Source organism: Pinus tabuliformis, chromosome 1_1 (assembly GCF_031772625.1).
Source record: "Pinus tabuliformis cultivar Carrire ecotype Pingquan chromosome 1_1, CPIR1, whole genome shotgun sequence".
NCBI lineage: Eukaryota > Viridiplantae > Streptophyta > Pinopsida > Pinales > Pinaceae > Pinus > Pinus tabuliformis.
In genome coordinates, this window is record NC_142297.1 from 899,895,174 (window position 1) to 899,967,262 (window position 72,089).

The window sequence follows — 72,089 nt, forward strand, 5'->3', positions numbered from 1 at the left end:
AACTCCACATTGAGCACATACCGAATCCCACAATGCCCTCATTGCCCTCATATTGGATTGTAGAATGAGTCTCTCAGCCCAATAATGATGTAATGTTTTCGATTTTATAGGGAATGGATGACTACGTGTCGCTAACATCACATAAATCTCTCTTCCTAATTTTAACTATTTTGAAATGCCATGTATATCACCAGCCTGGATTCATCAAATTCTGGATCTATCATAAGCTGTGAGAAATCAAATCTCTCGAGGTGTAAACTTTTTCTCAATTTTAAAATTTAATAACATATAAAAATATAGTCATGTTTTCTCTTACATTACTTTATATTAATTCATAATGAATATGCATACAACATATATAATTACTTTAAGAGAAAGACTTCATATTTATGAAACAATATAATTTATTGATGATAAGAAAAAGAAAACAAGAAAAAATATCATCTAAACCATCTAAAACATAAAACAAAACATTTAAACTATAATATATATTTACATAATAATATAAATAATATACATTAATAATTTATAACAAAATTAACTAATATACATTAAAATTGTTCAAATTTAAAAAAAATGAGATAACCCTCCCAATTTAATATTTAATTCAATATTGAAAATATATATATGAAATGTTCCAAATATTTATTTTATTTATTAGCTTTTATTTAAACATTTAAATTATTAATGTAAAATTTCAATTGTAATTTAGTAATCACATGAAAAATATAGAAATGAAATGAATTTTGATTGTTGAATTGGTCAACCCCTCGATCTTTTACATCCAAATAAATAATTCTTTCACAAAATACAAATGTAATATTCCTATATTTACATTTTCAATATTTTTTACATTAAAATAAAATTATTTTAATTCTTTCACAAAGTGCAAACCTACATGATATTCATATGCTTACATTTTCAATATTTTTTAAATATTGTACATATATGTTGATTTAGGGATACCAAGATCATTCTGTTGACGTTTGGGCAGACATAATTTATTAAGAGTGTGCATGAGCTTATGACATAATTTATTAAGAGTGTGCATGCGCTTATGGTTTAAAGTATTAAAAGTATTTTAAAAATCCCCATTTATATTATTGTTTTGAATTGTAATTGTTATAATGAATGTGCTCGCATTTTATCATTTTTGGATTTAATAACAAACAACTAGATCATGCACCTGAGAGGTTGCATGATTTCCTTCATTAATGTATATATCTTTATTTAGCATCACTAATATTTAAAAGATGAATAATTTCAATTTAAATTGTTGTGCTAACTTTAAATGTCTGAAAACCGTAAAAGTAAATAGAACGAATAACATATATTTATATTGATGTGCGTTGAAAATTAGTTCGTGATTAGAATTTCCACACTGTAATTTCTACTTTATGAATGGTTGAGTGAATTTAATGAATTTTTATTTTATAAATGTGTGAGGGAATTCAACTAACCAAATGTTAATGGAGTGATTATGGAGTCATTGTGATAAAACTAGTGTAAATTCATCTTAATTTTGGATCTACCAAGCTTTTAGAGGGATCAATTTTTTTTGCACTCTAAAATAGATTTGCACCTAAAGAGATTTGATCCCTCTTGACACATGGTAGATCTGAAGTTAAGAATGATCTAGGTTGATTTATATAAACAAATAAGATTGTTAGTTTTTAGTTTTACCATAAATACATGAAAATATTAAGAAAATATATCCAATTTAAATGTTATTTATTCCAGCTCTACCACTAAACCATTCATCATATACATTATTGTACACTTGTTGCATGATTACCTAGTATCATAAACCTAATTTTCCACATGTATATCCTTTGTACATGTGTGTGAACTTCACGACATGTCCATGTTGTCTCTCTACAACCCTTTGCTAGTGGTAATCTCGTCACTTTACTTGAGACTTGGATTGCTTAAGGCTCAAATAAATTTTATATATATATATATATCTATATATATATATATATATAGTTGGAAATATGTGGTCATTGATGTCAATAGGTGGCAACAGGTGTTAGCAGGAGGCATGAGTGTCACAGACATGCCACATGGAGCAATATCCAGGCACACAAGAAGGGCAAAGGACTAGATTCATTGCAGTGGCTTTAGAGCCAATTTTGGTGCATGAGAACATATTAGATGTAGGTGTAACCCACCTAGATGGAAAGTGCTCTAAAAGAGCTTTCCAATGGTATGTGGAAGTCCTGAAAAGGTGATCCAAGTGGATATTGGTAGCCACCTGTCTATTCCACTTGGACCCCCACCGTTGTTTCTTTTCAGTTTCCTTAATTGTAGCACAACTTACTATTTTTGGTAGTTTTTTGGGTCCTAAACTTCCGAAGTCGTTTTGAGGGACTAAAAGACATTTTTAGGGAAAACAGAGAGACCGAAAAAGTATCAATCTAGTTTCATTTTATGGTTTTGGCCTCCTCTTCGAGATCTTCAAAACGAGGTATTATATAGCTAAACGGAGATCGTATGCCAAAGTTACAACCCCAGGAAGTTAATGTACCAATTTACCTAAATGGGGCCCACAGTTTTGGTGCTTCATCTCCTAGGGTTAGGTTTTTGGATGTTTAGGGTTTTCCATTATTTCTCAATAACAAATAGGCCTTTGAGCCTCATTGTAACACAGTTCAAAGACATGTAGCCGCCACATATCTTTTCAAAGATAAGCTACCATTGCCCAAGTTACTTTATTTTTATTTCAGTATGTAAGCATATTTCAGTTCTTTGATATTAATGAAATGAAGTTTTATTTGTGTTGCATCTCTGTGTATATGGGTATTTCTGTATTTTGTTGTGTTCCTGCACAAGTCTAGATCCAAAGGCCTCCTAAATCAAAAGATAGAGCCAATCAAAGTTGGTGACCCCTAGTCCAACCTAGCAGAGTTAAGAGGATAAGAGGAGGTTGGTGAGCCTTTGGTGTGTAGCCAAAGTTGGCACAAGTGCCAAACCTAGTGGCAAAGTGGCCAATCAAAGGATCAGGCTTAAGTGGAAGCCACAATAGTAGCGGAGGCATTGTTCATTGATCATAGGTGGAGCCCGCCTGATAGGTTGGCCCAACGGACTTACCCTAGAGATTTCAAATATGGCACAAAGTTGTAGCATTGGGATATAACTGAGTGGGTGGAACCCACCGGGTAGTGTTAGCCCGGCGGGTTCACCCCGACACAATCATTTTGGCACACAAAGGGATGGACCGGGAGGTAAGTGTTGGGACACAACAACAAGGCACCCGTCCAATGGGATAGAGGCGGAGGCCCACTCCGCCAACTTAGCCTGCTGAGGGTGAGCCCAGAGAGGAGAACCCGAAAGAATAGACAAAGCAAAGTATGGAAAAGCATTGACCCGGTAGGAGAATTCAAAGGCTAAGCATTGAAGGTAAGTGTAGGGCTACATGGAATCTCCCCGACAACACCATAGACAAAGGTCTTAATAGTCACAAGGAGTGGCTTCCCACACCACCAATCGCATATATCAATGGCGGAGATCCACTCTAGGGCACCCCTCCTGAAACCACAACCCGTTCAAGAGTGGTGTCATGGAAAGGGCTTGAACCCGGTGGTTTTTGGAAAAATAAATTATAAAGGAAAATGGTCACAAAACAAGGCCTTGTAGAACCTTTCACTCTCCTATCTCACAAGGACATGTGGCAGAAGTTGATTGGCCCAAATGACGTCAGCATCAATACATGGCAGGAGTATTCAACATTTTTAGGCAACCGAATGGCCCATTTCTAGGTGACATGTGTCACCACTCATAAATCGACACATGGTAAGTGTGATGTCATTGTGATGTCATCCTGAAGGTATGACCTCGACAGTTAATAAAAAGGCACAAAGGGAAAGCATTAGGAGGATTTTGTCGGGACACGGTGGTAGGTTGACAGAGCAACAACCAATCATAAAGGTGTCAGGCGATCCCCATGGACATGTCAACCCAAAGGTATAACTCCAATGGGTGAGTAAAGGGACACATAAAAGAAAGTGTCGAGATGTTAGGGGCTACGGGCTAAGTGACCACACTGGGCCCTATGCCACATGTAGGAACCGAGGGCACAGAGGATAAAGAGTCGTGAAGGCTCTTAGAGTGGCTAAGTGCTAGCTCTTTGGTCACTTCATGTAGAAGCATGACCAACAACGTGGAGCCATTTATACAAGGAATTGGCCCACATAGGGCTCAAAAGGGATTAGTGCCCAAAGTATTAAGTTGTGGTCGTGGAGACAAGTTATATGGAGGAAAAACTGGTAAGGGAGTTGATACAAAAGAGGCTTAAAGGAAAAAAGGTGGAACAATTAGATATGACAGTAGTTTTGGCAGTTAATCCAAATTAAACAGTAGCTAAAAATAGAAGACACACTGATAAATCCTGTAAAAGCTCCAAATCAACTGAAATAAGTAGAAAAATAGAAGCTTTATTTGGAGATCAAGCCCAAAATAGAAGATCAATATTAAACACAGTCAGAGGACTAATTTAAACAAGACAAATGCAAAAAAATATTGATGCATGCAGAAATCCAAGAATCCAAACTTAACAAAAGAAAAAGCTATAAAAGAAGGCATGATCAAGAAGAATTTACACAATTTTTTTAGAGACAAAGCTTCTGGTGTAGTGAGGTGTTGGTATGGTGAAATTGTTTTCTGAAGTGGTGACTAAGATTTAATTGTTTTTGAAAGCAGAAGGCAGTCATTGATCCTAGTATGAAAATGGATGAAAGATGGAACAATGAGTGTCTAAAGCAAGTTGTAGCTTGTTGATTAGGGGTTGGTGCTCCTTCCAGTGGGTGCTGGAGAATAGTTGGGGTTGTAGCTCCATTTAGTTGTAGCTGAAAAATCAGGGAGTTGTAGCTTCCTGCTAGTTGTAGCCAGAGAAATTGTAACAACAAGTTGTAGCTTGCCCTATGAATGAATTGAAGAGAAGTTCTGAAAGTTACTTGTTCTTGTGTGTTCCATTGTGATTGTTGACATTAATCTTTGTTATGGTTATTTAAGTTATTGCTGAAGTATTTAATGATGTACACAAAGTAAATTAATTTTTTATTTGGTAAAATTCCTACACTACTTATTCATCCCCCCTCCCACCCCCCCACCCCCTCAGTAATGTCCTGGTTTCCAATAATTGGTATCAAGGTTACTTCTGATCAGACTAATAGTTGGAAGAAAGTGTAAGGACCATGGAAAACCAAGAAGGAGGTTTTACCAATAAGGCACCTATGTTCAATGGAAAAAACTATGTGTTTTGGAAAGTGAGGATGAAGACCTACATTTAATCACTTGGAGCTTATGTATGGGATGTTGTAGAAGAAGAATATCAAAGGCCACTAGTTTTGGTTACCAAATATCAAATATTGGAGTTCACATCCAATGCTAAAGCAATGTATGCCCTCCTTGCTGGCCTACCTGAATCAAAACTTGTCAAGGTGATGTATTGTACATCTGCCAAATCAATATGGGACAAGATGAGCAGCTGTTATGAAGGAGACAGCAAGGTAAATAAAGCTAAACTCCAAGGTTTTAGGATCCAATTTGAATCATTAAGCATGCATGATGCTAAAGATATTACAAAGTATTTTTTAAGAATTGATGAAGTTGTGAACACTGTAAGAGGGCTTGATGAGAAGCTAGATGAAGATGTGGTAATTCAAAAAGTGTTGATATCTCTTCCTGAGAGGTTTAATCCCAAGGTGTCATCCATTGAATAAATGGATAATCTAGGCACTCTCACCTTAAATCAACTCCTTGGAATACTCACTACCTATGAGATGAGGATTTCGAAAGGAAAGTTTGCATCCAAAGAATTAACCTTCAAAGTAAAAAAGAAGTGCAAGGATGAGCATAATGACTCATGTTGTGATTAAAATGAAGAATAATCCAACTTTGTGAAGAATCTTAAACGAGGATCAGGGAAGTATAAAGGTAAGTTACCCTTTAAATGTTTTAATTGTGGCAAAGTTGGTCATTATGCATCAAAGTGTCCTGAAAAGAAGAAGAAAGACTATGATCCTAAAGAAAAATTCAAGAAGGTTCAAAAGGACAGAAAGAAGGCTAAGAAGAAAGGTTTCTATGTTCAAGAAGAGAGCTCCTCTGAAACTGAGCCTAGTCAATCCTTAAATGAGGATAGAGATGATGATAACTCTAAAGAATTCATGCTTATGGCCATAGAAAATCTGCAAGTCGAGGCTATTTTTTATGATGTTGAAGGATAAGTTGATCTTGAAGTAAAATCAGTAAGTTCACTTAAGGAGATAGAGAGGAAGAGAAAGAAAAGAAAAAAACCCACAAGGAATATTTAAGGCTAAAAGCCAACTCAGTTTCAACCAAAAAATTGGAGAAGGGACTAAAGATCTCAATGATATATTGGAAGCACAGCGAGCCTCCTCAAATCGAACTAGTCTAGGCTATGAAGTTGAGTATAGTGCCATAGTTGATTTAAAAGGTAAAAATGGAATTACCTTTGTTCCAGCAAAAGAAGGGACTACAAAGCAGCAAGAGACAATTTCTCAGCAAAGGAAAATCAGCAGCAGCAAAAGAATAACATTGACCAAGTAAATCGAATTTCCCAAAAATCAACTCAACGCAGAAGTCAACCTTCCAAGAACAACGATATCTCCCCAAGGTATTATGGCCACAAAGTAGCAAACTGCATAGTTAATCTCTTCTATAAACAGCTCAGATATAGCAGAAGAATTCAGTAGAGAAAAGGAAGACCTAGGTATAATAACTCTTTTGCTCCTTTAAACTATCTGGTACAATGTTTTAAGTTTCAAAATTTTAGGCATATAGCAGTTAATTGTAGGCTAAAGGAGAAGGAAAAAGAGCCAATTATTGAGCAAATTGAATAGAAACCCAAAGTCAGGAAAGAGAAAGAGAAATCAGAGAAATGTGCAATTGCTTTGTATGCTCACAACAGTGGGAGCCATTGGTATGTGGACAATGGTTGTTCCAGGCACATGATAGGAGATAGAAGAAAGTTTCTCACTTGGAAGCTAGTTGACTAAGGTAATGTGACTTTTGGCAATGATGCTCCAGGAAAAATAATTTCAAAAGGAATGGTCAGTCTCTCAAATGGAAAAGGTAACGACAAAAACATTTTGTATGCTGATGGGCTGAAATATAATCTGCTAAGTGTGTCTTAGATGTGTGATCAAGGCTATGATGTGATCTTCAAAGCTAAAAATTGTCAAATCAAGTCCACGGGTATAGGAGAAATAGTTGTTGAAGCTGTAAGAATAGATAACAATGTCTATGTGCTGAAAGAAAAGACAGAAAAGTGTTGTTTAACAAAGATTGATGAGAGTTGGTTATGGCACAAAAGACTTGGACATCTGAACTTCGATCAGATAGTCAAGCTGAGAAATAAAAATGTTGTCAAAGATTTTCCCAGGCTCTTAAAACTAGAGAACATAATATGCAAATCTTGTCAACTAGGAAAGCAAGTCTGAGTTCCTTTCAAGGCAAAGGAAAACTCTTCAACAACATCATTGTAGTTGGTGCAAATGGATTTGTGTGGACCATCCAGAATGTAGTCACCCATAGATAAGTTATATTTTATGATAATATTTGATGATTTTAGCAGGGTGATGTGGGTTTCCTTTCTCAAAGATAAATCTGAAGTTTTTGTGAAATTCAAAGAGTTCAAAGAAATGGCTGAGAATGAAATTGACTGCAAAATCAAAATCATAAGGTCTGACAATGGAGGTGAGTTCACTTCAAAGGAATTTGATGAATTCTATAAAAAGAATGGCATCAAGAGACAATTTACAATAGCAACCCCCCCCCCAGTAAAATGATGTAGTTGAAAGGGCAAACAAGTTAGTGCAGTAGTTAGCTAGAGCGATGATGATAGAAAAGAATGTTCAATAGAGGTTTTGGGCAGAGGTAATTCATACAGTAGTAGTTATTCTCAACAAATCTCATTTTAAACCAAATAGTGACAAAACTCCCTATGAGTTATGGTGTGGCAGACCTGCAACAGTCAAACACTTTAGAATTTTTGGCAGCAGATGCTACATCAAGAGAAATGATGAAAAACTTGGAAAATTTGATGTCAGAGTAGATGAAGGAATTTTTCTAGGATATTCACACAACAACAAAGGTTACATATGCTACAATAAATTCACCAAGAGAATCATTGATTGCATTGAAGGTGGATGAGCACGTTGATCAAGAAGAGAAACAATTCAGCGTTGATGAACTAGTGAGCATCAGTGAAGAGCATGATGAGGCAGTTACAGAAGGAAAGTGAGGAAGATCCCTCTAGTCCTCAAGTAAGAGAACCCCCAAGGTATGTAAAAAAACATCACCCAGCTGATCATATTATTGGTGAATTAAATATTGATGTGTAGACAAGAAGGAAATTGTTAAATTCCCCTACACAAGCACATATTGCCTTGTTTTCCATGGAGGAACCAAAGGATATTGTTCAAGTCAGTCAAGATCAACATTGGCTAAATGACATGAATGAAGAATTGGATCAGATAGAGAAAAATCACACTTGGGAACTTGTTCCAAGACTTGCTGACAAGAATGTCATTGGCACAAAGTGGGTTTTCAAGAATAAATTAAATGACCATGGAGAAGTGGTAAGAAACAAGGCCAAGTTGGTATGCAAAGGCTATGCTTAAATAGAAGGCTTGGATTTTGATGAAATTTTTGCTCCTGTTACTAGATTAGAAGCAATAAGAATGTTTTTGGCATTTGGTTGGTTTAAGAAATTCAAAAATGATCAAATGGATGCCAAATATGCTTTTCTTAATGGAGAGTTACAGGAGGAAGTTTACATAGAACAACCATAATGTTTTTAGCTGACAGAAAAACCATATTATGTTTGCAGACTTAAGAAGGATTTGTATGGTATCAAGCAAGCCCCTAGAGCTTTGCATTCCAAGCTAGATAGTTACCTGCTCAAGTGTGGATTCAAAAGAGGTGCAACTGACAACAACCTATATGTCAAAGAAAAGGATGGCAAACTTATTGTGGTGGTAGTATATGTTGATGATATCATCTTTGCCAGTGACTCGGATATTTTAACTAGTGAATTTGCAGCTGATACGAAGGCCAAATCCGAGATGTCCATGCTTGGAGAGCTTATTATATTTTCTTGTATTGCAGATATCACAGACCCCTAAAGGCATTTTTATTTCTCAAGGAAGTGCTAAAGAAATTTGGCATGGAAGAAGCTCTTTAGTGAGCACTCCAATGGTGACAAGTTGCAAGCTTAGTAAGATGGATGATTCTCCATAAATGGACCAGACCTTATATAGATCCATCATTGGCAGCCTTTTATATTTGACAACTTCAATACCAGACATCATGTAGATCATTGCTATAGTTGGAAGATTTCAAGCAGCTCCTAGAAAAAGGCATCTATTAGCAGCGAAAAGAATTCTCAGTTATCTCAAAGAAACAATGGACTATGGTCTGCGGTACCCTAGAGGTAAAAAAATTGCATTCATTGTTTATACTATTGTTGATTGGGTAGGTGATGTAGATGATAGAAAGAGCACAAGTGGTGGTTCTTTATTTCTTGAAGAAAGTCTAGTTTCATGGTTGAGCAAGAAGCAAGCTTCCATTTCCTTATCTACAATTGAAGCATAATATATTGCAGCAGCTTCTTGTTGTACTCAATTATTGTGGATGAAGCAAAATTTGCAAGATGTACAAGTTTTTTTATGATTATTCGATATCCATTATTTGTGACAACACAAGTGCAATAAGCATGTCAAAGAATCCAATCTTTCACTCCAATACAAAGCATATCCCCATCAAGTATCATTTCTTGAGAGAGCAAGTTGCAACCCAGATTGTGAAGCTAGATTTTGTACCTCCCAAACAACAATTTGTTGATATCTTCACTAAGCCACTTCCTAGAGAACGGATTGAGTACTTGAGGCAAAGATTGGGAGTCATTCCTTTTGCCTCTCTTCACTAGCTCCTCCTCCAATAGGAAGAAGGCAATTGGTATATTTTTCAGCATATATTGGTGAAGCTGCCAGGTCCACAAGGATCAATATGACTAAGAAGGATTGTAGACAAGAGAAGCATAGTGACAGGGGAGGCATTATGGTGTCTTTGCCATTGATGTCAAAGGGGGAGAGATCTAAAGAAATGAAATCAAACAAAAATTAAAAACTAGGGAGAGAGGTCGATGGGAGGAGAATTCCATAGGAGAAAAAATGGGAGATTCATAGTGACAGAAAAACTAACAGTAGTATTACAACAACAGAAATCTCAGGGGGAGCAACACTCAAAGGAGTCAATCTATGTTGACATGATTTTATAGCAGTAAGGGGTGCTTTGTTTGATTTTCACGTTTCCATCAATGCCAAAGGGGGATAATGTTGGAAATATGTTGTCATTAATGTCAACAGGTGGCAACAGGTGTCAACAGGAGGCACAAGTGTCAAATAAATGCCACATGAAGCAAGTTCTAGGCACATAAGAAGGGTAAATGATCAGATTCAATGCAGTGGATTTGGATATAGTTTTGGTGCACCATAACTTCTCAGATACAGGTGTAACCCACCCAGATGTAAATTTTTCTAAAATAGCTTTCCAACGGTATGTGGAATTCCTTAAAAGGCCTCCTATATCAAAAGATAGAGCCAGTCAAAGTTGGTGACCCCCAGTCCAACGTAACAGAGTTAAGAGGATAAGAGGAGGTTGGTGAGCCTTTAGCGCACAGCCAAAGTTGGCACAAGTGCCAAACGTAGTGGCAGAGCAGTCAAACAGGTGATCGAGCTTAAGTGGAAGCCACAGCAGTAACGGAGGCATTGTTCATTGGCCAGAGGTGGACATTAGGGGAATTTTGAGGTCTAAAATGGGCCTCCTAAGAAAAATGTACAACCAAAATAAACTTTATAAGAACCAATAAGATTCAAGATGATGATGTCAACCATGGGGGATGATTCACCATTTTTGGAGTAAAAAAGTAAAAGGATTAAAAAATAATAAAATAATAAAACTATTTTTTCAACTCATATTTTCAACTTATCTCCCTAAGGTTTTACTCAAATTTCGAGCGAGAATCTTCGTTGGATGCAAAATTTATTTCCTTATCCAAGGAGTACCCATGTTGCATACTTTTGATGGACCCTACTATACGAAAAATGAGAAATGCGTGAAAACACGTGATTGCAATCACGTTTTTCATGTATTTCTTATTTTTCGTGTAGTAGGGTCCATCGAAAATATGTAACATGGGTACTCCTTGGATGAGGAATCAAATTATGCATCCAACGAGTGTTGCCACTCGAAATTTGAGTAAACTCATAGGGAGATAAGTTGAAAATACAAGTTGAAAAATACTTTTTCCTTTTTTCCCTCTAAATTTTGATGATGTAATGTAATCTTATTTTATTATTTCTGCTATTATATTATAATTTCCCTAGGAGGCCCATTTTAGACCTTAAAATTCCCTTAATGGCCCACCTGACCGGTTGGGCCGACAGACTTACCCCAGAGATTTCAAATATGGCACAAAGTTGTAGCATCAGGACATAGTTGAGCTGGTGAAGCCCACCCGATAGTGTTAGCTCGGCAGGTTCACCCGAGCGCAATCTGTTTGGCACACAAAAGGATGGACCGGTAGGTAAGTTTTGGGACACGACAGCGAGGCAGTCATACAATCGAAAATAGGCGAAGGCCTACTCTGCCATCTCATCCCACTAAGGGTGAGCCTGGAGAGGAGAGCTTGGAGGAATAGACAAAGTAGAGAGTGGAAGAGCATCGGCCCGACAGGAGAATGCAAAGGCTAAGCATTGAAGGTAAGTGTCGGGCTATGTGGCAGCTTCCAAACAACACCATAGACAGAGGTCTCTGTGGTCATGGGGAGTGGTTTCCCACACCACTGATCATGTAGATCAACGATGGAGATCCATTATGGGGGCACCCTCCTAAAACCACAATCCGCTCAGGAGTGGTGTCGTGGAAAGGGATTGAACTCGGTGGTTTTTGTAAAAATAAAATTATAAATGAAAATGGTCACAAAACAAGGCCTTGTAGAACATTTATGTCTCCTCTCTAATGAGGATAGGTGGCAAAAGTTGATTGGGTCGAATGACATCAACATGGCCATGTGGAAGGCGAATTCAGGATTTTTGGGCACCCATATCTGGGTGACACGTGTCACCACTCTTAGGTCGACACGTGGTAAGTGTGATGTCATCCTAGAGGTATGACCCCCACAGTTAATTAAAAGGCGTAAAGGGAAAGTGTCGGGAGGAGTTTGTCGGGACACGGTGGTAGGCTAACAGAGCAGCAACCAATCATAAAGGTGTCGAGTGGTCCCCATAGACACATCAACCCATAGGTATGACCCCAAAGGGTAAGTAAAGGAACACATAAATGAAAGTGTCGAGATGTTGGGGCCTATGGGCGAAGCACCAGCACTAGGCCCTATGTCATAGGTAGGAATCGAAGGGGTGGAGGATATAAAGTGTCGTGAAGGCTCTTGGAGTGGCTAAGCACCAGCTCCTTGGTTGATTCACGTAGAAGCATGACCAACGACGCAAAGCCATTTATACAAAGAATTGACCCGAGTAGGGCTCAAAAGGGCTTAGCGCCCAAAGTATTAAGTCGTGGTCGTGGAGACCGGTTCTATGGTTTCAAAATAGGTAAGGGGGCCGAGAAAAAAGGGGCTTAGAGGCAAAAATGTGGAATAGACAATTTTGGTAGCAGCTTTGGCAGTTAAGCCAAATTAAACTGTAACTAAAAATAGAAAGCACACTACTAAATCCTATAAAAGCTCCAGATCAACTGAAATAAGCAGAAAAACCACAGGTTGACTTGGAGATTGAGCCCAAAACAACAGATCAATATTTAATACAATCATAGGACTAATCTGAACATGACAAAGGCAACAAAATATTGACGCATGTAGAAATACAAGAAGGCAAACTTAGCAAAATAAAAAACTATAAAAGAAGGGCTGATCAAGCAGAATTTACACAATTTTTTGGGAGACAGAGCTTTTGGTGCAGCGAGGTGTTGATATGGTGAAATTGTTTTCTGAAGTGGTGATTGAGATTTAATTGTTTTTAAAAGCAGAAGGTAGTCATTGATCCTAGTATGAAAATGGATGAAAGATGGAACAATGAGTGTCTAAAGCAAATTGTAGCTTGTTCATTAGGGGTTGGTGCTCCTTCCAATGAGTGTTGGAGAATAGTTGGGGTTGTAGCTCCATTTAGTTGTAGCTAGAGAAATTGTAACTGCAAGTTGTAGCTTGCCCTATGAATGAATTGAAGAGCAATTCTGAAAGTTACTTGTTCTTGTGTGTTCCATTATGATTGTTGACATTAATCTATGTTATGGTTATTTAAGTTATTGCTAAAATATTTAATGATGTACACAAAGTAAAAGAAAGTTTTTATTTGGTAAAATTCCTACACTACTGATTCAACCCCCTCTTAATAGTGTTTTGGTTTCCAAGATATACTTTACATCTAAAAGTAACCTCTCTCTTCCCTCTCGTTCTCCTCTCTCCCTCACTCACTCTCATTTTATCTCTATCAAGTCCTCTCTCTCTTTCTTCCTCTTTTTTCCTTTTTGTCCCACCTCCCTTTGTCTCTCCTCCCCCCCATCTCTCTCTCTCTCTCTCTCTCTCTACCCCTTCTCTCCCTCTCCCTCTCCTCTCCTTCTCTCTCTTCCCTCTTCTCCTCTTTACATCAATCTCTCTACATCTCTCCCTCATCACTCCCTCTCTCTCTCCACCTCTATCTCTCTATGCCTTTGTTCTTTCCTCCCTCTCTCCCCCCCTTCAATTCCATCTCCCTCTCCCTCCCTCTCTCTTCTCTCTCTCTGGAATATCTATGAAATATTTTTAGTAATTGTGAGGATAGAGGGTTTAAATATATCTCAAAAGTATTTATAAGCTTTTTTATTTTAGATTTAATTTAAAAATATGTTATAAAATTAAATTATTTTGATTGTGAAATGAGTTATGGTTTTTGGGTATCTAGTATATCGTAACAAAGCATATTTACAAATTAATAATATTCATGGTAAAGTTGGGATTATCCATGGTTAAAAATCTTGTTATATTGTAAGTTTATTAGAAGTATTAAATTTTTATGTGCTTATTAATTAAATTTAAATATGGTTTTTGGGCATCTAATATTGATAAGCCATGATATTGGTTCATGGTGTTGTAACAAAGCCTATTTACAAGTTAATAATATCCATGGTAAAGTGGGGTGAATATGCATAGTTACAAATCTTTACAAGTTAATAATATCCATGGTAAAGTGGGGTTACAAATCTTGCTATGTAGTAAGATTATTGTAAGTATTAATCTTTTATTTGCTTATTAATTAAATTTAAAATTTATATCAATTTTAAGTTTTACATTTTGCATTACATTTTACATTATAATTTACATTTTTTTTTGTTTTTTTTGCTTATATATATTTTTCCCGATATTTAATAAATGTTGACAAACTTACTTACATTACACACATCTCCCTTATACTGAGCTGTAAGAATCTCCCTTATCTCCCTTATACTGAGCTGTAAGAATCTCCCTTATACTGAGTTGTATTATAGAGCACCTCTTACACAAATATTGACAAACTTACTTACATTACACACATCTCTCGTATACTGAGTTGTAGAGCACCTCTTATGCAATTAATTGTATTTTAGATACTTATAACCAACCTAATATTTAATTTTTAAAATTTTGAAAGAATATGTGTCAACTCCACATTTACCACTGAAGGAATCACACATCTCAGCTATAGAATGCACCTCTTGGCCCAACCTGCCTATATCCATTTAACTCCATATCTATCATGCCTCCATCAAATACAAATAATGGCTATTTGATAATCATTATTTCAATTGAAATCTTCATTAGTTTTAAAGAAATAAATATTTCAAATTCTTAAGAAATTGTCTCTTTAAAACTTACAAAAATAATTAATATTGAAAAAAAAAATTAATGGCTTTGTCTAACCATCATATATTTTGGAGATTTTGGTGGCAAAAAAAGAAAAATTGGTTAAATCTTGATCTTTGCTGTTTAAAATTGGTTTTCTACTACATATATGGATTTAATACTATGAAAAATTTTAAAAAATTGTCTTTTTAAAATTTACACAATTAATATATATATATATATATATATATATATATATATATATATAAAAGTCCATGGATTTAATACTCTGAAAAATGTTAAAAATTTGTCTTTTTAAAATTTACAAAATTAATATATATATATATATAGAAAGACAAAATTTACAAAATTAATATATATATATATATATATATAGATATATATATATATGAATCTAAGTCTATTTTTAAGTTTCGTTTAACTATTATATGTTTTGGAGTTTAAAAAATATAATCGGTTAAATCTTGATCTTTGTTGTTTAAATTGGTTTTTGACTGCATATATAAATTTAGTACCCTCAAAAATTTATAGAGCGCTCTGATTGTGGAGAGTTCACCACTCAAACTTATGATTGCAACAAATCCCTACCAAATTATAGACAAATTAAATAAAAAATATTAAAAAAAAAAAATTCCTCTAAATTTTTTTAATAAACCACCAACAAAATATTAAAATACAATGATGCTTTTAAGTTTACCATTGTAAGTAAACTGTCAACCGTCAGTCGTAAAAGATTTTTCACCTTCCAGAAGTTATAAATAAATCACTCACGAGGCTCATCATCAATATTTTAGAAACAAAAAGGACGCACGCAAATTATTTTGTTTTAACCCTTATTATATCCGTGGATCAGCACGAATCTAAACTAAAAGTGAGAAAATATAATATTCACGTGATTTCATAAGTACCGCCAATAGTAAAATTTACAGCCTTTCATTAACAAAACATAACGCGAAACAAGATGAATATTCTGAAAACCAAAAGACAGACAACAACCAGCTACTTTTAGCGCAGGCGCGCAGCCACTATTGGAAGCCATGCGTGCTCCACAATACACGAAAAATACTAATATTCAACAATATTGATAGGGGGACAAGTTGGTAGGGCCCTTGATGTTCTCTATGCAACTGCCAAAACCTGGAGATTTGGAGTGGGGCTCAGTATGCATATTCCAACAGTGCCCAAGGGACCCGAGGCTAAACCCAAAACAGAATCCGAAGCCAAACAAAATAGAAAAGAAATTGGCTTTAGGGTGTAAATTAAATTACCAAAGTTAAAGTTGATGTGATATGGTTGTTTTTCAACTGTAAATTAAATTACCAAAGTTAAAGTTGATGTGATATGGTTGTTTTTCAACTGTAAATGTTTGACAATTTTCCTTCTTCTTCTCTTGTCCTTGTTATAGTTAGGGGTACGTAGTTAAAAACTATAAACATTACTCATAATATGATTGTACTCTTTTGGTACTAACATGATAGTATTTCGTTTTAAAGTACAAATCTCTAGATTGATATCATATTATTATTTTTTAAGTAAAAAAAATAATGAATATTTAATAAAAAATTTGTTGGCTATCTTAAACTAAACTAACAAAGAGATTAGGGTGACAGAACGACATGTAAAGAAAATTTCAAGGGTTAAAATGGGTTAATTTTCTACACTTTTTCCAAAAAAATATTCGTCAATTTCAAATATTTCACCTAAATTTTATAGTATAAAATGATTTTTCGTGAAAATTTTTACAAAGATTATATAAAATAATTATAAATTTGAATATTTTTATCAAAAATGTCACCAAACATTTTATAATTTGCATGTTAGGGACTATTTGGCAAGGCTTCTAAAATTTAAGATAAATTTCTATCCTTAAAATTTTCCACGATGACATGTTAAGTTTTAATGAATATGGGTAGAATTTCTTTTTAGAATCAAGTTAACACGTCACTAATACTCGCAAGATTGATAATATGGGTTTTATGTTTTATTGGTTGTTTATTTGTGGTTACATTACATTTAATATTTTTGTAAGTAGTTAAAATGATATATTTTTGAAATTTTATATTGATAATTATTTTAATTTTATGTGTTGGGTGTATAATGTGTGGAAATTTGATAGTTAAAATTATTATTATTATTAGGCATTCTCACCGATGAGAAAAAAGTCTGCACACATCAAGGAATACAAGAAAAGACAATGAAATACATCTCTATATATAGGTCAAAGTGCAAAATGTCAAATGACATAAACGTGTTTTAAAAATTCCTTTTCATATAAACAAATACCAATTATAAGACATGAATGTTTTATAAAGCGTGAGCTACACCAAATATTTTAGCGATGAAAAAGTTGTTTTGGTGTGAATCAATATGACAACAACTCTCGGTGCAACACTAACATTGCCACATTGCCATATGTTTCATACCCGTTTTGTGACATGTCAATACTAACATCACTTGCTATCTATTTTATTCTTACATGTTATCACTCGTTTATTTTTTTTTCTCATGCATCACCATCCTCTTTTTTGTTATGATGCTCCTTTACAATGGTTACTTTATCAACTCCAACTTGCATTGCAGTTGGTTCTCATGTCATGGTATGGGCATTCTCAATGTGATTACCATAATGCCTTATGGTCATTATCTATCTGATCACCATCACCAACATGATCATTTATTTTGTTCTCAAGCCTTACAACATGCTAACAACTTAGTGCTTATAAGATGACTTATCATTTGTTTCATTGGGATGCATCGCCACCCATTTATTTTGTTCTCATGCATCACCATCCTTTATTTTTTTCTCATGCCCCCCTTATGGTTGTTACTATGTGATAAAAATGGCAATGTTTGTATTAAAGAATTAAAAACCCACTGGTCAACTCTACAAAATAGAGTATGAACCAGGAGAGTCTGGCTCTGTAGAATGCTCTACATTGTTCATGCACATTGCACATTAAATAGAAAACATGGTTTTAGGGAAGTTAAAACAACATCCTAAGAAATAGAAACTAATTCCTATCCTGAGGTTACGTGAACCAACTCTACCTATTCTAGGATATTCTCCATTATCTTCAATACTCCCCCTTAATGGAGAATGGGTTCACAAATATGCTTAACATCTCCCTAAACATTTGAAACTTAACTTTTCCAAGAGGCTTAATGAAAATGTCTTCAACATTATCACATGTATTACAATATTCCAAATGGATTTCTTTGGATTGGAGTTTCTCCCTGACAAAGTGGAATTGTGTATCAATATGTTTAGTGTTTTTGTGAAACACCGGATTATTGGCAAGTTTGATTGAACTTTGATTGTCGCATCTGATTATTGCTGGGTCTATCTGTTCTTCCCCAACATCCTAGAGAATTCTCCGCAACCAAACTGCCTCACACGTTGCTGCACACATGGCTTAATACTCTGCTTCCGCTGAGGACAAGGAGACTGTGTTCTACTTCTTGTTGCTCCATGTGATCACCCTCGATCCAATGCTAAATGCATAACCTGTTATAGATCTACGATCATCTACATTTCCAGCCCAATCTGAATATGCAAATCCTGCCAATCTAACATCAAAGGAGTCAGTGTAAATAATACCATAATCTACAGTACCTTGTAGATACCTCAAAACACTTTTCGCTACATTCCAATGGCTTTCAAGTGGCTTAGACATAAATTTACTTAGCACACTGACTGCATAAGCCAAATCAGGTCTGGTGGTGGTTAGGTAGATTAGACTCCCAACCAGTTGTCTGTAAAGTGTTGCATCCGCCACTTTTGAGCCATCCTCACACTGCAATTTGATGTTCTGCTACAATGGTACTGCTGCAGGCTTACACTGATCCATCCTAAACTTTTCTAACAGGCCTTTGACATACTTTGCTTGGGACAGAAATGTTTGACCTGAATCTCTCCAAATCTCAAGACCTAAACAGTATCTGAGTTCACCGAGGTGTTTCATTTCAAACACCTGTGACATCTGTTACTTGATTTCATCGATTAGATATGTAGCATCACCTGTAATGATCAAATCATCTACATACAACGAAATCAACACTACACGCCCTTGTTCATCTTTCATGGTGTAAAGATTAGGGTCATTTTTACTTCTATTATAGCCAGCTTGCAGAAAAAATGAATCAATCTTTTCATACCAAGACCTGGGAGCTTGTTTTAGTCCATAAAGTGCTTTCTTCAATCTACAGACTAAATGTTCTTTTCCTTTCTGGAAAAACCCTTCCGGTTGCTCTAGATAAACCTCTTCTTTTAGTTCTCCATTCAAAAATGCAGACTTTACATCTAGTTGGTGTATCATCCACCGTTTTTTAGTAGCTAAAGCAATTAACATTATGATAGTATTCAATTTAGCTACAGGGGCGAAGGTTTCTTCATAGTCTATCCCTTCTTTTTGTGAGTACCCCTTTGCAACCAACCTAGCTTTTAGTTTTTCTATGGTTCCATCTGCATTAGTCTTCGGTTTATATAACCATTTACAACCTATATTTTGTTTTCCTCTAGGAAGTTCAACCAATTCCCAAGTGTTATTTCTGATTATTGAATCATATTCCTGTTCCATGGCTGTTTTCCATTCACTACATTCATTTGCTTCTTTATAACTAGAAGGTTCAACCACATTCATCATACTAGTTATAAAAGCATTTTCCCTATATCTTGCAGGCAATTGAGCTTTCCTACCTAATCTCCTAAGTGGTGGGGTGGCTTCAAACCTTATTTGATCATCATTTTCTTTTTCTTCCTGCTATTGTTGATGTTGTTGTTGTTACTGCTATTGTTGTTGTTGTTGTTGTTGTTGTTGTTGTTGCTATTGTTGCTGTTGTTGTTGTTGTTCATCCTCTGCCTTTGTCTGCTGCTGACCCTGATTGTTCTCTGCTTCTTCTTCCACCAAGTACAGAATGTCCCATTCCTCATTGTGCTCATCAGATTCTTCATGATCCTGCTCATGGAATTTGACATCTCTACTAACAAAAATCTTGTGAGTAGAGGGATTAAATAATCTGTAAGCTTTATACTGTGAACAATACCCTATAAAGGTACATCTGATGGCTTTTGAATCTAATTTTCTTCTATCTTCCTTTGGAATGTGGGCAAATGCTTTAGATCCAAATATTTTTAAGTGTTTTATTGCAGGCTTAAATCCATATAATGCTTCATAAGGAGTTTTAGACTCAAGACTCTTTGTAGGACTCCTATTTTCAAATAAATTATAGTATTCACTGCTTCAGCCCAAAAACCATTCAAAAGATTCTTACCTTTTAACATACTTCTAGCACATTCCACCAGTGTTTTGTTCTTTCTTTCTGTTACTCCATTCCGTTGTGGAGTATGGGGTACTGTGAATTGCTGCAAAATTCCATGATCTTTACAATACCTAATAAGCTCATTCTTCCTGTATTCTCCCCCTTGATCAAAACAGAGAATTTTTATCTGTTTCCCTATTTATCTTTCAATCATATTTTTAAACTACTTAAAGTATTCAAATGTATGGCTCTTCTTACTTAATAAATACACCCAAGAAAACTTTGTACAATCATCAATAAACAGTAGAAAATACAGTGCACCTCCTAATGATTTTGTTTGCATGGGTCCACAAAGGTCTGTGTGCACTAATTCAAGTATATCGCTCTGTTTCTTTTCTACTCGAACAGGGAATTCTTCTCTATGCATTTTTCCTAATGTACAGGCATCACAATCATTATGTGCTTGCTTTAGCATAGGAAGATCTCTTACCATTTCCTTGTGCACTAATTCAAGTATATCGCTCTGTTTCTTTTCTACTCGAACAGGGAATTCTTCTCTATGCATTTTTCCTAATGTACAGGCATCACAATCATTATGTGCTTGCTTTAGCATAGGAAGATCTCTTACCATTTCTTTCTTTTGTAGTAACAACAAATCATTGTAGTTGATGTGGCCAAATCTCTGATGTCATAGCTCTTCTGTAGTCAGGCTCGCTGTTGTCAATGCTCGAACTAGTGCAGGTATTATGTCTAACTTGTATAGTCCTCCTGTTCAGATTCCTATAACAATTGTCTTCACGCCATCTAGCAGATCTTTAATATAACAATTAGATTTAAAGAATTCAACTTTCAGATCTTGATTTGTAATCATGGATACAAAAATCAAGTTCTTTGTTACACGAGGCACATACATAACATTATGAATTTGTTTGATATTACCATTAGGTAGAATGACAGGAACTTTCCCACACCCTTTGATTTGATGACTTCTATCATCACCGAGGTAAATATGTGCTCCTTCTTTGATTTCTTTAAAATCTTTGAACCAATGCTTGTTCCTTGTCATGTGTGTTGATGCTCCTGAATCTACATACCAGATGTCTGCATCAACATTCTCATCACGATCTGCCATGAACAATCTGAAATTCTGCACATGATTGTCATTCGCGAGATGACCTGCATGTCTTTTCTGCTTCTGTTGTTCTTCATGATATTTCTTCTTCCTACACTCCCTAGCAATATGACCCAGTTTTCCGCAATAAAAACATTTAGTTTCAGAGTAGTTTCTATTCGGATGCATACCTTGGGTCTGATTCGGTCTTTTGTGTGAGTTTGCTCCGTTTTGCTGTTGTGGACTTCCTTTCCCTTTGAAGAAGTTTTTCTTCGCCATCAATGCAAGATCGACACTCTGGGGCTTCAGAGTCGATCTTCTTTCTTCTTCTTGCATCAATATTCCTATCAGCTCTTCAAATTTCGGGATCTTCTCTCTGGCATTTATCCCAGTGATGAACATTTGGTAATCATCAGTGACACCATTCATGGTAATTGTTACAAGATCTGTATCGTCAACTGTATGACCAATGTCTGCCAATTTGTTCTTTAGATCTTTGATCCTTGCTACGAATGAAGCAATTGTTTCATTCTCCTCCATCTTCAGGGATAGGATCTTACTCTTGAGGAACATAAGATGATTTGAATTCCTGATCTCATACAACTCCTTCAGAATTCCCTAGATCTCGTTAGTTGTCTTACATTCTCTAATGTGTGGTATGATGCAGTCTTTCACTGACATCTTCAACAACGTCCTTGCTTTACCTTCTCGTTTCTCCCAATCTGGGATCAATGTTGATCCAGCCGCGGGCTTTGGCTCATCCCCATTCGCAATCGTCCAAGCACTTTGCACGTCTAGCAGAGTCTGCATCTTGAATTTCCAATTTGCATAATTGGAACCATCGAGCTTGTTATGCTCATTCAAGCATGCTTCAAACATATTGTTATTCATCTTGGCGATTTAGAAAAAAAAATTTGACAGGTAAAAGAAGATGTTAGATTTACCCCAGATCTGTGACAGAGACAGATCACTGATCTTCAATGTTGTTTGATCTCGCAGCACACCCACTGATCACCGTGGCTTCCTTCACAGCCTCCAAACAACCTTCTGTTGTCAGCTACAACCTTGTTCTTGGCTTCCCCACATAGATTTTATGATTTACACAGTCGTCGCAGATGTACATGACTTATCTGCAACGTCGTTGCAGTTGTACACGAAATATCTGCGACGACCAAAAATAAAAATGTGCGTGAAGGATCTACAGTGCACTCGTCACAGTGATACTCCTCTTAAACTACGACGATTTCGGTTTCGTCACAGTTATGCTCCTCAAAACAGCGATGATTCATGTTCAGTGACACCCACTAGCCAGCGTACAAGTTCCTCAGCCCTGATGCTCTGATACCATGATAAAAATGGCAATGTTTGTATTAAAGAATTAAAAACCCACTGGTCAGCTCTATGAAAGAGAGTCTGAACCAAGAGAGTTTGGCTCTACATAACGCTCTACATTGTTCATGCACATTACACATTAAATAGAAAACATGGTTTTAGGGAAGTTAGAACAACATCCTAAGAAATAGAAACTAATTCCTATCCTGAGGTTACGTGAACCAACTCTACCTATTCTAGGATATTCTCCATTATCTTCAACACTATGTGATCTCCATCCTACCTTGTGGTCATTGTCTATGTGATTGTCATCATCTACACCACCATTTGTTTTATTCCTATGCCTTGCGGTCATTGCTTATGTGATTGCATCATTTGCATTGCCATTTGTTTTATTCTTGTGCCTTGTGGTTCCTCAATAACATAGCCTACCATTTATCTTGTTCTTGCCATCATCTATTGCCTTCTATATCATTATCATGCCTTGTGCCCCATTATTACTAGTGTTTCCCTCTGTTTCAATTTCATGCATTGTTCTCTTTTTCTTTTTCATGATATGTGGCTTATCAATACTAAGTTTACTTGTCATCTATTTTGTTCTCATGCATCACGATCCTTTATATGGTTCTCATCCATCATTATCATCTCATCTATTTTTGTGCCTTGTTCTCATCATTATGTCTTGGTCATTATCCATGTGATCAACATCTATTTCATTCTCAAGCTTCATGACTCATCAATATTATGACATTAGAGCTAGTTGTTTCGTTTTTGTCATCCTTTGCATCACCACCGAGTTCACTCTCATGCCTTGTGGCGTTCGCCCATCTATTTTATTACTACTATCTATTTCAATGTCATGCCCTCATTTTTCCCCATTGTGTAGTCCACTAGACATTCATCAGAACATAACTTGAAAATGGCACTACAAAATTAGTGATATTATGCTTTACCACACACTAGTTACCCCTTATTAACACATAATGTTATATGACAACTCACTGAGAAAAATCATTACGTTGAAATGAGTACTTTGTGAACCTAATGAAAATAAGTTGTTCCCTTCCAAACCCAAAGTGGGAAACCTAACAAGAAAAGAGGATCTTGCCTCTCTTATATTCTCAAATTTACAATGCCAGATACAAAGAGGATTGACTCACTATGGAGTTGCAATAAATATTGCACCCTACAATTGGAACCTATAAGGGAATCTTCTTCTACTATTCTATTTTGATATCCACTCATTTGCTTTGCTTAATGATGGAACCATAATCATTGCAATAAGAATGGAAACCTTGTCTTTCATTACAGTGAAACATTTAACATGTCCTTACTATTGTTGGGGTTAGGGTTAGGGATATGGCATGCCCTAACTTCATATTGGAATTAGGGTTTTCCAACCCTGTAGAATATCCTTGAAAAAATAGCTCCACATATTATAGTAATGGGTATTGTCATAGTATCCATTAGTATTGCAATGGTCAAAGCATTGATCAACTTGTCAAGAGCATAATTCTCACATATAAACTTTGTTTAAGGTACACTATAATCTACTAGAAAACTCTCAACGAAAAAATCATAATGAAAAGTATGTGAACAAACTTCACCACCTTTACGTGCCAAAAAATGTTTGGTCTCTTGAAAATGGAATTTACAAATTTGACCTTGTCTAATAAAATAAATAAGAATTATAGATGAAAAATGTCAATTAAATCAATAACTCTTTACCTAAAAAAATGACATGTTTAGAATCATAGATTTAACCCATTATTATTAACATTATATTATGTTCCCATCTTACAATTCTCTATTTCTTTATTATTAACATTATATTCTCTATTTCTTTATTCCTTACTTCTACTTTATGGTATTTTTTTATTATCTTTACTATAAGACAAACCACATCCATGGAGCTGGGCAACTTTTATGAAAATATACAAAATAGGATATAATATGTTATTGTACGAAGGACAATGATCCATATGACATTTATGTAGTGTATGCGCATCACATGCAACTGCATAGCATACATTGTCATTAAGCTTATATAGGAACAATGTAGAAACTACATGAGATGTTTCAGCTGATAATTCTCTATATTCTCTTTCTTTGCTGCGTTGTTGTTCTGGTCGCTGTTCTTCCATTTCGCTGAATTCTGAATATCCAACTCAAACTGCAAGGTAATTAAAATGACAATCAACCATCGAAAACAGAAATACCTTTGCTACTCTGCCCCATTCACTCAAAGTCAATCGAGACTAATTAATATTACGTGGCATACATTATTATAGTTATATTTTAAGTTTTAGAGGTGTTTTTAGGTGTATTATCAAATTTGTTTCAAATTTTGTAGGAATTTGTTGGAAATACAAATTTGATATTGTAGAGTTGAGGCTTCTGTGATCCATAACAATTAATGATAGATTTTTCGGCGAAAATCACATGAGAGATCATTTGTCGACGCGTTTCGAACCAACCAGTGTGGTTCATCGTCAGGACAAGTTGAAAAACAGATCCAGCTTAGCCTGTTTAAATAGCTAGAGCAGAGACACCAACGGTTACCTGGGCCAAAAGTTGACTTCCGGAACAAGGTCAAATTTAGTTATAATAGGCAAAAACTAAATAAATAAATATATAAAAATAAAATCAAAAATAATAAATTATAAGGTCAAATTTAGTTATAATAGGTAAAAAATTAAATCACTACATAAATAAAAATATATAAATAAAATTAAAAATAATAAATTGTAAGGGAACATATAAATAAGTAAACAAATTAGTAGGCAAAATAGTTAAAATAAAAATAAATTAGAAGCATATAAAAATAAATTAAATAAAATAAAAAGAGGAAAAGAGGATTAAAACAAATAAAATTAAAATTAAGAAAAATTGATAATAAAAGTAAAAATAACGGACCTTTCCTTATAAAAAGGGGGTTATTCAGATAAAAGAATATTGGAAAAATAATAAATAAATACAAGCAATAACCAAAATAAAAGAAATAAATAATAGAATTAAAATAATAAATAAAAATAAACAAAAAATAAAATGAAATAAAACGATTACTATATAATAGTATTTATTATATATAAAAATAAATAAATAAATAATAACTAAATATAATAATTAAATAGTATTAGTAATAATAATAGATTAAAATAAATAATTAAATAAATAAATAAATAATATTATTGGTAAAAATTGAAATTATCAATAAAAAAAAAATCTTATTAGTAAAATCATTAAAAATTGATATTAAAGAAATGTTGGAATAAATAAATAAAGTAATAACCAAAATAATAAAAGTAATAAGTTAATAATAATACTACTAGTAGAATAAAATAAATAAATAATAAAATATAAATAAAATAAATAAAACCATTACTACATAATAGTATTTAGTAAATAAATACATAAAAATAAATAATAATTAAAATATAATAATTAATAATTAAGTTATTGAATAAATAAATAATAATAGTACTAGTAATAGTAATAGATTAAAATAAATAAATAACTAAATAAATAAAATGAATAAGAGAAAAGAAAACGATGACCAAATAATAGTGTAAAGTAATAGTATTTAGTAATAGTTACTGTCTGCAATAGTACTGTTTAATAAATAAAATAATTGCTTGATATAAATAATAATAATAATAAGAATATAAATAGTAATAAGAGACAAGAAAAACGATCAAGAAGAAAGTGCTGGGACCCAACACCTACTGATTTTCCAACCATCATCTCTATTGAGATTGTTGGGTCTCTTTTCAATCTCAATAGCTTCCCTAAATTTCCGATGGTGAAAATGCGAAACCCTAGCGATAACACTAGCTTCCTCAATGCAAACATGATGATTAGTTTTTTCTACATGTTCAGCTAGAGCGGAAGACTTAGCTCTTCTATGCTTAAGGTCAGCAGCGTGCTCACTAATCCTTTGATTAATGGAGCGACCGGTTTCACCAATATAAGGGGTCCCACAGGAGCAGGGGATAATATAAACCCCTTTCATATCTTTGGGGTCAATAGGATCCTTAACTGATCTGAGGGACGAACGAATGGTGCTAAGGGGCCTAAAGGTTACGGGTACACTATGCATCCTGAGAATCCTTGCAACCTTATCAGTGGTCCCTTGAACGTAAGGAAGATGGACACCTGGAATCCGTTCCTTTGGTTCCCTTTTTGCTAGAGAATTCTTGGCGGCTTTTCTAAAAGCCTTCTGACCCAAGTATCTACTGTAACCATTCTCGACAAAGACATCAAGGAGATGGGATTTTTCTTTCTCAAAACTTTTATTATCCGAGATCCTTAGGGCCCGAGTAGCAAGGGTATTGAGAACACCCATCTTTTGAGCTGGGAAATGGTGAGAACTGGCATGAAGATACTGCTCAGTATGAGTTTTCTTCCGAAAAACCTGGTGAGCGATGGAACCATCACCATTCTTCGAAATAAGAATATCAAGGAATGGGAGGCATCCATCAACCTCCTGCTCATACTGAGCAGTATCTTCATGCCAGTTCTCACCATTTCCCAGCTCAAAAGATGGGTGTTCTCAATACCCTTGCTACTCGGGCCCTAAGGATCTCGGATAATAAAAGTTTTGAGAAAGAAAAATCCCATCTCCTTGATGTCTTTGTCGAGAATGGTTACAGTAGATACTTGGGTCAGAAGGCTTTTAGAAAAGCCGCCAAGAATTCTCTAGCAAAAAGGGAACCAAAGGAACGGATTCCAGGTGTCCATCTTCCTTACGTTCAAGGGACCACTGATAAGGTTGCAAGGATTCTCAGGATGCATAGTGTACCCGTAACCTTTAGGCCCCTTAGCACCATTCGTTCGTCCCTCAGATCAGTTAAGGATCCTATTGACCCCAAAGATATGAAAGGGGTTTATATTATCCCCTGCTCCTGTGGGACCCCTTATATTGGTGAAACCGGTCGCTCCATTAATCAAAGGATTAGTGAGCACGCTGCTGACCTTAAGCGTAGAAGAGCTAAGTCTTCCGCTCTAGCTGAACATGTAGAAAAAACTAATCATCATGTTTGCATTGAGGAAGCTAGTGTTATCGCTAGGGTTTCGCATTTTCACCATCGGAAATTTAGGGAAGCTATTGAGATTGAAAAGAGACCCAACAATCTCAATAGAGATGATGGTTGGAAAATCAGTAGGTGTTGGGTCCCAGCACTTTCTTCTTGATCGTTTTTCTTGTCTCTTATTACTATTTATATTCTTATTATTATTATTATTTATATCAAGCAATTATTTTATTTATTAAACAGTACTATTGCAGACAGTAACTATTACTAAATACTATTACTTTACACTATTATTTGGTCATCGTTTTCTTTTCTCTTATTCATTTTATTTATTTAGTTATTTATTTATTTTAATCTATTACTATTACTAGTACTATTATTATTTATTTATTCAATAACTTAATTATTAATTATTATTTATTTTTATGTATTTATTTACTAAATACTATTATGTAGTAATGGTTTTATTTATTTTATTTATATTTTATTATTTATTTATTTTATTCTACTAGTAGTATTATTATTAACTTATTACTTTTATTATTTTGGTTATTACTTTATTTATTTATTCCAACATTTCTTTAATATCAATTTTTAATGATTTTACTAATAAGATTTTTTTTTAATTGATAATTTCAATTTTTACCAATAATATTATTTATTTATTTATTTAATTATTTATTTTAATCTATTATTATTACTAATACTATTTAATTATTATATTTAGTTATTATTTATTTATTTATTTTTATATATAATAAATACTATTATATAGTAATCGTTTTATTTCATTTTATTTTTTGTTTATTTTTATTTATTATTTTAATTCTATTATTTATTTCTTTTATTTTGGTTATTGCTTGTATTTATTTATTATTTTTCCAATATTCTTTTATCTGAATAACCCCCTTTTTATAAGGAAAGGTCCGTTATTTTTACTTTTATTATCAATTTTTCTTAATTTTAATTTTATTTGTTTTAATCCTCTTTTCCTCTTTTTATTTTATTTAATTTATTTTTACATGCTTCTAATTTATTTTTATTTTAACTATTTTGCCTACTAATTTGTTTACTTATTTATATGTTCCCTTACAATTTATTATTTTTAATTTTATTTATATATTTTTATTTATGTAGTGATTTAATTTTTTACCTATTATAACTAAATTTGACCTTATAATTTATTATTTTTTATTTTATTTTTATATATTTATTTATTTAGTTTTTGCCTATTATAACTAAATTTGACCTTGTTCCGGAAGTCAACTTTTGGCCCAGGTAACCGTTGGTGTCTCTGCTCTAGCTATTTAAACAGGCTAAGCTGGATCTGTTTTTCAACTTGTCCTGACGATGAACCACACTGGTTGGTTCGAAACGCGTCGACAAATGATCTCTCATGTGATTTTCGCCGAAAAATCTATCATTAACAAATTTGATATGTTAAATCTTGTTCCATAGGGGTTTTCTTAGGGGTTGAATCCATTCATACATTAAAAAAACCTATTTTTATAGCTATATTTTATTTATTTTAAGTTTTATAGGTTTTTTTATTTATTGTATTAATCAGATTTGTTCCAAATTTTATAGAAATTGGTTGGAAACACAAATTTGATATGTTAACTCTTGTCACATAGGTTGTGTAGAGGTTAAATTCATTCATACATTTAAATTCATTCATACCCGTTTTGTGACATGTCAATACTAACATCACTTGCTATCTATTTTATTCTTACATGTTATCACTCGTTTATTTTTTTCTCATGCATCACCATCCTCTTTTTTGTTATGATGCTCCTTTACAATGGTTACTTTATCAACTCCAACTTGCATTGCAGTCGGTTCTCATGTCATGTTATGGGTATTCTCAATGTGATTACCATAATGCCTTATGGTCATTATCTATATGATCACCATCACTAACATTATCATTTATTTTGTTCTCAAGCCTTACAACATGCTAACAACTTAGTGCTTATAAGATGACTTATCATTTGTTTCACTGGGATGCATCACCACCCATTTATTTTTTTCTCATGCATCACCATCCTTTATTTTTTTCTCATGCCCCCCTTATGGTTGTTACTATGTGATAAAAATGGCAATGTTTGTATTAAAGAATTAAAAACCCACTAGTCAACTCTACAAAAGAGAGTCTGAACCAGGAGAATCTGGCTCTTCAGAACGCTCTACATTGTTCATGCACATTACACATTAAATAGAAAACATGGTTTTAGGGAAGTTAAAACAACATCCTAAGAAATAGAAACTAATTCCTATCCTGAGGTTACGTGAACCAACTCTACCTATTCTAGGATATTCTCCATTATCTTCAACACTCCCCCTTAATGGAGAATGGGTTCACAAATATGCCTAACATCTCCCTAAACATTTGAAACTTAACTTTTCCAAGAGGCTTAGTGAAAATGTCTGCAACATTATCACATGTATTACAATATTCCAAATGGATTTCTTTGGATTGCACTTTCTCCCTGACAAAGTGGAATTGTGTATCAATATGTTTAGTGTTTTTGTGAAACACCAGATTATTGGCAAGTTTGATTGAACTCTGATTGTCGCATCTGATTATTGTTGCATCTATCTATTCTTCCCCAACATCCTGGAGAAGTCTCCGCAACCAAACTGCCTCACACGTTGCTGCACACATGGCTTGATACTCTGCTTCCGCTGAGGACAAGGACATTGTGTTCTACTTCTTGTTGCTCCATGTGATCACCCCAGATCCAATGCTGAATGCATAACCTGTTATAGATCTGCGATCATCTACATTTCCAGCCCAATCTGAATCTGCAAATCCTGCCAATCTAACATCAGAGGAGTCAGTGTAAATAATACCGTAATCTATAGTACCTTGTAGATACCTCAAAACACTTTTCACTGCATTCCAATGGCTTTCAAGTGGTTTAGACATAAATTGACTTAGCACACTGACTGCATAAGCCAAATCAGGTCTGGTGGTGGTTAGGTAGATTAGACTCCCAACCAGTTGTTTGTAAAGTGTTGCATCCACCACTTTTGAGCCATCCTCACACTGCAATTTGATGTTCTGCTGCAATGGTACTGCTGCAGGCTTACATTGATCCATCCTAAACTTTTCTAACAGGCCTTTGACATACTTTGCTTATGACAAAAATGTTTGACCTAAATCTCTCCAAATCTCAAGACCTAAATAGTATCTGAGTTCACCGAGGTGTTTCATTTCAAACACCTGTGACATCTGTTGCTTGATTTCATCAATTAGATATGTAGCATCACCTGTAATGATCAAATCATCTACATACAACGAAATCAACACTACGCGCCCTTGTTCATCTTTCATGGTGTAAAGATTAGGGTCATTTTTACTTCTATTATAGCCAGCTTGCAGAAAAAATGAATCAATCTTTTCATACCAAGACCTGGGAGCTTGTTTTAGTCCATAAAGTGCTTTCTTCAATCTACAAACTAAATGTTCTTTTCCTTTATAGACAAACCCTTCCAGTTGTTCTAGATAAACCTCTTCTTTTAGTTCTCCATTCAAAAATGCAGACTTTACATCTAGTTGGTGTATCATCCACCTTTTCTTAGTAGCTAAAGCAATTAACATTATGATAGTATTCAATTTAGCTACAGGGGCGAAGGTTTCTTCATAGTATATCCCTTCTTTTTGTGAGTGCCCCTTTGCAACCAACCTAGCTTTTAGTTTTTCTATGGTTCCATCTGCATTAATCTTCAGTTTATATAACCATTTACAACCTATGGTTTGTTTTCCTCTAGGAAGTTCAACCAATTCCCAAGTGTTATTTCTGATTATTGAATCATATTCCTGTTCCATGGCTATTTTCCATTCACTACATTCATTTGCTTCTTTATAACTAGAAGGTTCAACCACATTCATCATACTAGTTATAAAAGCATTTTCCCTATATCTTGCAGGCAATTGAGCTTTCCTACCTAATCTCCTGAGTGGTGGGGTGGCTTCAAACCTTATTTGATCATCATTTTCTTTTTCTTCCTGTTGTTGTTGTTGTTGTTGTTGTTGTTGTTGTTGTTGTTGTTGTTGTTGTTGTTGTTACTGTTGTTGTTCATCCTCTACCTTTGTCTGCTGCTGACCCTGATTGTTCTCTGCTTCTTCTTCCACCAAGTATGGAATGTCCCATTCCTCATTGTGCTCATCAGATTCTTCATGATCCTACTCATGGAATTTGACATCTCTACTAACAAAAATCTTGTGAGTAGAGGGATTAAATAATCTATAAGCTTTATACTGTGAACAATACCCTATAAAGGTACATTTGATGGCTTTTGAATCTAATTTCCTTCTATCCTTTGGAATGTGGGCAAATGCTTTAGATCCAAATATTCTTAAGTGTTTTATTGCAGGCTTAAATCCATATAATGCTTCATAAGGAGTTTTAGACTCAAGACTCTTTGTAGGACTCTTATTTTTCAAATAAACTGCAGTATTCACTGCTTCAGCCCAAAAACCATTTGAAAGATTCTTACCTTTCAACATACTTCTAGCACATTCCACCAGTGTTTTGTTCTTTCTTTCTGTTACTCCATTCTGCTGTGGAGTATGGGGTACTGTGAATTGCTGCAAAATTCCATGATCTTTACAATACCTGATAAGCTCATCCTTCTTGTATTCTCCCCCTTGATCAGAACAGAGAATTTTTATCTGTTTCCATGTTTGTCTTTCAATCATATTTTTAAACTGCTTAAAGTATTCGAATGTATGGCTCTTCTTACTTAAGAAATACACCCAAGAAAACTTCGTACAGTCATCAATAAATAGTAGAAAATACAGTGCACCTCCTAATGATTTTGTCTGCATGGGTCCACAAAGGTCTGTGTGCACTAATTCAAGTATATCCCTCTGTTTCTTTTCTACTCAAACAGGGAATTCTTCTCTATGCATTTTTCCTAATGTACAGGCATCACAATCATTATGTACTTGCTTTAGCATAGGAAGATCTCTTACCATTTCCTTCTTTTGTAGTAACAACAAATCATTGTAGTTGATGTGGCCAAATCTCTAATGCCATAGCTCTTCTGTAGTCAAGCTCGCTATTGTCAATGCTCGAACTGGTGCAAGTCTTACATCCAACTTGTACAGTCCTCCTGTTTAGATTCCCATAGCAATTATCTTCATGCCATCTATCAGATCTTTAATATAACAGTTAGATTTAAAGAATTCAACTTTCAGATCTTGATCTGTAATCATGGATACAGAAATCAAGTTCTTTGTTACACCAGGCACATACATAACATTATGAATTTGTTTGATATTACCATTAGGTAGAATGACAGAAACTTTCCCACACCCTTTGATTTGATGACTTCTATCATCACCTAGGTAAATCTGTGCTCCTTTGTTGATTTCTTTAAAATCTTCGAACCAATGCTTGTTCCCTGTCATGTGTGTTGACGCTCCTGAATCTACATACCAGATGTCTGCATCAACATTCTCATCACGATCTGCCATGAACAATCTGAAATTTTGCACATGATTGTCATTCGCAAGATAACCTGCATGTCTTTTCTGCTTCTGCTGTTCTTCATGATATTTCTTCTTCTTGCACTCCCTGGAAATATGACCCAGTTTTCTGCAATAAAAACATTTAGTTTTAGAGTAGTTTCTATTCGGATGCATACCTTGGGTTTGATTCGGTCTTTTGTGTGAGTTTGCTCCGTTTTGCTGTTGTGGACTTCCTTTCCCTTTGAAGAAGTTTTTCTTCGCCATCAATGCAAGATCGGCACTCTGGGGCTTCAGAGTCGATCTTCTTTCTTCTTCCTGCATCAGTATTCCTATCAGCTCTTCAAATTTCAGGATCTTCTCTCTGGCATTTATCCCAGTGATGAACATTTGGTAATCATCAGTGACACCATTCATGGTAATTGTTACAAGATCTGTATCATCAACTGTATGACCAATGTCTGCCAATTTGTTCTTCAAATCTTTGATCCTTGCTACGAATGAAGTAATTGTTTCATTCTCCTCCATCTTCAGGGATAGGATCTTACTCTTGAGGAACAAAAGACGATTTGAATTCCTGATCTCATACAACTCCTTCAGAATTCCCTAGATCTCGTTAGTTGTCTTACATTCTCTAATGTGTGGTATGATGCAGTCTTTCACTGACATCTTCAACAACGTCCTTGCTTTACCTTCTCGCTTCTCCCAATCTAGGATCGATGTTGATCCAACCGCGGGCTTCGGCTCATCCCCATTCGCAATCATCCAAGCACTCTACACGTCTAGCAGAGTCTGCATCTTGAATTTCTAATTTGCATAATTGGAACCATCAAGCTTGTTATGCTCATTCAAGCATGCTTCAAACATATTGTTATTCATCTTGGCGATTTAGAAAAAAGAATTCGACAGGTAAAAGAAGATGTTAGATTTACCCTAGATCTGTGACAGAGATAGATCACTGATCTTCAATGTTATTTGATCTCGCAACACACCTGCTGATCACCGTGGCTTCCTTCACAGCCTCCAGACAACCTTCTGTTGTCAACTACAACATTGTTCTTGGCTTCCCCACGCAGCTTTTATGATTTACATGATCGTCACAGATGTACATGACTTATCTGCAACGCCGTTGCAACTGTACACGGAATATCTGCGACAGCCAAAAATAAAAATGTGCGCAAAGGATCTACAGTGCACTCGTCGCAGTGATACTCCTCTTAACCTGCGACGATTTCGGTTTCATTGCAGTTATACTCCTCAAAACAGCGATGATTCCTATTCAGTGACACCCACCAGCCAGCGTACAGGTTCCTCAGCCTTGACGCTCTGATACCATGATAAAAATGGCAATGTTTGTATTAAAGAATTAAAAACCCACTGGTCAACTCTACGAAAGAGAGTCTGAACCAGGAGAGTTTGGCTCTGCAGAATTCTCTACATTGTTTATGCACATTACACATTAAATAGAAAACATGGTTTTAGGGAAGTTAGAACAACATCCTAAGAAATAGAAACTAATTCTTATCCTGAGGTTATGTGAACCAACTCTACCTATTCTAGGATATTCTCCATTATCTTCAACACTATGTGATCTCCATCCTACCTTGTGGTCATTGTCTATGTGGTTGTCATCATCTACACCACCATTTGTTTTATTCCTATGCCTTGCGGTCATTGCTTATGTGATTGCATCATTTGCATTACCATTTGTTTTATTCTTGCGCCTTGTGGTTCCTCAATAACATAGCCTACCATTTATCTTGTTCTTGCCATCATCTATTGCCTTCTATATCATTATCATGCCTTGTGCCCCATTATTACTAGTGTTTCCCTCTGTTTCAATTTCATGCATTGTTCTCTTTTTCTTTTTCATGATATGTGGCTTATCAATACTAAGTTTGCTTGTCATCTATTTTGTTCTCATGCATCACGATCCTTTATATGGTTCTCATCCATCATTATCATCTCATCTATTCTCGTGCTTTGTTCTCATCATTATGTCTTGGTCATTAACCATGTGATCAACATCATTTGCATCATCATCTATTTCATTCTCAAGCTTCATGACTCATCAATATTATGACATTAGAGCTAGTTATTTCGTTTTTGTCATCCTTTGCATCACCACCGAGTTCACTCTCATGCCTTGTGGCGTTCGCCCATCTATTTTGTTACTACTATCTATTTCAATGTGATGCCCTCATTTTTCCCCATTGTGTAGTCCACTAGACATTCATCAGAACATAACTTGAAAATGGCACTACAAAATTAGTGATATTATGCTTTACCACACACTAGTTACCCCTTATTAACATGTAATGTTATATGACAACTCATTGAGAAAAGTCATTACGTTGAAATGAGTACTTTGTGAACCTAATGAACATAAGTTGTACCCTTCCAAACCCAAAGTGGGAAACCTAACAAGAAAAGAGGATCGTGCCTCTCTTATATTCTCAAATTTACAATGCCAGATACAAAGAGGATTGACTCACTATGGAGTTGCAATAAATATTGCACCCTAAAAGTGGAACCTATAAGGGAATCTTCTTCTACTATTCTATTTTGATATCCACTCATTTGCTTTGCTTAATGATGGAACCATAATCATTACAATAAGAATGGAAACCTTGTCTTCCATTACAGTGCAACATTTAACATGTCCTTACTATTGTTGGGGTTAGGGTTAGGGATATGGCATGCCCTAATTTCATATTAGAATTAGGGTTTTCCAACCCTGTAGAATATCCTTGAAAAAATAGCTCCACATGTTATAGTAATGGGTATTGTCATAGCATCCATTAGTATTGCAATGGTCAAAGAATTTATCAACTTGTCAAGAGCATAATTCTCACATATAAACTTTGTTTAAGGTACACTATAATCTACTAGAAAACTCTCAACGAAAAGATCGTAATGAAAAGTTATGTGAACAAACTTCGCCACATTTATGTGCCAAAAAAATGTTTGGTCTCTTGAAAATGGAATTTACAAATTTGACCTTGTCTAATAAAATAAATAAGAATTATAGATGAAAAATGTCAATTAAATCAATGACTCTTTACCAAAAAAAAAATGACATGTTTAGAATCATACATTTAACTCATTATTATTAACATTATATTATGTTCCCATCTTACAATTCTCTATTTCTTTATTATTAACATTATATTCTCTATTTCTTTATTCCTTGCTTCTACTTTATGGTATTTTTTTTATCTTTTACTATAAGACAAACCACATCCATGGAGCTATGCAACTTTTATGAAAATATACAAAATAGGATATAATATGTTATTGTATGAAGGACAATGATCCATGTGACATTTATGTAGTGTATGCAGTGCATCACATGCAACTGCATAGCATACATTGTCATTAAGCTTACATAGGAACAATGTAGAAACTACATGAGATGAAATGTACAAATTGCCAAAGTATAAATTGTATTTTATACATTTGGCATACATTATCATAGTTATATTTTAAGTTTTAGAGGTGTTTTTTTAGGTGTATTAGTCAAATTTGTTTCAAATTTGGTAGGAATTTGTTGGAAACACAAATTTAATATGTTAAATCTTGTTCCATAGGGGTTTTCTTAGAGGTTGAATCCATTCATACATTAAAAAAACTATTTTTATAGCTATATTTTATTTATTTTAAGTTTTTTTTTTTTTTTGTATTAGTCAAATTTGTTCCAAATTTTATAGGAATTGGTTGGAAACACAAATTTGATATGTTAACTCTTGTCACATAGGTTGTGTAGGGGTTGAATTCATTCATGCATTTAAATAACTATTTTAAATAACAAAAGAATATGATTTGACACAAAATTGTTTTGTGGGATGTAGACCAAAACTCCAAAACATGCAAGAGTTAGACGAGGTTTAGTTTACCATGCAAGAGTTAAACAAGATTTAGTTTACCTAGATGATTTTTAATTTTTTCATTGAAATTCAACAATATAATTCTCCCTAAAGCATAATATTTAATTATATAAATTACATTTTTGAAAACAAAAAAATTTAACACTCTTAAAAAAATTCTGAAACCCTTAAATAATAATAAAAAACAATTAAATTTTAAACAAAATTAACTCTTAAAAAATTCTAAAAATCCCTCCTAATCTACCCCTACATATATATACCATAAAAATCCTTACATATGTATACCATAAAATCCAATGGAATTTTATAAAAAAACAACCCAAAAATCTGCCATAAAGATCTAACGAAATTTCAAACAAAATGGAACCAAAAGTTTACCTTAAAACCCCAAAAATCACTCATTAAACTGCTACATTTAGCCCAAAAATCATTAATTAAACTAGAGCATTTACCCCAAAAAAACACTAATTAAACTAGTGAAAAGCCATAAATATATGCAGTGCAGTGTTTATCTTGACATAGCTTTTTATGGCAAATTGCTTGCAAATTACATGTAACTGTCAGAATAGCTAGGTGTCATAAGCTGCATTGCATACACTGCCATAAATCGGTGCATATTGATTTTTCCCTTACATTAATCGGTGCAAATTGATTGCTCGCTCTTAGTACAATGGCATTATGCCAGCGGTGTGGGCTCCTCTGGGATTTAGAATAAGACACACAGATAATACATGGAAAATTATATTAAAACCTAAAATGGAATTACTAGAGATAAAATATTTTTTCCCTCCCCGGCAGACAGCAAGAAACCATAACGTGTTCTGTTTCACGGCAAAAGCTCATGAACATGGGGGAACGGGTACGGCCCCAGACAGCATCGGCGGCCTGGCCCACCTCCCCCTGCACAGATCTGACGGCCTGGCGTTTTCACTGAATGCGACAACTACGATTGCCTTGCGTTACATCGCTTTATCTGTTCCACAGCCACAACAGAACTACGGCCACCATATTCCCCGGCTTTGCCCCTTTTATTATTATTTCCCGGTCAAATTAGAGACGGCGCAGTCTTCGAGCAGTAGCACCCTGCTGCTCTCGGATTTCTATACACACACGAGAAGGAGACCCCGTCTCTGGATTCATGGTTTTAATGATAGGCTGCCAGGGATTTAGAATTCCACGGATCTGTTGTTCTGTGTTGTGGGCCGTTACAGACTCATTTTAATGGCGCAGTAAATGGATAGAACGGCTCTGTGGAGTGACATTCGTTCAGCTTGGCTCTGCAAGCATGTGATCGCTGCTTATAGTTCGTCTGTGGGCTTAAGATCATGACCCAGCTCTTGAATACAGACGAAATAGTCAGTTGGACTGTGGTCCAGCTGTAGATCGGGGAGAGTTTTGGGTTCAACATTTAGATCACTGTAACTAGCCTAAGTTCGATTCTCAGCTCGCAACTAATCCAAGAACTGTTTTCATTCTCAGAGCATTTGTCCATTGGTTTACCCAAGTGCGATTCTAGTGTTTCCATGTTTGTTCTCTCTGGCTCAAATTTGATTCTCAGAACATTTCTGCATGGGTTCTGTATAGGTTTTGGAGTTGCCCTCCACTAGCCCAAGATTTTTCAGAGATTTTTCTTGAGTTTGAGTATAACCATTTGAGTTGCGAGTGGCTAGTGGATTTTCAGAGATTTTCTTGAGTTTAAGTGTTACTCTTTTTGAGTTTGAGTGTTACTCACAACTAGCAAAAGTTTTTCAGAGATTTTTCTTGAGTTTGAGTATTACCCTTTTTGAGATTGAGTGTTCCTCACAACTAGCCCAAGTTAGATTCTCAACCCATTCTTGTATAAGGTTTTGGAGTCTGTTGCAGCTAGCATAAGAACACCCACAGGCACAGCTAGTCCATGTTCAATTCTCAGAGCACTTTTGTAAATTTGATTCTCAGAACATTTCTGCATGGATTCTGTATAGGTTTCAGAGTTTCGCACCACTAGCCTAAGATTTTTAGAGATTTTTCTTGAGTTTGAGTGTTATTCACAACTAGCCCAAGTTAGATTCTCAACCCATTCTTGTATAAGGTTTTGGAGTCTGTTGCAACTAGCATAAGAACATCCACAGCCACAGCTAGTCCATGTTCAATTATCAGAGTACTTTTGTATGGATTCCACAGTTACTCGTAACTATTTCTATTTTCAGGACAATGCTGCTACTCATAACTATTCCAAGTTCTGTTTCAGGACAATGGTGTATAGGCTTGTGAATTTAGCAGTCCAAGTTTCAGTGCATTGCTTAGACCTGTAAGTTTACCACAACTGAAGACCCAAGTTTGATTGGATTGACAGAAAGTAGTGTGTAGCCGAGATGGGCTGTGCTACTTCCAGAGTGGAGAATGAAGAGCTGGTAGCAAGATGCAAGTCGCGTAGACAATGTATGAAGCATGCGGTTAGGTCGAGGCATGAGTTTGCAGCTGCTCATGGCTTTTATTTACAGGCATTGCGGAATACTGGAGCAGCGCTGCGTCAATTTGCAGAAGGAGAATCCATGGAAATGTCGGCATCGTCATCGCTGGCAACGCCCTGCCGCCAGCAGCAGCAGCACCAGTATCGGCATTACCCGAGTATGCCTCGGACTCTGCCGCCGCCGCCTCCGCCTCCGCCCGAGATGAGCCCATATCGAACCGTTCGGTCCAACGATTCGTCTTATAGCAGCGGCACGACTTCAAAAGGCGGTGAGGAGGCCGGCGCCGGGGGCTGGACGAGCACCCAGCATTCGAACACGCCGCCGCCGCCGCCGCCACCACCCGCTCAGGCTTCGGCATGGGAGTTCTGGGACCCGTTCCGGGCTTCTTCGCCCCCTGTTGATCAGCAAAGGAGGGCAATGACGACACCAGCGGCGCCGATGAGGTTTAGCGTTTCGCAGGAGGAGCGTAGGCGCGTGCAGGAATGGGAGGCAGAGGCAGAGGCAGAGGCGCAGGCACAGGAGTGGGAAGATACCACCACCACTGTCACCACTACCACGGATCTTGAATATGAGCGCGAGAGAGTTCATCATGAGAATGCCAAGTCTCCAGAGCCACAGACGGATGATAACTCCTCTATGGTCAGTAGCTGGTATACCAAAGACTCCGATTTGGCGATGGTTATTTCAAGGACCCGGAAGGATCTCGGAGCAGTGGTCCGAGAGCTGGATGAATACTTTCTGAAGGCTTGTGCAGCTGGTAATGAGGTATCCAGGCTTTTAGAGACCCACTTCCAGGCCGCCATTGGCGAACCCATGAGTAATTTATTTAACTCTCTCAATCAATCACACGTTGTAGTTTTAGTGTTAATTTTATTGTAGTTATTATGGTTGGTTGAATCCCATTTGGATTGCATTCTGGATAAGCAGCTGAAAAAAGAAAAAACCCTTTTCCGGCAAGCTTGTGTCAAATTTGGCGGGACAGAAATTTATGATTTCATCCATCCATGCAAGGAGATTCAAGTTTTTCTGTACTTCTATGTCCACTCAAGTCTCACAGAAACAGAAAACTCCTTTGACCATGGTGGACCCATGAAAAAAATAAAGATTCCATTGACCCATCCAACGCATCCAACTGGATTCAAGATTTTAATGGATTTTGAGTCCACTCAGACCTTCCAGTTCCATTCAAAGACCGGGAGAACCCGTCGGTCATGGTGCAACCATTCATGGTTCCACCGATCCATCCAGCGGGATTCAAATTCTTACTGTGCTTCTGGGTCCACTCAGAGATACGGAAAAGTCCTTGTGGTAGGTTGGATCCATGACAATTCATGATTTCCCCAGATCATCCTGCCCGATCCAAGTTTTTCTATACTTCTGTGCTCACTTAGACACACTGAAACCCCTTGAGCTTGCTGAAACCATGCAAATTCATGGTTCCATCGATTCATCCAATACGATTAAAAGTCATTTTGTCCTTCTGGGTCACTCAAACACATGGAAAACCCTATAAACATGAGAATTCATGGTTTCATTCCACCATCCGGTGTGATGCAAGTTCTTCATCGCTTCTGGGTACACTTAGAGCTGCGCAAACCTCTTAGAGTGGTGGAACTATGAACGAAACCATGATTTTTGCCAAAATCCCCTGAATCTGTTGACGGAAAGGGGGGTAATTGTCGGCTGTTTATCCTATGCTCTTGATTAAGGCTCCATCCAAATGTTCAGAGATTTGGAAATTTGCATGCACATGTTTGAAAATATTGTTGACCATCTGTTTTGTTTTTTGATTTATGGGTGTAGAGGGCGGTCACCATTCTGCAAAGGTGTTCAGTGCTTTATCTTCCTGGGGTTGGCCTTCAAAATCACCTATGGTGGTAAGCAGGGATGGTATTTCTATGAACAAAAATGAACGCAGCATACACGGAAGCCATTGTTCTACACTAGAAAGGCTTTATGCATGGGAGAAGAAGCTTTATGACGAAGTCAGGGTATGTTCTCCCATTTTTTATTTTGTGATATAAATTTGTAAAACTATCTATAAAACAGAACAGACTATGGAAGAGGGTAACTGAAAAGTACCGATACATGTAGAAATAAATGCAATAAATGTTGGGATATATATTGTCTGAATCTGAATAAGTTCCCATAATTTATATCCCAATATTTCTTTTAACACTGCTGGGTACTTTTTAATTACCCTCTCAAAAAGCATCTTTTTCAGAGGTTTTTAGACAGTATATGTCCCCACATTATTTACATTTACTGCTGCACTGCTCGATGCATAATGTTTGCCATGCATGAGGGGCAACCATGTCTTAGCCACACCTCTCTTTACCATAAAAAAATGACCAGTTGACTGTTGACACGACCTTTAAACTTGCATATAAGATCAATTCTTGAGGACTGCTGAACATATAGCATAGGCCTTCCTACTATGGAGATCTTTCACAGTCTATCATATTGATTTTTATCCATGTGGTGTGCAGTGTAGGGAATCTACAAAGAGAGAGCATGATAAGAAAGTGGTACTGTTGAGGAAGCAGGAATTGAAGGGAGAAGATGAACTGAAGATTGAGAAGACTAAAGCAGCTATAAAGAGACTGCAGTCTCAGATAATGGTTGCATTCCAGGCAGTTGATACAACTTCTGCAGCAATTCTGAAATTGAGAGAAGATGAACTCTATCCTCAACTCGTGGAGCTATCTAAAGGGTAAAACACTGTCACCTTTTTTTCCTTTTGCAAGGTGATGTGAAACTACTTTTTTCGTTATATAATCTCTAGCTGTTCAATTTGTATAATTTGTAGTATTATTGTGGAATTGGGGTTCATATAGCTCCACAATTCAAACAAAAGTAAACATCTAATATAGATTTGTGCAAGAGGAATAGTGACTACACTATTTGGGGAAAAATGACCAAATTTGCGGCAACAGGAACACTGACTATGTTTCGGGGGACTTTGTCAATCAGAATACTTAGAAAGAAGAAAGAAATGTTTACAATACCTATTAGAAAACTGTTCACCCAACTCATGAATTTCAATATGTGGAGTTATTTCTGCTAGCCGTCATGTAGTAGTGCCCTTGCTAATCAAAATCAGTGTTATAATGATAGATTCTATTAGGGTGTTCAGACCGAAATTTGCTTTTCAACCATTGCTACAATACAAGTTTTCAGTCTTGCATTGCATTTTGGTTGTACTCTCCATTACTTTCTAGAAAATAAGTTCTCAGATAAGTACCATAAACTTAAGGGAATAATTCATGTGTTTCATTTGTAAGTCAGAATAAGTTCATTGATACTGATCTCTGTAAGCTTGGATGAATAGGAATTCAGCCCACTCTAATTTGAAGTTGGTGATCTGATCCAACTAGATGACTGAACTTTCAACTGATCCATGGTGAAATTCATCACGGAGATTGATCCAATGACGAATTCAGTCATAAAAATTACACCAATTTTTAACAAAAACCATACCGATTGTCTTGTGATCGTGCTCTCTCTGAATTTATAAGTAGGTTTTGTCTTGTGATCGTGCTCTCTCTGAATTTATAAGTAGGTTTTGTTAGATGCAATCTTCCCAGTAGATTTATAGCTATGTTAGGACTTTGGATTATCATTCAACTGTCATCACCAGCAGGTGTCAACTGCTAAGCTGTTCTTAGCCAGACAGATAATATTAGGCTAGGGTTGGACTCTGATTTAACTCTGTTGAATGCAGGCTAATGCAGATGTGGAGGGCCATGTATGAATGCCACCAGGTCCAAAATCATATTGTCCAACAGGTGAGGCATTTGGACAATCTGGCAAGCGCAGAGGCCACAAGTAGTTATCATCAGCAGGCAACCATTCAATTGGAAGCTCAGGTGACTACTTGGTATGACAGTTTTTGTAGAATGATAAAGAGCCAGAGAGATTATATGCGGGCTCTCAGTGGATGGCTAAGGCTAAGTCTGAATCAGTTTAAGTATAATGCAGAGGGAATAATGGAACATCACCAGCCTCTGTACACATTGTGTGAAGAGTGGCAGCTAGCTCTAGACAGGCTGCCAGATCAATCAGCTTGTGGCGGCATCAAAAGTTTTATGACAGTTATGCATGCCATAGTAGTACAGCAAGCAGAAGAGTTAAAGCAAGCAAGGAAGTGCGAAAGCCTCTCAAAAGAACTAGAGAAGAAGTTGACTTCACTGCGCAATATGGAAACCAAGTACTATGATCCTTATGCTCCACCAGACAGCAGAGGAACAGACCTTTTGGCGCGGAAAAAGGCTAAAACAGAGGCTTTGGGAAGGAGAGTTGAAGAAGAGAAGTCCAAGCATTTGAAAGCCATTGCAGTCAGCAGGGCAATGACCTTGAACAATTTGCAGACAGGGCTTCCAAATGTATTTCAGGCCATGACTGGCTTCTCTAGTGTTTGCATGCAAGCATTTGAAACTGTGCATAACCAGACCAAGTCTTTCAACAATAATTCATTTATCAGAAGGTTGACCTAGTTGGTTGCTTCACTACAGGAGAGGACAACGATGGTAAGGTTTCAGGAGACTCAAGTTATGGAATCTGATCTTATTTCAAAGAGCATAGTCAAGGGCCGATTTTGGGCCACTTTCTAAAGCTAAGTACACTAGTGGTCTTCTTGTATATATCAGTGGCATGTTGAGGCCTTAAAATATGTACAGATTGTATTCTGCTCAATCTAACAATTGTGTTGGTGTAGTGGTTAGAAAGTTTCCCCTTGAACCCTTCTGTTGCACATTCTAAGAAATATGTGTTCCTTTCTTATGGCTATTGCAGCTACAATTTGCTCTGTTTCCCAGTTTGCTTAAGTGTTCTCAAACGGTAACCTGGTGTCCCATGATATGATCTACTTTTGGGGTCATTAGGAGTGTTAATTTTGAGACATCTTGGGAATTCCTGTGATGAAAAAGGAAGTTAAAATTTCGCAGTTAGTAGACCTGTTACGAGCCATTACACAAAAAAAAAGCAAAACCATCAGAAGCATAAATAAACAAAAACAATTGGATCATATCTGTAACAGTAGCTCCATAGTTGGTTGCTCTCGTCTGCCTCTATCTATCGCTCTTGCCATGGCCACCACTACCTGAAAAAGGAAAGCTGGCAGAGACGCCAACCCAACACAAGCCATAGATTCGAAAAGTGCCTAAACATCATAAGATTGTTTCCCAGGAATTTTTCGACTCCAGTCGATGTCCACTGACCAATCTACTTAACACCAGTTGATGATTGACTGATCCGATTTACTTCATAGCCCACGAGTAATTGTTGCATATCTCTGTATAGCATGCCTCAGTGATTGCTGCAGATTTCTGTAGCTTGCATTTACTATTCAAGAGTGTACTCAGTCACATGGAAACACATGAACCATCCCAAAAACCTATGGCTACCATATAAGTTTTCTCAATTTGGAAATTAGTTTTGCGACACAAGTACTTGAATGATGCAATATCATCTTCTCCCATTCCTGTTATTATAAATAAATTATAAAACTTTTTATATAATCATTACTAAATTTATATATTATTATAATATTTTTTGAATATATTACTTCAAAATATAGGTTTTATTATATAACTTTTTAAATATAAAAATGATACGTTAGAGAATGGTTTATCACACTATCTGATTATCACTAAATTTTTATATTTTTTTTCCTTTCCGAAAATTTCCACAGATTTATCCGAAAGGATTTCATCTTCCCAAATTGATTTTATATACCTATATACATATATATACTTATTTATTAGGAAGTGTCTAATAAAATTAATCCCATAACTGACTAATGCTTAGTAAGAAAAATTTAACCAATTAAATTAACCCTAAAACTTAAATTTTTATATTATTATATATAAATCTATAATATATTATTTAAATATTAAAATATATTAAATTTTAATATTAAAAATAGAACTAAATAATCTCTACTAAATTGTTTATTAGAATTTAAATGTTATTATATTTTTAATAGATATACATAAATTTATAAAATATTACTAAAATATTAAAATTTATAAAATTTTAATATTAAAAATCCAAAAATAAATGATTTATATTAAATTATTTATTAGAAATTAGTTATTATTATATATTTAATTGATGTAGTGATTTTGGATAGATAGCGATAGGGTATTTTGTTAAGGTATTTATTAATATAAAATTATTAATTCAATTCCCTACCTTAATCCAAAAGATATATTGGTCATAATGAAAATGTAGTCCTACCAAACTTTAAAAAAAAATACTTTGATTTAAATATTATAAATTTGATAAATTAACACAGTGTTCTATATATTAATATTAAAATTAAAACTCGAATAATTAATACTAAATTGTTGATTAGAAATTAGATGTTATTATGCTTTTTAGTGATTTGGATTTTCAGATGTTATTATGTTTTTTTAGTGATTTGGATTTTCAAAATAGGTAAGAAAAAACTTGCATTTTATTTTATTACAAATTACTATTTTTAAGTTTATATTCTGTATATTTTTTATTTTTATTATTTTTGAGTTTATATTTTTGTGTATTTAAAAAAAATGATTGTAAATATATATTTAATAATATTTATTTTTAATATTTATTTGGTTAATTATAATGAAATGAGATAAACATTAATTATTTTGATATATATTATATATTATTCAAAAAATGTTTATTTATTATATTTTTAAAAGTCTTTTTTTTGTTGATAAGTGGGTGAATCCTGAAAATCACGCTTACCTTATCGCTGAGAGGCCACGACTCAGGGGCATCTAAGCCGTCAAAGTCACCCGGGGATTGCACCCCGCCTGAGCCGCACTAGTGAAAACCATGCTGGATCTTTTGGTATCGGTGAGACTAGAACCGGTGACCTTTACTTATATAGCGCCTTAACTAAATAAAATCTTATTATCAATAAAAAAACAAGTAGAATTATTGATTTTTTTAAATAATAAATATTTATTAAAAAAATAAAATTAAAAAGAAATCATAATATGAACCACCATAATCTTCACTGTAATTATAATTCAAAAAATAAATAAATCGATCTTTATATCAAGTACTTATAAATTAAATTTATAAAATTATCACATAACCTCTCTTAACTTAAGGTGTTTATGAAATATTTAATTCATATGTAACTTGAAGAAGTTTATGAAATAATTCGTTCATGTCTTACATGAAGGCTAAAGAACATGTTTTTATAGGTTGTAGTGATTTAAAAAATAGTCTAAATTGTTGTAGCCATGTTCATGGGATGCTTCATACATGTTTATATAAGTTATGAGACCGTAATTTTATGGTGGTTTATTAGTTTTTTGGGGATTAATTTTGAAGTTTTTATAAAATAGTTTAAATTGTTTGTAATCAGGTTTATGTGATGTTTTATATATGCGTTAAGCGAATTTTGAGGTCTAAAATGAGCTTTTTAAGGAAATTATAAAATAATAGTGGAAATTATAAAATAAGATTAGATTATATCATCAAATTTTAGAGGGAAAAAAGGAAAAGTTATTTTTCAATTTGTATTTTCAACTTATCTCCCTATGGGTTTATTCAAATTTCTAGTGGCAACACTCGTTGGATATAGAATTTGATTCTTCATCTAAGGAGCACCCATGTTGCATACTTTTTATGGACTCTGCTACACGAAAAAACGTGATTGCAATTATGTTTTTTCGTGTATTTCTCATATTTCATGTAGCAGAGTCCATCAAAAGTATGCAACATGAATACTCCTTGGATGACGAATTAAATTTTGGTATCCAACGAATACTTCGCTTGAAATTTGAATAAAACCTTAGGGAGCAATCACGTTTTTTTGTGTATTTCTCATATTTCGTGTAGCAGAGTCCATCAAAAGTATGCAACATGAGCACTCCTTGGATGACGAATTAAATTTTGGTATCCAATGAATACTCTGCTCGAAATTTGAGTAAAACCTTAGAGAGATAAGTTGAAAATACGAGTTGAAAAAATAGTTTTCTATTTTTTAATATTTTTACTATTTTACTCCAAAAATGGCAAATCATCCCCCATGGGTGACATCATCATCTTGAATCTTATTGGTTCTTATAATGTTTATTTTGGTTGTACATTTTTCTTAGGAGGCCCATTTTAAACCTCAAAATTTCCCTAATGGTCTATGCAAGTCATGACAAAGTAATTTCATGGTATTGTGTATTGGTTTTTTATTCACTCTATGACCATGTAGGGCCCTTGGAAAAGACTGTGAGTACTATTGGTTATTTAGTATAAATTTCCTGATGCTTATATGAGGATGTCTTTTTCAAAGGAGACATGATATTCGCAAATTATTAATTATCAAAGTTTGTTGAGAAATCTAGAGCAGCTAAATTAAGGTGATTTCTCTTATTATGATAATTGCTTGTGATGTTCTTTCACTTAACTTGATGTACTTGTAGTTATCTTCTTCTTTTACTTGATTGTTATTTGTTGAATTGAGACTTCTGTGATCCATAATAGTTATAAGAAGAGCTTCAGCGTAAATCACATAATGAAAGATTTTTGTCGACGCGTTTCGAGCCAGCAAGTGTGGCTCATCGTCAGGACAAGTTGAAGAAACAGATCCAGCTTTGCGTGTTAAATAGTATGAGCAAGGCCTCCAACAGCTATCTAGAATAACGGCTAGCTTTGACTTAGGGACAGTCAAAAAGTCAAATTGATTATTTCAAGGAAGATAGTAATGACCATACCTATATATAAATATATAATTATATAAATGAAATAATTTAAGAAGGGGTTTACTTTAATAATTAGTTAAAATGTATAATTTAATAATTAATTTTTTTTTATTAAATGGGAATTAGTTAAATTGAAGACCTAACTTATTTATAAACAAGGTAAATGTAATTAAATAAAATAATAATACAAATCAACAAATAAATAAATAATAATAATAAATATTCGCTAGATAAATAAATAAATAGATAAAAATCTATAAAAATAAAAATAATAATAATATATATAAATTAGTTATGAAAAAAAATAATAAAGTAAATACTAATAATGATATATATCCGTTAATAAATAGATAAATTACCAATACTAACAATATATAAAAATTAGTGACGAAAAATAATAAAATAATAATAATAATATATCTTCCTTAATAGATAAATAAAATTAGTATATCATAAAATAATAATAATATATATATATATAAAATAGTTACGAAGAACTAATAAATAAATAATAATATTAAAAACATAAGTAAATAAATATTTGTTATAGCAATAATAATTCGGGGAAGGGGGACGACTCACCAATAAAAATAAGCAAAATAATAATATATATTCGTTAAAAAAAAAAAAAAAAACTTATATATATCTATATATATATATATATAATATAATATAATAATAATAAGTAAATAAATACTAGCTATAATAATAGATACCAATATCAATCCGGGAAAAAGGAGCGACACAAAATAAACAGGAGAAGGCCTGGAAAGAGTCCAGAGCCAAAAAGGATAAACCAAAGGAGAAAGGAAGGCTCCAGGGGAACGACAAAAGCGAAAAAAGATGAAAGAGGGGGGGGGGGAGACTAAGAAGAAAGGGCAGGGATCCAACATCTACTGATCTTCCAGCCGTCATCTCTATTGAGATTGTTAGGCCTTCTTTCGATCTCAATAGCTTCCCTGAGTTTCCGATGATGGAACTGGGCAACCTTGGCAATAACCTTAGCCTCCTCAATACAAACGTGATGCTTGGTCTTATCCACATGCTCTGCCAGCGCTGAAGACTTGGTTCTCCCATGTTTTAGGTCAGCAGCATGTTCGCAAATCCTCTGATGGATGGAGCGCCCTGTTTCCCCGATGTAGGGGGTCCCACAAGAACAAGGGATCAAGTAGACACCCTTCATGTCCTTGGGGTTAACGGGATCTTTAACCGATCGGAGGGAATTACGAATAGTTTTGAGGGGTCTAAAGGAAGAGGGAATATTATACCTTTTAAGGATCCGAGCAATCCTGTCTGTGGTTCCTTGGACATATGGAAGGTGGACACCTAGTCAGCGTTCCTTAGGTTCTTTCCTAATAACTGCATTTCTAGATGCTTTAAGGAAAGCCTTCCGACCAAGGTGCCTACAATATCCATTTTCCACAGAGACATCAAGGAGATGGGATCTCTCCTTATCAAAGCTCTCATTATCAGAAATCCTGAGGGCACGAGTAGCGAGGGTGTTAAGGACACCCATCTTCTGAGCAGGGAAATGATGGGAATCGGCATGAAGATACTGCTCAGTATGCGTTTTCTTCCGGAACACAGAGTGGGAGAGATAGCCGTCCTTATTCTTAGAAATAAGAATATCCAGGAAGGGGAGGCAACCATTGACCTCTTTCTCCATGGTGAACTTAATGGCAGAGGACTGACCGTTGAGGTGATTGAAGAAGTGATCCAGCTCCTCTTGGCCATGGGACCAGATGACGTTAGTGTCATCCACATACCTTTTCCAAAGCTTGGGAAGGAGACGAGCCGAGGCCAAAGCTTTGGCTTCGAAATCTTCCATAAAAAGATTCGCAACAATCGGGGAAAGGGGGGAGCCCATGGCAACACCACAAGTCTGTTCAAAGAATTCACCCTCGAAACAGAAGAAAGTGGAAGTGAGACAGATCTCAACCAGATGCGCGGTATCGGGATCTGTTAGGCGATAGATCACTTCCAAGGCCTCCTTTATAGGGATGCAAGTATAAAGAGAGACCACATCAAAGCTGACGAGAATGTCCTCAAGGTCCAGCCTAATGTCCTTAAGCTCCTTAATGAAGGAAGCAGAGTCCTTAACGAAGGACTCAGTGCGGCCGACAAGGGGCTTAAGTTTAAGGGCAAGGAACTTAGCAAGAAGGTAGGTAGGACCACCAATGGTGTTGACGATAGGCCTTAGAGGGGCCCCTTCCTTGTGGATCTTAGGTAACCCATAGATCCTAGGAGTAATGGGACTGCTCTCAATGAGTTTGTGGCTCAGGGAACTCACTGAGCCACTAGACTTGATGGCGAGAGCCACTGTCCTAGAAATCTTCTTCAGAGGGTTCTTGGGCAGTTTTTTATAACTGCCACTATTGTGAAGATGATCTAACATCTTCTTACGGTAATCATCCTTGTCAAGGATGACCGTAGCCCCTCCTTTATCAGCCTTCAGAACGACAATATCTTCGTTCTGATTTAAGGATTTCAGGGCAGAGAATTCCTCATTGCTGAGGTTCTTCCGAGGGGGCTTAGCCTTTCTAAGGACGACAACACAATCCTGTCTAATAGTGTCCTTGATATTATCCGGAAGATCTCTGATCCCGAATTCTACGTCGCAAATAATGTCGTCCACCGGGATGCTTCTAGGGGCAAGGGCAAAGTTCAAACCCTTGCTTAAAAGGCTAAAAACAGAAGGGGAGAAAGAAAAACTAGAAAGGTTAACAACCTTATTATTCCGGGAAGAGGGGGGAGGAATAACCGGGTCCACGCTCAAACTATTATCCGAACCAACATCATTCATACTATTAATAGAATGAATATTATTCATCCTATTATTATTATTCTCCTGTATAACATTATAAATATTGTAATTCATACTATTATTATTATTCTTGTTGTTATTATCCATATATGAATAATTAATAATATTATCATTGTTATTGTTAACAAGAATCATGTTATTATCCTCACGTATGATATTACAATTCATATTATTATTAATATTACAATTAAATAATAAACCATTAATATTATCATAAGACTCAATTTTATTACTATCCACACCAAAGTTAATATTACGATTCTTATCATCCATTATACTCATGTTAATATTACAAGACTCAATTTTATTACTATCCACACCAAAGATAATATTACGATTCTTATCATCCATTATACTAATGTTAATATTACCATTCCTATCCGCATCATTTATATTAACGCTATCACTATTATGTAAAACGTTCTTATTAATGATCTTCCTATCGTAACTATTACTGCGATGCGTATATAACTTATCAAAATTATCGTTTTCGCTGTTATTGTCATCGCTATAATTGATACGATCCTCATGAGACCTATCATCCATAATACTAATGTAAATATTACGATTGCTATCAGCCCTAAAAACGTTCTTACTAATGCTCATACTATTGTAATTACTACTGCTATGCGTATATAACTTATTAAAACTACCGTTTTCGATGTTATTGTAATCGCTATAATGGTTATCGTTATGATTACAATCGCTGCAATTATTAAACGCAGGTTTAACACACTCACCGGAAGGATTAACCTTGCGGACAGACGGCTTCCTGCCCACAGAATGATGCAAACGACCAGGCCTGCTCAACGACGATCTTACCTTACGGCTGGCAACGTCACCACACCGGTCAACGGATCCCGTGCAGACAGACGACCACTTGAACGCGGACAAATGAACACTATCAGGATTAATCGAACCCTGATCTTGAGAAGGAGAGACAAAACCTTCTCCGTCTGTAGCACTGCCATTACGCTTATGATGAGCTGGAGAACCAGAGGGATCTGCGCACACTAGAACCATAGTGCCAACCAAGTCGCTTGCTGCCCTGGAAACCTGAACCGACGAACGAACAACCCCAGACGAGCTAGATTCCTCCGCTTCGCAAACAGAATACGAAACAGAATGAGTAGGCTGCCTGGGATGAGGCGAAGGAACAACAGAGCGCTCCCCAGAGGTCCATTGACCTGCTATGGGAGAGGAGAAAGACACCCAAGAACGGAGGGCCGACTTTTGACCAGCAGAAATGCGGCTCATGGAAAACTCATCCGTTGATTCACCACCAGTAGATTTCCGAGCTAGACTCTGAAACTTCGCAGCTTGCTTTTGTCCCCTGATCTCCTCCAAACGCAATGATTTTAATGCCGAACATGCATCTATTCTGGCCCACAGGGAGGGGGAGATCAAGTTCGAAAGTTCCAAGTGTAAACCCAGAAGATCATGAGAGAAACGACAGAGGTCTCTCCTGACCCTGTTAATTTTAGATCTCAAGAGCGCAAGGCTGGCTTTAACGAACACCCCATGGTTAGAAGGAGTGTGAAGGCGATGGCTGATCTGAGCAAAGAATGGGATAACAACTGAGTCTCTGCACCTCTTCAGAAAAGCTAGATCCGTCTTCAACTTTGAGACCTGCAAGCATGCCCGTTCAAAATGATGAACCTTAGAAGTAATGGCCTTACCATGCAGGGAATCAATTGTTGAATTGAGACTTCTGTGATCCATAATAGTTATAAGAAGAGCTTCGGCGTAAATCACATAATGAAAGACTTTTGTCGACGCGTTTCGAGCCAGCAAGTGTGGCTCATCGTCAGGACAAGTTGAAGAAACAGATCCAGCTTTGCGTGTTAAATAGTATGAGCAGGGCCTCCAACAGCTATCTAGAATAATGGCTAGCTTTGACTTAGGGACAGTCAAAAAGTCAAATTGATTATTTCAAGGAAGATAGTAATGACCATACCTATATATAAATATATAATTATATAAATGAAATAATTTAAGAAGGGGTTTACTTTAATAATTAGTTAAAATGTATAATTTAATAATTAAAATTTTTTTATTAAATGGGAATTAGTTAAATTGAAGACCTAACTTATTTATAAACAAGGTAAATGTAATTAAATAAAATAATAATACAAATCAGCAAATAAATAAATAATAATAATAAATATTCGCTAGATAAATAGATAAAAATCTATAAAAATAAAAATAATAATAATATATATAAATTAGTTATGAAAAAAATAATAAAGTAAATACTAATAATGATATATATCCGTTAATAAATAAATAAATTACCAATACTAACAATATATAAAAATTAGTGACGAAAAATAATAAAATAATAATAATAATATATCTTCCTTAATAGATAAATAAAATTAGTATATCATAAAATAATAATAATATATATATATATATATATATATATATATAAATTAGTTATGAAGAACTAATAAATAAATAAATAAATAATAATATTAAAAACATAAGTAAATAAATATTTGTTATAACAATAATAATTTGGGAAAGGGGGACGACTCACCAATAAAAATAAGCAAAATAACCCCGTACAGAAATTACCTACATACAAATTCTAAAACACAGAAAATAAAGAATGCGAGAGCATAACACATAAAACACATATACACAGAGATTTTCCCACTGGATCCCAAAACTAGGACTACCAGCTTGATTTTTCATTATTTTCTTGTCAATGTTACAATACATATTTATACATGTTAAAGCATCTAATACCATGGGCCGAAAACCATCGCATCCAAAACCATGGACCGAAAACCATAGGTAGGTTTGCCCAAACTAATATAGGGTCCAAAAAAAAATTTCCCAGGGGATCCCGTAGAGGGGGTCTACCTACCCCCCTCAAACCCCCCTGTGACCCCCCCGCTACGTAATCGGCGCAACGAAGGGGGGCTTTACCCCCCCTCTAACCCTCCGGTTCACTACGTAGGTTACTCGTGGAAAGACTATAACACAACCCAACATTCTCCCACTTGTTGTTTTCTTTCTACAGGGGGCCACAAGAGAGCTTAGTCACTTTTCTAGCCCTGAAACGCCCATTGTTTCTCTACACTAGGAGAACTTCTCAGAGCTCACATATTTTGTCAATGCATCTGCAGTATTCTTCAAAGTGTCCACCTTTACCAGCAACACCTTTTTCTCTTCTATCATATCCCTCACAAAGTGATATTGAATATCAATGTGCTTTGTCTTTGAATGATAAGCATGGTTCTTTGCCAAGAAAATTGCACTTTTGCTGTCATAGTGTATCCTTATAGCTCCCTGTACTAACCTAATACTTGAACACAATCTCTGCAACCAAACTGCTTCCTTGCTTGCATGAGTGGCTACCATGTATTCTGCCTCTGTAGTTGATAGTGCCACTACAAATTGTTTCTTACTCATCCAACTGACTGCTCCTCCAAATAGGTTAAACACATACCCACATGTAGATCTTCTCTGATTCAAATCTCCAACCCAGTCTGCATCAACAAAGCCACGGATATTCAAAACTCTGTCCAATCCTGGTCTTCCTTGGTAGCACAAACCATAATCACTAGTGCCACGCAAATACCTGAAAACCCGCTTCATTGCTGTCCAATGCTCCTTCCCTGGTTTTGACATAAACCTGCTCAATATTCCCACTGCATGTGTAATGTCTGGTTTAATACAGACCATTGCATACATCAAACTACCGACTGCACTTGCACATGGAACACGGGACATATCCTCTTCCTCTTCTTGTGTCATGGGACATTGTTCAACAGATAGCTTTACACCTACAGGAATAGGAACCTTCACCGGTTTACTATCCTGCATATTAAACCTCTGCAGTATTGTCTTGACATACTTCCTTTGGTTTAACCATAGCTTCCTCTTAACCCGATCTCTTTTAATTTCCATGCCCAAAATATAGTTTGCAGCACCAAGATCTTTCATGTCGAATTTGGAGGACAATTGGGTCTTCAAATCTTGGATAATTTCTGTCATTTCCAACCAGCAACATATCATCCACATACAAGACCAGATAAATAACACGATCACCAATTAATTTAAAATACACACAGTGATCTGCTTTGCTTATGGTGAAGCCAAGTCCCCGTATAAATGTATCAAATTTCTGATACCACATCCTTGGTGATTGTTTTAACCCATACAAAGACTTCTTTAACTTGCATACCAGTTCTTTCTTACCCTTCACCGCAAAGCCTTCAGGTTGCTTCATGTAGATCTCCTCTTCCAGATCCCCGTGAAGAAATGTTGTCTTCACATCCATCTGTTCTACCTCAAAATCAAAAGCAGCAACAACAGATAAAAGTAATCTAATAGAAGTTACCTTGGCAACAGGAGAAAAAATATCACCAAAATCAATTCTCGGCACCTGGGAATAACCTTTTGCTATCAACTGAGCTTTGTATTTCTCCACCTTTCTTTCTGCATTTGTCTTCTTCTTGAACACCCATTTGTTGTCAATGGGTTTCCTTCCAGCCTGCAACTCGACCAAATCCCAAGCCTCTTTTTTGTGCATAGATGCCATTTCATCAACCATGACCTCTTTCCAGAGTTTTCCATCCTCTGAATCTACTACTTCCTTCACAGTTCTGGGATCATCATCAGTAATAGATAAAGAAAAATTTGAACAGAAAGCAGATGGACTATACATTTCTGGCTGTCTTCTTTCTCGAATTGATCTTCTTACACCTGGAGTTTGTGGCTCTTCATTTTTTGATTCCTCCTCTGCTATAAACTCTGATTCTTCCTCCTTTAGCTCAAACTCTATCTTCTCAGGTTCCTTTGGTTGGACTTCATGTTTAATAACATCTTTCACCTCTTTGAACACCACATCTCAACTGTACACAACTTTCCTTGTCGCTTGATTCCAAAGCTTATAACCCTTTAAACCATCCTTATACCCAATAAAGATGCACTTTTCAGATTTACTACCCAACTTGGTTCGTTTCTCCTTTGGAACATGTACATATGCATCACATCCAAATACCCTCAGATGTGAAAGAGAGGGTTTCTTACCAGTCCATACCTCTTGTGGAGTCTTATCCTCCAACGCTGATGAAGGTGATCTATTGACTAGGTAACATGCTGTCTCCACCGCCTCTGCCCATAATTCCTGTCCTAACCTGGCACCACTGAGCATGCTTCTTGCCCTTTCCATCGTCTTGTTCATTCTTTCTGCAACTCCATTTTGCTAAAGTGTATATGGAGTAGTCTTTTGCCGTGCTATACCACACTTCTTACAGAATTCTTCAAATTTCTTACTGCAAAACTCTCTACCGTTATCTGTCCTCAGCACCTTTATCTTCTTCTCTGTCTAGTTTTCCACCAGAGCCTTAAACTCTTTAAACCTGTCAAAAACTTCAGATTTCTTCTTAAGGAAATATATTCATGTATTCCTTGAGAAGTCATCTATAAATGATACATAGTACACAGACTTACCCAGTGATGGAACCTTCACAGGTCCAAACAAATCACTGTGCACAAGCTCTAATATCTGTTTCGCCCTCTTACCACCAGAGGGGAAACTCACCCAATTCTGCTTCCCACATACAAAATTTTCACAGAGATCAAAATTTAGAGAGCTATTACTCATACCTTCTATCATACCTTTACCATGAAGTATTCAAAGGCCCTTCTCTCCAATATGTCTAAGCCTTTGATGCCACAGCATGGTCTTCTCTCCAGAGACCACTAGATTTTCTGCTCCACTTTCAGAAACCACAGAACTGTTGCACCCTTCAACAATAGTGCTACCTTGCAGCTTGTACAGAGTTCCAGTCTGAACTCCCTGCATCAATACCAGTGCTCCTCGAACCATCTTGCAGGTATCATTCTCAAACACTGTTTTTACACCTGCAACATCCAACGTGCTTACAGAAATCAGATTTCTATCCAATGCAAGAATATGTAGAACACCCGGAAGTGTTCTAACCCTTCCACCTTGCAACTTCAACTTTACTTTTCCGCGACCAATGATTCTAGCCTTCCTATCATCCCCTAAGAAGACATCACCACCATCATATTTCTCATACTCGCAGAACCACTCTCTATGGGGAGTGAAGTGAAAGAACGCACCTGAGTCAATCAATCATGCTTCATGATCTACATGTGTACTTGAAGAAGACAAGTACACATCCCCACCTTCATCTGAGGTAATTTTCACCTCTGCAAAAGGAGCATCATCAGATCCCTTTCCTTTGTTAGAAACTTTAGATTTACAGTCCCTTTTTTTGTGCCCTTCCTTTCCGCATTTCCAGCACACCACCTTTACAGGGTTTCCTGGAGATTTAGATCTCCCACTTGATGACTTATTTTTGTTTCTGTTCTGGGACCATCCTCGAACAGACAAGGCATCACCATTTTGGCTCTTCATATTTTTCCGTCTCATCTCCTCCGTCAGCAAGGATAAAACTATTTTATTAAACTGCAAGGCAGTTGCATTACTATCTATTGCAATAACCAGACTATCCCACGAATCTGGTAGAGAACACAACAAACTAATGCACTTATCTTCATCTGAAATTTTGATATCAACAAACGATAACTGACTTACAACAGTATTAAACGCATTCAGATACTCTGTCACCGAGTCTCTATCTTTCATCCTCAGGTTATACAACTTTTTTCACAGGAACAATTTATTTATCAGAGACCTAGATTGGTACAAAGTCCCTAACTTGTCTCACAAAGCCTTTGCCGTAACTTCCCCTAATACATTCAGCAATATTGAATCTGAGATACACAATCGTATTGTGCTCTTTGCCTTCCAATCCAACTTCTTCCATTCTTCATCGGTCACTCCTGTTGGTTTAGTACCCGGATCTACCGTGATCCCCTGTTCTTTATCCACCAACAGATCTTCCATCTTGAGTTTCAAAACTCAAAACTCTGACCATTAAATTTCTCGATCTCTATCTTTCCACTGCTCGCCATCTTCTTTTACCACTAGAATCGATATCACAAATCTCCCACTGAACAGGGTTTACCACAGGCCCGAGCGAAACCCCTCAGCAACAAAGGCGTCCCCTTGAAGCCAAAACAGCTCTGATACCAAATGTAGGTTTTAACCCCGTACAGAAATTACCTGCATACGAATTCTAAAACACAGAAAATAAACAATGCGAAAGCATAACACATAAAACACATATACACAGATATTTTCCCACTGGATCCCAAAACCGGGACTACCAGCTTGATTTTTCATTATTTTCTTTTCAATGTTACAATACATATTTATACATGCCGAAACATCCAATACCATGAGCCGAAAACCATCGCGTCCAAAACCATGGATCGAAAACCATAGGTAGGTTCACCCAACCTAATATAGGGTCCAAAAAAAAAAAATCTCGGGGCGCTTTTCCGGACCTCGTAGAAGGGGGCTCCGCCCCCCCTCTAACCCCCCGGTTCATTACGTAGGTTAGTCGTGGAAAAAATATAACACAACCCAACAATTATGTTCTTATCATCAAACAACTATCAAACAATGAAGATCAATGAGACAAGATGACACAAAATACTGCTAGCCAAGGCCAAAACCTCTCCTCTTGTGAGAAAAACCCATAAGAATTCTTATCTTCTTATAGAATCTTCAAATAACAAATTCCAAGACCTAAGACCCTTGTCAAAAACCCCTCCAATACCAGGTCAAACTTCTCATTGATGAGCTTGCTTCTCACAAAGTCAACCCAAGTCAAACTTATTTGACAACAGTTGCAACTTCTCCCTTGACAATAATTTCGGACCTGCAATTTCTTATTGTAATTCTCGGTCTTCTTGTAGAAACCCTAGCTCGCACGTGTGGTAGGAATATGGTGGAATAGGTCTCTTTTCTCCTTTGCTTGGTGAACTTCCCTTTCCTTGATCATTCGGCCTTCAATCTTGATGCTTCTTGACATTATATTTGACTCCTTGATGAGATTGCAATTTGGTCTTGTTGCAACTCAGATATGCCCTAATTCCTTTCGCACGTGAGAGATTTAGCCCTAAAACAGTCCTCCAAAATTTCGATTTGGCTTTCTTTTTGTTTTTTTCCTCTTCTGCATTGGCTATACTTAGGCTTTCTTGAGTTGTATCGAACTTGATTTTATTCTCACTTCAAATGAGGTTGAGCTCTTATATATAGACTTATTGTGGAAGTCGAGTAGCCCTCCATGACGTCAACTTCTCTTCGCTTAGGCTGACTTGGTCTTGGAGGAAATTTGACTCTTTTGACTCTAAATAAATTTATTTTACATGATACAAAGTGCCCAATGGGGTCTTTCATATATTACAATGACTCAATTGACTTCTTGACTTCATGACAAACCCTGGAAGCACACAATGGGTGCTTGACTTGTAAATAAATTGACCTTGAGCATGAAACCCATGCTATAAAAATAATAATAATAATTTTTCTTTCTTTTTATAATATACACGAATTAAGCGTACATTTCATATTTATGAAGACCGGACCTAGTTACATACTTTAACACTCCCTCTTAACTAGAGAGGTATTCATAATACATATAAGGTACTTGGACATTCTCATACTGAAGAATTATCATAAGAGTCGGATTGGTAAGCCATCTTATTAGCTTATACCAGTGCATCTTATCATATCAACCAACATTGTCGTATAACAAGGCCTTGACTAACAACTCTATCTCTCCACAAGATTAGAGCACAATGTTGGGGAGACCAATGATTTATAGACACCTTCATCATTATCTATCAAGGTACATACCCCATCTGGATGTTCACAAGGTATGTTCTTTTATGATCATTCCCATCTTGGATTTACACATCCTCATGGAATTTCCTCTTTCACTGCTCTTACCTATTGGATGCCCTACTTCATCCTCAAAGAGTATTTGTATCAATCTCAGATGCTTACCCAATCCTCCATTCTTTCTTCATAACATGAAGAAAAAAATGATGTATCTATCTCTCCCTCTTAACTAGGGAGGATCTACTCATTCTTATAAAAGGAATATACCCAAACTTCCTCTTAACTAGGGACTTGTTACCAACAACAGCTATCTGCTATTCTGTGGAGATGATAGTACTATCCACTACTTGTAGGGCTCCTTCTTTCGGCATCATCATGTCATGGATGAACTTCAACTTCTTTATCATGGAGCCTTCTTCTTCATCACTTCTTTGTAGGGCATCAACCATCTTCTCCATTACTTCCCTTCAACAAAATAGTGTTGAACCAATAGTCATGTAATCCTTCTCTTCATTAGAAAGTGACCTTGTCTACATTTGTCTATCCTTTATACAACTACCTCTTCCAATTCATCAACTTCCATTTAATCTCATGAGTACTAGTTGTAGGTGACTTTCTACAACCCTCTTTCAGTATCCATGTTTCAATCCAACCAGATGCTTTCTCAAAAATAAAAAATGAACATCAAATCAATAGTACCTTTTTATGGTAGCCCTTTGTCATGACATTTGCTTCTTGCAACATCAACATCTTGCACATGTATGAATCCATTTCCAAGACATTCATTACCAAGATTATTTTTCTTCCCTCATACTTTATCAAGGTCTTCATACCTTCGCCATGAAAATGGCATAGCTAATCTTTCTTGTTATCAGATGTTGACTACTTATCTTATTTTACCTGACTATAGATGCATCTTTCACTTTCTTCACATATTGCTATGTCAATATCTTCTATACATTGTTCCTTCATCATAGGAACCATAGATGCCAACCACCTCATAATCTTCATGAGGTGATATCATGTCGATTTCATCTTGTCAATATGTAGAAGACTTCAAGGCACTTTGTCTACATGCCTGTTGAGAAATGACAACAAGAAATTTCAGCTTAATTTGTCTTTGAATTAAAGTGTGAATTAAAATCGAATTCTATTCTCATAGCAACTTGTAAATAGTTAATTAAGTTTAATTAACTTGATTAGCTTAGGAATTCTGAGTTGGAAGTCTTTTTGTAGTCATGTATATGTTCTTCCTAAATTTTAGGGTCCCAGGATGAGTTTATTTGAGTTGTAATTAGATAAACTCAGTTTACTGAGTTACGGTCAATTAAATTAGTTCTAACTGTTTGTGGAACTAATAGAGGACTAACAGTTAGTTGGTGCACTAGTGCATCCACAATTGTTACTCTAGTTAACTAAAGATTCCCACATGAGAAACTCATGCGTGTAAGTTCAGAAAAGACCCAGTTGAAACTCGAATGCAGGGATAGTGTACTATCAAATGTATGATTTACTGAGTTGTAAATATCATGCATGCAATCAGAGAATTGCCTATGTTTGGATTACACAGTTTTGGAAGCATGAATTCCCTTTAAATACAGACTATTCATCCTAGGAATTGTGCAAGGAAATAGGGGCTTGGCAGGCAGTGGAAATTGGTTAAGTGTTGGCTAATAGTGGGCTTGTGAGGTAGAGAGTTGAGCATACTTGTGCAGAATTGTTCTAGTGAGAACAAGCTTTGTATCTTCACTCATATTTCTGATTTAATGCAATACAGATAGGCGGGGTTTTGAGCAGTGGCTTTCCCCAAGAAAACTTATTGTGTTATGTGCCATTGATTTGTCTTCTTCTTGTTCATATTGTTTTCATCAATCTATTGGCTTCCGCTAGTTGAAAGTAGAAGTAGATTCTTGTCTTGTGCTTTAGTAAATTGCATGAGCTTGTGAATCTATAGGAAATTCTACATGGTATCGGAGTTGAAGACAATATACTAGAGGAGATTTCGAAGTTTTGAGTTCTCGGTTACAGGTGAAATTCGAATTTGCAATACATACTTCAGGAGCGGCAGATGGCGTTCTACGGTTTGCGGCTCGAATTATATAGCCCAGAGGGACAAAATGGAGGTTGTGTTGGAGGATAATGGCTTGAAGGAATTCGTTGACCAAGACATTCCTAAGCCAACAACATTGGATGCACAAAATCTGGCTGAATGGAAGAAGTGTGTGGCGAAGGTGAGGCGGATAATCCTTGAGGGAGTTCGAGATGAAATTGTCTCGAGTCTCCATGGCAAGGAAACTCTGTATGCTATGTGGAAAGCATTGACAGACTTATATCAAAACAAAAATGACCAAAGGAAATTGGCACTGAAGGACAAGCTGCGAAAAATCAAAATGGAGAAAGGCGAGACTATTCCAAAATACTTGATCAGGTTCACTCAATGTCGTGATGAACTTGGAAGTGTTGGAATCACGGTTGTCGAGGATGATATGGTGAGTCTTTCTCTTCTGGGACTCCCAAAGAGTTGGCATAGTTATCAGGACTCTGTCAATGGTCGGGAGAAGCTGTCAGATTGGGAACGACTATGGTCGGATTTGATGCATGAGGAAATCAAGAGGAACACCAGGGATGGCTCTTCATCAAAGACTGATGATGAAGAGAATTGTGCCTTAACGATTAAGGTGAAGAAGGGGAAAGGGAAAGCTTCCCATTCCAAATCATATTCTTGTCATGGAGGCAAGAAGAAAGACATGACGAAAGTGAAATGCTTTCATTGTCATGAGCTGGGCCATTTTTCTACAAATTGTCCACTCAAGAAGTCCAAGAAGAAGTCCTCAGGAGGAGCGGTGGGTGAGGCTTTGGCCTCTCAATTCGAATTGGACTTTTCCCTCATTGCATGCATGGTGTCATCAATGATGGGAAGTGTATGGTACTTAGACAGTGGAGCTTCATTCCACATGACTGGCGACAAGGAGTTATTCAATGACCTGGAGGAGAAAGATCTCCAGATGCATATCGAGATGGGTGACGACGGGAGGTATAGTGCTACTAGATTGGGCACGATTACTTTTCAGAGGGAGCATGGGGCTCCACTCACCTTGAAGAATGTTATGTATGTTCCCAGGCTAAAGAAGAACTTGGTATATGTTGCCATGCTTGAGGATAGAGTCTATGATGTGATCTTCTCGAAAGGAAAGGCGTTTCTTCGACACATAGCCATGCGTCAGGTAAAGAAGATAGGGATTCGAGTGAAGAATCTCTATATGCTGGAGGTAGAGGATTGCGCTGCGTTGAGCACGAAAACAGAGATGGTGCAAATCCGAGAAGTTGGCAAGTTGTGGCACAGACGATTGGGCCACTTTCATCATGAGGCTTTGAAGATCATGCAACAGATCTCCACCGATTTTCCCAAAGGTACACTAAAGCAAGTTAATACATGCAAGGGGTGTACTTTGGGTAAATACACCAAGTCTTCCTTTCATGACAGAGACAATTGAGCATATGCTATTCTAGAGTGAGTCCATTCAGATGTGTGTGGACCATTCTCAACAGTATCCACGGCCAAACATAGGTATTTTGTTATATTCGTTGATGACTTTTCTTGAAAATGATGGATATTTTTCATGCTGAAAAATGATCAAATCTTCACAAAGTTTTATGAATTTAAAGCAGTGGTGGAGAAAGAGTCAGGCAAGAAGGTTAGATATCTACGGAGTGATAATGGTGGTGGGTATGTCTCCAACGAGTTTAAGAACTTTTGTGCAGCGGAATGGATTAAACGGGGGTTGACGACACCCCATAACCCTCAGTAGAATGGGGTTGTCGAGAGCAAGAACATAAGCATAGTAGGGGCAACAAGGGCAATGTTTCATGATCAGGGCCTACCACTACACTTGTGGGCTAAGGCAGACATATGTTCAGAACCGTAGCCCGCATTAGATACTTGGGATGAAGACACCAGAGGAGGCTTATTCTGATAAGAGGCTAGATGTTGGTCACTTCAGGATTTTTGGGTCATCGGTATATTTCCATGTGACCAAAGATGCATGGAAGAAGCTTGAGCCGACAACAAAGTTGGGGATATTTGTGGGGTACACTGATACACCTCACAACTATTGGGTGTACTTTCCAACCAACAGGATGACAATGGTTCGCAAGGATGTCAGATTCGATGAGGAGAAGGCCATGCGAGTTTCCCTTGAGAGGGAGCTTCAACTACATGCAGTTGATGAGCTTTTAGCTCCTAAGGTTGAGGAGCCTCAGATTGATGTGAATCAGCCACATGTAGAGGATCCGGGAGTGGAGACATCCACTCAAGCAGAGTCTTCCATAGATGAGAAAGCACACCAAAGAGGCAGATAGATTGTTGTCGGATGCTAGAGAGAATGTGGGAACACCCACATCACAGTGCAAACATAGGAGGTCACCTGACAGGTACACTGTATACATGGGTCTTATTAGTGGATGTGTTGTGATAAAACCATCTTCATTTGAGGAGATAGTGCAGCAGCCAATTTGGGTTGATGCCATGGTGGAGGAGTATGACTCCATAGTTCGTAACAGTGTTTGGGATGTGGTCCCGAGACTGGAGGATAAGTTCGTGGTGAGCTCCCATTGGCTTTATAAGGTAAAGAAAGATGCAGATGGTAGTGTGGAGAAGCATAAGGCTAGATTTGTGGCCCATGGATTTTCACAGGTAGAGGGGATTGACTATGATGAGACCTTTGATCTTGTTGCAAGGTACTCGTCGATCAGATCTATATTGGAACTATCAGTGCAGATGGGGTGGAAGATACATCAGATGGATATAAAGACAGTCTTCCTTAATGGCACGATTGAGGAAGAGGTGTACATAAAGCAGCCTGAAAGTTTTGAAACCTTTGACTGTGACTCGCATGTGTGCCAGCTCAAGAGAGCGTTGTATGGGTTGAAGCAAGTACCTCATGCTTCGTACACCAAGATATACAACTACTTCACCGGGTTGGGCTTCACAAATAGTGAAGCAGATGCGAACCTGTACCACATAGTGGTGGAAGGTAAATTGTTGATCATTGTACTTTGTGTTGATGATCTCATACTGACAGGTCATGATCAATTGATCAAATCTTGTAAGGTGGACGTTGCAAGAGAGTTTGAGATGAAGGACTTAGGCCTCATGCATTACTTTATGGGCATGGAAGTATGGCAAGGTGATGGTGAGTTGTTTGTGTCTCAAGACAAGTATGCCAATGGGATACTCAGGAGGTTCCACATGGAGAGTTGCAAGTCTATGGAGACTCCTCTAGCTAGTAACTGGAAGGAGGATGCTACTTCGAGAGAGCTAGTGGAAGTTAATGTTTACAGGTAGCTTGTGGGTTCACTCACGTACTTGGTGAACACATGACCAAATTTATGCTATGCAGTTAACCAGCTGAGTCAAGCGATGGTTAGGCCTACCAAGCGGTATTGGAAGGCGGCAAAGCATGTATTGAGATACCTTAAGGGCACTAATCAGTACGTATTATGGTACAGGTGGACAAAGGGAGTGAAGCTTCAAGGCTTCACTGATGCAGATTGGACGGGGAGTCCATCCGACTAGAAAAGCACATCAGGAGGGCTTTTCAGTATTAGATTAGCCATAGTTTCTTAGTATAGCAGGAAATAGAGATTAATTGCACCCAGTTCGGTAAAGGCAAAGTACATGGATGCAAGTCAGGCAGCATGTGAGGTCATCTAGATGAGGAAGACCCTGGTTGGTCTATTTGGTCAGTAGATGGATCTGGCAGTGATTCACTGTGATAATCAGAGTTGTATAAAACTCTCTGAAAATCCAAGTTTTCATGATAGGTCTAAGCACATTGATATTTGATATCATCATCTTAGAGATTGTGTATTGAGGCGGATCATGTTGTTAGAGTATATTCCCATGGAAGAGCAAGATGTTGAAATTTTGACAAAAGGCACTGTCAAGATGTAAATTCGAGTTTCACAGAGACAAGATCAGGGTAGCAAATAATCTCTTTCTTGTTGAGAGGGAGCATTGAGAAATGGCAACAAGAAATTCCAATTTAATTTGTCCTTGAATTAAACTGTGAATTAAAATCGAATTTTATTCTCATAGCAACTTGTAAATAGTTAATTAAGCTTAATTAGCTTAGGGATTTCGAGTTGGAAGTCTTTTTGTAGTCATGTATATATTATCCTAAATTTTAGGGGTCCAGGATGAGTTTATTTGAGTTGTAAATAGATTAACTCAGTTTATTGAGTTATGGTCAGTTAAATTAGTTCTAATTGTTTGTGGAACTAATAGAGGACTAACAGTGAGTTGGTTCACTGGAGCATCCACAAGTGTTACTCCAGTTAACTAAAGATTCCCTCATGAGAAATTCATGTATGTCAGTTCAAAGAAAGACCCAGTTGAGACTAGAGTGCAGGGACAATGTACTATCAGTCGTATGATTTACTGAGTTGTAAATATCATAGATGAAATCAGAGAAGGACCTATGTTTGGATTGCCCAGTTTTGGAAGCATGAATTCCCTTTAAATACGGACTATTCATCCTATGAATTACGCAAGGAAATAGAGGCTTGGCAGGCAGTGGAAATTGGCTAAGTGTTGGCTAATAATGGCCTTGCGAAGTAGAGATTTGAGCATACTTGTGTGGAATTGTTCTAGTGAGAACAAGTTTTGTATCTTCACTCATATTTATGATTTAATGCAACACAGATAGGTAGGGTTTTGAGTAGTGGCTTCCCCCGGGAAAAATTATTGTGTTATGTGCCAATGATTTGTCTTCTTCTTGTTCATATTGTTTACATTGATCTATTCACTTTCATTGGTTGAAAGTAGAAGTAGATTCTTGTCCTGTGCTTTAGTAAATTGCATGAGCTTGTGAATGTACAGGAAATTCTACAATGGCTTCATGTATCATTCTAATGGAAGAGTTTCTTCGTATTTCATTATGCTCATGAGATAGAGAACTCAACCATTATATCTGCAACTATATGATGGCATGACTTTATTCGTCATATATATATATATATATATATATATATACATACCTCTTCTTTATTTTGGTCATCTAAACTTCCTTCTGGCAACTTCTTTTTCCTAGCTTGAAGATGAAAATACTTCAACCAACTTGACCTGTTGCGCATCTTTGTCATCATACCATCATTCTTCTAAACTACAGAATTCCACTCAAGGTGTAATGTAGACTATTTGTGAGACACTTACTTCTTCTAAGTAGAGGTGAATCTTTTAACAAAGATTCCAATGGAGGATCTTGATGATCCTTATTCTGCAAATGCTTCTTTCCTAATGATGAGGTGTGACAAATTGTTATTTTCTATTTTTCTAGATGACTTTTTCCAACCATATAATTTGCTTAATTTGGTTGCCCTTTTATGCTTCCAATGAATGATCTGTATTACAAACTTGAAGGTTTATGGAAAATTTGCAAGTAAATTTTTATGTTTTTTAGGCAATGGATTAATTTGCAAAAGTACATAAATTAATGGTTTTTTTAAACTCAGTTTGCAGCATAAAAATAGAGACAAATATACCATACACAACAACACAAGACAACAAAATGATAAAGGAGTTCACCCCTCTTGGGCTACATCTCCTGGTCCAACTTCCAATGTTGGGCCTCTTTCATTAAGTGCTCAAATATGTGATTTCATGGATTTACAATGCTCATAATGTAAAAATAATGTCTCCAATGGCTCCAGAACACCCAAAAACCCCAAGTTGGGCTCTTGTTGGGCTCAATTTGGCCAAAAACTGAGAAAGTTATGCTCTAGAGAAGTTTTGCTGCTAACTGCTCTACAAATTGGACTCCCCTGCTAACTGTTCTACAAATTCCACATTTCCAGGAACCGTCGAACAACATTTTCGTACGGTGTCGACGATATTCCCGTCGTTTCGGGTGTAAATTGTCGATTTGTTTAAATGTGCAATGACCCCTTTGGCGGAAAATCAAGGCCACATGGGGCCATGCGCTAGGGGGCTGGGGCTAATCGCCTGCCCCCTTTGGCATAGCTCCCGAATACCGAGCCACGATTCCACTGTCACAAAACCTGGGGCTGGAGCCTGAATCCCACCCTTGACTTACTGTGAGTGTTAATATCTGCCTCTGCCTTGGTTATGTGCCAGGTGTTATGACCTTATGCCAGGGCTAATCCCCGAGCCCTCAGCTCCTTCGCCTACAGTTCCGTGGGTGCGACGTGACCGGGGGCCAGGGGCTTAGCCCCGACCCCATTCCCCAATGGATCAACATTGAAACTTCAAATAGCAATTGAGGACTATAGTGGTTAAGTCCCACTGGCAGCGCGTTGGTAGAGTGCTACGTTGATTGGAAAGAGGTCTCGTGTTCGAACCTCGTGGAGACCAGTTCGACCCTTAACAAAATTTTAGTCAATCTTGGGGTGCCACGTGGCGCCATTTCATAGGTTCACATAAAATATACCACAACCAATCAAATTTCAACAATTCTCAACCAATCATGTGTGTCCACCTAGCAGCCTGCCATTGGGCCAAAGTACAAATCAACTTGCACAGTCAGCTTGTTGAGTCATCATACAGACTGCCCAGTTAGCGTTCTTGCACTTCAACTTGCAAAAATTTTCCTTCTTTAGGAAAACGATCAAAACGAGATATCTAGAGCATACAATATCGGTTTTGAGCGATTCAAGTTGCGTTGGATTCAGGACATCAAGATCTACATTTTGGCACCAGTTTCGAGCACTTTTGAACACTTTCATTTTTTAGCACTTTACTAATCCCTTGGATCAATGAAGGTGCCATGAGCTACTTCCTTTCTATCATGTACTATGACTGCTTCAACCATATAAAATTATACTTTGATTATCCTTCCATGACTCTATGATGATGTCATCTCAATCTCTACTATAATGCATTATATCATACTTGTGATGCTTCCTACTTGCACTTGAAAAATAAGATAAGTGTGTGAAAGACCTTCTAATAATGGTGGTCTATCACTTCTTCCTTCTTTGGTTCTTTTACTTCTTCGGTGACATGGGCTTCATTTCTTTCCTTTCTCTTTATGTTGTCCTTTTTGAGTTTAGGACAATTCCTTTTGAAATGCCCATATTCATTACATTCATAACATTGAATCTTAGATATGACAATTTTCTTTTGAAATATTTTTCAAGACTTCCCTTTCTTCCTTGCCATAGCTACAAATTCTCGAGCGTGTTTACTTAATCCCACATCATTCTTTGCCTTCAATCTAGTTTCTTGAATCTTGCATAATGACCATAGATCGCTAAATGGAGTGGCTTCATTTTTCCCATATATGCTTGATACAAAGTTCCCCCATTCATTTGGTAATCCATTTAGTACTGGGGTGGTCATCTCTAGATCAGACATTGTTTCTTCGAGTTCTTGTAGTTAGTCTTTAATTTGAGATACATTCATGAGATATGAAGCTACCCCTTCTTCCCATGAGACTTTCATTTTGTATAGTTTGGTTCTTAAAGATATGATTTCTCCTGCAATGCTTACAGAAAACAACTCCACCAATTTGTCATAGATCTCTTTAGATGTCTTCAATTTTGCTACATAAGGGATGAGAGAATCATTGATTGACTCTATGAGCATCCTTGAGCCTTATTTATCCTTTCATGTACTTTAATAGTGCTTGAGATTTCTCTTCTAGAGGTTTGATTAATGAGCCCTTGACATATTTGATAACTTCATTCTCCATAAGAATTAAATATATTTTCTTCTTCCATGTAAGGTAATTTGATGTCCCGGCAAGTTTATTGTTTTCCGTACAGAAAGAAGTCATTTGGTATGGAGGTTGAGACATATAATATAAAGTACTTACTTGTCAATTGAAGATACCTCCTTGATGGCGTCTTCCACTAGATTATTCTTTGATGATGTTGTCCTCCTTCAAAGATGACAATGCTCCTTATTCAAGATAAGAGAAGATGAACTTCTTCAATGATGTTTGAGATGAGACCCTTTCTTCAATAAGAGGGAGATCTATGTCATTTTGATGACGAAGTGATCTTTGTGATTTCTTTGAAGATTGTAGAATGTGGAGACTTCCGAGAGTGCTTCAAGTGTGTAGAGTCCTTTTTTTGAGTGATGGTAGGATCCTTAAGGTCTTCTTCTTCTTCCAAGAGTTCTTCCTTGATTAAGTTTTTGTGATGTGTTGACTAGTCCTCCTCGATGCTCTTCTAATGCTTGGCCCTTATGTATCCTTCTTTATTTGAGTGATCATCAAGTTGCCTCTTCTTTGTCTTGTCACATTAGCTTTGATACCATGTTGAGAAATCTAGGGCAATTAGATTAGAGTGATTTCTCTTACTATGATAATTGCTTGTGATGTTCTTTTACTTAACTTGATGTGCTTTTAGTTATCTTCTTCTTTTACTTGATTATTATTATGTTATTATCATTAAACAACTACCAAACTATGAATATCAATGAAACAAGAGGACACAAAGTATAGGTTGCTAGTCAGAGCCAAAACCTCTCCTGTTGAGAGGAAAACCCACAAGAATTATTCTCTTCTTGTAGAATCTTCAAATGACAAATTCCAAGACCTAAGACCCTTGTCAAAGACCCCTCCAAGACCAAGTCAAACTTAACCTTGATGTGCTTGCTTCTCAAAAAGTCAACCCAAGTCAAACTTGCTTCACAACAACTGTGACTTCTCCTTTGACCATAATTTCAGACTTGCAATTTCTGACTGTAATTATCGACCTTACTGCAAAAACCTTAGCTGGCAAGTGTGGTCGGAATATGGTGGAATAGGTCTCTTTTCTCCTTCGCTTGGTGAGCTTCCCTTTCCTTAATGATTCAGCCTTCAATATTGATGTTTCTTGACACTATATTCGACTCCTTGATGAAACTGCAATTTGGTCTTGCTGCAACTCAGATATGCCCTAATTCCTTTCGCACGTGTGAGAGATTTAGCCCTAAAACAATGCTCCAAAATTTCGATTTAGTTTTCTTTTGTTTTTTATCTTCTTCGTTGGCTATACTTGTCTTTCTTGAGTTGTATCAAACTTGATTTTATTGTCACTTCAAATGAGGTCGAGCTCTTATATATAGACTTCTTGTGGAGGTCAAGTAGTCCTTTATGAGGCTGACTTGTCTCTGCTTAGGCCAACTTATCTTATGCAGGCCGACTTGGTCTTGGAGGAGGACATTTGACTCTATATAAATTTATTTTACATGATACAAAGTCCCCCATGGGATCTTTCATATATGACAATGACTCAATTGACTTTTTGACCTCATGACAAACCCTAGAAGCACAAACTGGGTGCTTGACCTATAAATAAATTGACCTTGAGCATGAAACCCATGCTAAAAAAATAATAATAATATTTTTTCTTTAATTTTATAATGTAAGAATCAAGAGTACATTTCATATTTATGAACACTGAACCTAGTCACATACTTCAACAAAGTTTGTATATAAAATGTCTAATAAAGAAAAATTGATTTGTTAATCATCATTAGAGTAGTTCGTATGTTAATTTTCAACAAATTTAACAAAGTTTGTATATAAAATGTTTAATAAAAAAAATTGAACTGTCAAATGCTATTAGAGTGTGTATGTTAAGTGTTCAAAACAAAAATTGAACATTGTTGTTCAGTGTATTATATGTAGTGTTTTGGTTGTAGGTGTGGATGTTATAGTAAATAACCGATAAATTTATAGAATGGTGAACTATTTTGCAAGAACTCAAATGAGTTGAATTCAATATTAAGCAACATGGTAAAGAAGACAAGTATCCAAAGGTAAGAGAATATTTGCCAATTGTTTAACAAAATTGTTGATAGAAGGAAATTTGTAGATATTTGTAACATCGCTTTCGAGGAAAACAAACACCTTAGATATGATGAGGATGAGCTACATAGTCAATGTAAAGGCTAACAATTTGAAATGAGTCAATATATATTTACTTCTTTCTTAGTTTCATATTATGTCAAAAATTAGAATTACCATCTTTTTAGGATCGTCTAAAGAAAAATCCTAAATATGACAATTTTGGGTCTTGAACTCTTGGGGCTTTTTTAAGATCTTAAACAACATTTTTATATGGTTTGAAATAACAATAAAATGGACTACTCAATTTTTTATGATGTATATCTCATCAAGAGCTTTCTAATGACGGTACCATACACCGAAAACAAAGTTTGTATGTTAAATCTATTCTCTTAACGAGTTGACCATCATTATGTCCATAAAAATATCATGTTGAGGCCAGATGAATTCCATGTTACTTGCATATGTCTAGCTAGCCACATATAATTTCGAAGATTATTCCAAAGAATCCAAAACCCTAACCCTATTCTAAAAGTGGGGATCTAGAAGTATAAGGCTTGATA

General features: G+C 36.2%; 1 protein-coding gene across 1 annotated transcript; it reads left to right on the plus strand.

Moving 5' to 3' along the window:
• Positions 1-38,038: 38,038 nt before the first annotated feature.
• Positions 38,039-44,192, plus strand: LOC149217312 (protein ALTERED PHOSPHATE STARVATION RESPONSE 1-like). The gene is made up of 4 exons (XM_089392972.1): positions 38,039-40,282; positions 41,269-41,456; positions 41,955-42,178; positions 43,190-44,192. The coding sequence occupies exons 1-4, from the start codon at positions 39,367-39,369 to the stop codon at positions 43,959-43,961; spliced, it is 2,100 nt and encodes a 699-aa protein (XP_089249098.1). The 5' UTR covers positions 38,039-39,366; the 3' UTR covers positions 43,962-44,192.
• The last annotated feature ends 27,897 nt before the right edge of the window (positions 44,193-72,089 follow it).

Excerpts from the sequence above, each read along its gene's own strand:
- LOC149217312 (XM_089392972.1), top strand. The coding sequence starts at position 39,367 with ATGGGCTGTGCTACTTCCAGAGTGGAGAATGAAGAGCTGGTAGCAAGA. Across the intron at positions 41,457-41,954 it reads AGCTTTATGACGAAGTCAGG|TGTAGGGAATCTACAAAGAG; the intron begins GTATGTTCTCCC and ends TGTGGTGTGCAG. Across the intron at positions 42,179-43,189 it reads CTCGTGGAGCTATCTAAAGG|GCTAATGCAGATGTGGAGGG; the intron begins GTAAAACACTGT and ends TGTTGAATGCAG.